The 71,323-nt window shown below is 38.1% G+C and overlaps 5 protein-coding genes across 13 annotated transcripts; 3 read left to right on the top strand and 2 right to left on the bottom strand.

Moving 5' to 3' along the window:
* Positions 1 to 15,876: 15,876 nt before the first annotated feature.
* LOC144714293 (transferring glycosyl group transferase) lies at positions 15,877 to 19,793 on the top strand. 2 transcript variants are annotated; one of them, XM_078589016.1, is made up of 4 exons: positions 15,877 to 16,583; positions 17,540 to 17,703; positions 18,596 to 19,647; positions 19,742 to 19,793. In XM_078589016.1, exons 1-3 carry the CDS (start codon positions 15,926 to 15,928, stop codon positions 19,634 to 19,636), a joined length of 1,863 nt encoding a protein of 620 aa, XP_078445142.1. In that variant the 5' UTR covers positions 15,877 to 15,925; the 3' UTR covers positions 19,637 to 19,647; positions 19,742 to 19,793. The 2 variants fall into 2 exon arrangements, with proteins under 2 accessions (XP_078445142.1, XP_078445141.1); XM_078589015.1 differs by having other exon boundaries at positions 18,596 to 19,793.
* A 288-nt stretch (positions 19,794 to 20,081) lies between these two features.
* Positions 20,082 to 22,832, bottom strand: LOC144714294 (Transcription elongation factor (TFIIS) family protein). The gene is made up of 8 exons (XM_078589017.1): positions 22,268 to 22,832; positions 21,375 to 21,443; positions 21,211 to 21,293; positions 21,085 to 21,137; positions 20,882 to 21,022; positions 20,646 to 20,824; positions 20,470 to 20,560; positions 20,082 to 20,391 (listed from the first exon to the last, which is right to left on the bottom strand). Exons 1-8 carry the CDS (start codon positions 22,586 to 22,588, stop codon positions 20,273 to 20,275), a joined length of 1,056 nt encoding a protein of 351 aa, XP_078445143.1. The 5' UTR covers positions 22,589 to 22,832; the 3' UTR covers positions 20,082 to 20,272.
* A 6,246-nt stretch (positions 22,833 to 29,078) lies between these two features.
* Positions 29,079 to 32,949, top strand: LOC144714552 (octanoyltransferase). 3 transcript variants are annotated; one of them, XM_078589308.1, is made up of 6 exons: positions 29,079 to 29,286; positions 30,188 to 30,227; positions 30,303 to 30,343; positions 31,162 to 31,218; positions 32,607 to 32,673; positions 32,802 to 32,949. In XM_078589308.1, the coding sequence occupies exons 1-6, from the start codon at positions 29,155 to 29,157 to the stop codon at positions 32,840 to 32,842; spliced, it is 378 nt and encodes a 125-aa protein (XP_078445434.1). In that variant the 5' UTR covers positions 29,079 to 29,154; the 3' UTR covers positions 32,843 to 32,949. The 3 variants fall into 3 exon arrangements, with proteins under 3 accessions (XP_078445434.1, XP_078445432.1, XP_078445433.1); XM_078589306.1 differs by having other exon boundaries at positions 29,097 to 29,286; positions 30,300 to 30,343; XM_078589307.1 differs by having other exon boundaries at positions 29,097 to 29,286; positions 30,300 to 30,343; positions 32,805 to 32,949.
* A 24,474-nt stretch (positions 32,950 to 57,423) lies between these two features.
* Positions 57,424 to 63,008, bottom strand: LOC144714191 (uncharacterized). Of its 6 annotated transcripts, none has more exons than XR_013584277.1 (10): positions 62,873 to 63,008; positions 62,588 to 62,788; positions 62,399 to 62,470; positions 62,100 to 62,314; positions 61,756 to 61,985; positions 61,528 to 61,676; positions 61,130 to 61,447; positions 59,514 to 59,823; positions 57,932 to 58,121; positions 57,424 to 57,854 (listed from the first exon to the last, which is right to left on the bottom strand). XR_013584277.1 is itself a non-coding variant. In XM_078588894.1 (9 exons), exons 3-6 carry the CDS (start codon positions 62,103 to 62,105, stop codon positions 61,536 to 61,538), a joined length of 318 nt encoding a protein of 105 aa, XP_078445020.1. In that variant the 5' UTR covers positions 62,106 to 62,314; positions 62,399 to 62,470; positions 62,588 to 62,727; the 3' UTR covers positions 57,424 to 57,854; positions 59,514 to 59,823; positions 61,130 to 61,447; positions 61,528 to 61,535. The 6 variants fall into 6 exon arrangements, 4 of the variants coding, with proteins under 4 accessions (XP_078445020.1, XP_078445021.1, XP_078445018.1 ...); XR_013584276.1 differs by having other exon boundaries at positions 57,424 to 57,861; XM_078588894.1 differs by lacking the exons at positions 57,932 to 58,121; positions 62,873 to 63,008 and having other exon boundaries at positions 61,756 to 61,871; positions 61,931 to 61,985; positions 62,588 to 62,727.
* On the top strand, positions 57,513 to 63,173 carry LOC144714190 (G2/mitotic-specific cyclin S13-7-like). Its single transcript, XM_078588891.1, has 8 exons — positions 57,513 to 57,648; positions 57,745 to 57,844; positions 59,459 to 59,729; positions 59,796 to 59,897; positions 61,156 to 61,404; positions 62,301 to 62,459; positions 62,631 to 62,809; positions 62,887 to 63,173. The coding sequence occupies exons 1-8, from the start codon at positions 57,603 to 57,605 to the stop codon at positions 63,041 to 63,043; spliced, it is 1,263 nt and encodes a 420-aa protein (XP_078445017.1). The 5' UTR covers positions 57,513 to 57,602; the 3' UTR covers positions 63,044 to 63,173.
* Positions 63,174 to 71,323: the final 8,150 nt, after the last annotated feature.

A 71,323-nucleotide genomic window follows, 5' to 3' on the forward strand; every position in this document is an offset into this window, starting at 1 on the left:
GTGTTTTAAGGATAACAGATATTGGATGCTGATATTGTTAGTATGACCCTAGACCCAAGTAGGTATCACAGTTTTCACAGCACAGCACAACCTTACACTACATAACGACATACTATTGTCCAAAAATATTTTAAATAACAGTAAACTAAACATAAATTGACACATACATTATACTCATTAAGAGAACAAACCGCTAGGATTCAGTCTGGATCAAATATAGAATAGGATAAAAGATAGATTGATATAATTCAATTACATGACCAACAGATGGATGGACATGATCACATACAAACATTAACATTATAACCAGTTATAAAGCCTAAAATTAAAACAAGGAAATGATCTGTTAGAGTCCTTTCTTTTATAAATTATTATATATATTACAAATACTAACCTACATTTAACATAATCATTTGGTGGAAATACAATTACTCCAACCAACTTTGACTTTCCTCTCTCCTTCTCTCTTTCTCCTTATCTTTGCTACTACTTCTTTTTGAATTTTGATGTCTATCTTTTCATGATATTAGATACATGTATGATCCGATACAAGAATCATCTTGTGAGTCTTAAAAGCTTGCCATCACTGCTGCTGACCCATTGATAAGCCTAATCTTGGATAAGAAAATTCAGTTAATAATGTCATTTAGAATTAGGCTTATGATATAAAATTTGTACTATTTACTGAATTACAATTATAAAATATAGGATGAGAAATGGGTCGAACCACAGGGAGGCACCTCTCAAGAATTTTTTATTTCTATTTTTATGAACTAATTTCAAGAGTGAATTAATTTTGTACTTAGTGAGCCCATGTTATGTTTAATTTTGTTTTTGTAATTACTAAAAGGTATTTAGAATCTTTATATTGATATTTATATTTTCGGTCAGAGCATTGTAGAGATGATGGTTTTTATACCTATGTCACAAAAATGGAAACATCAAAATGCAAAACAATGTGATTTATCAAGAAATTTTTTATGTATTTAAATTGGGAATTAATAAGCAAAGCAATTGATTTGGAAATTGGACTTGAATATTAGGGATCGCCCGTCCCAGTACTGGTATCGGATAACGGTATCTGGACGGATGCTATACTGCATACCAAAAATCAAAATTTTGGTATCCATTTTTGCGATATCCGGAAATCGTATATCGGTTGCTACAGTATTGATATCCGATATCGATATCCGTCTGATGTCGTCATGCGCCTCCGTCTCTTGGGGATGATGACAATATCAGATATCGGGGATGGATATCAGATTTTGATATCCAAGTTTGAGAGGATATTTAAAAATATAATTAAACCATAATTATTCAGCGGTTAGAATGGATCAATGTGGGCAAAAGCATAGTTGGGGAGCTTTTTGATTGGTTAAGTGGCTCGTTTAATATATACAGCTTAATCTTTTCAATTTATTCCATATGAGATAACAGGATTCAGAGTTTAACATCAAACTCCATATCCTTTTTTCCCATATGGAAGAAAATAGAAATTTTCAGCTCTATTTCTTGGATGATGTGTTAATTTGTTAAATAATCAACATATATAAGGTGATGCCGGACGTCGTCAAAACGTCGTCCGGTCGTCACCGAGGGTACGGGCTTCGTGTCGTGTCAGGGACTAATCGGACTACGTCAACCGACGTCGTCCGACGGATGCTAATGACAGGTAGGGGTGATGATGTGCAATGCGAAAGTCCTATGTGTAGTACGTGCGTGCGCCGACGAGTGGTGGGTGCCGTTCCAGAGATTTGACGGGATTGCTCTAAGTAAGGTCAGACAGACCTCCTGAACCTCGCCCGAGAAGGTCGAGGGCGAGTACGTCGCCGAACGGGGAAGCCCCGCTATAGTGCTCACACGCGTCGGGAGAACCCGACTCGTACCGGGCAGGTAAGACTCTAGTTGAATTTTCATCGTTTTCTCAACCTGTCTCTCGCTCACCTATCTAACCCGAGCGCGGAAGAGGCAAACCAAAAGTGCACTGAAGAAACTAAAGGACATAAAGGAGAGTGAGTGAGGAGTACTGTTGTCGCGCTTGCGATAGATATGCGTAACCGGAGATCAGTAGAGATGCGGGAGTCCTGAGTGACAGAAAGATGCCGGCGAGAATGTGGGTGCGGGAGTAGACGTCGACGGCGGCAGATCGGTTGTTGACAAGGGGCGTGATGTCGATGCGGTGCGGACTGCTAGAGCCAAGGACTTGTTCCCGGGGACTGTACGCGCGGGACGACTACCAGCGGGGTAGAATCGCCGGCGGGTGGTGAGTGAATGGTAGTGGGATAAGGTGTCCCGGGCGGGTAGGTTGGGTCGAATGGCGAGGTGAGAGGGGGTGAAAAGTGGACGTAATCGGGCAGCGGGAGCGGAGAAGGAGGGCGTGGGCGCAGGTTGCCAGGCGGTAGAGGGCTACGCGCGACCGGAAAAGAAACCCGCTGCGCGATGTGAGCGGAGGCGAGGTGACAGAGGGTGCGATGGGGAATAGGGGTAGGGAGATAGCACGGGCGGAGGCGGGAGAGGTGGAGGCGGGACGTGCGGGGGGAGCGTGGGCGGCGACGAGCGGGTTAGGGAGGTGGTGTGGGCGTCGACCGGGGTGGAGAGGACGGCGCAAACGGCGGAGGGAGGTGAAAAGGCGGGGCCGAGAACGTGCAGCGGAAGAGCGGGAAAAGAACGGGGAGAGGTTGGCGGCAGGGGTGACGGGGAGCGCGTGGGCGGCGACAGAGGAGGAGAGGGAGGGCGCGGCGACGGCGGGAGGTGCAGGGACGGCGTGGTCGGCGGCGGAAACGGGGGAGGCGGCGCCGCCGGCGGTATAACCGCGGGTGGCAGCTGGGCGGCGGGCGGCGACGGCCGGGGGGCGGTCGACGGTCGGGCGGCGGGCGGCGGCTCTTCTTCTCCTTCTCTCTTCTTTCCCTTCTTCTCCTTCTTCCTCTCCTTTTCTTCTTCTTTTTTTCTTCTTCTTCTTCCTTCTCCCTCCTTCCTTTCTTCTTCTGCTTGCATGGTCGTGACTCTTCAAATTCTCATAACTTTATAACTTAAAATTCAAGAGTACTGTTCTTGGGGCGCCCCTCCTCCTTATATAGGATGATGATATGGGCCCCCAATAACCAACAAAACAGAAAAGGAAAAAAGAAAGGGAAAGAAAATAGAAGGCCTGTTAAGGCCAGCTAAAGTGCTAGGGGGGGGGAAAGGAATCCTCATATGGGTTCTTTCCCCCTTACAAAGATAAGATGAAAAAAAAGAAAGATGCGGTGATAAGATGAAAAACGTGGGCGAGACGGTGAGCGATCCAGAGGTGGTGGCGGCGCGTCATCATGCCGAATATCGGAATTCGGGGTCGCGCGTCGCTGCGGCAGCTCGTCGTGGCGGCTGGGTACGTGTCGGTGGCGGGCTCGATGACGATGGTGGCTCCTCGCGCTCTGGCTCGATGACGACCGGCGGTGCTGCGCCATCATAAGGGGCTTTAAATATAGCGACTATAGACTAAATTATTATTTTATCATTCAATATATAGTCCGAATCATTTAATGTATACAGAGAAAAATTTCTAATTTCTTCCATGTGGGATAATAGGATTCGGAGTTTACATTAAACTTCGAATCATGTTATCCCATATGGAGGAAAATAAAAATCTTGCACTCTATATATTAACTGAAGTTGAAAATACATCAAAACCATACAATGTTCATTTACATTAGTCATTGAATGTGATGATAAATTTTATTTTTTCTGTTGATACCGGATATTGATATTCGGATACCGGTTCCAATCTCCGGGTATCGAAATCCGATACCTAGAATTTGATACCCATTTCGTCCTTAACCCCCCCCCCCCCCAAATATCTGTCATCGATATCTGTCTAGACCTAATGGACGGATATTGACTGATATTCGATATCAGACAAATTCCTGGTTTTTTTACGGATATCGGTTGTCCGATATTGGATATCAGACGTATGTCGGTTGTCCGATAATGAATATTGGACGGATATCAGTTGGACAATCACTATTGAATATGGACAAATTTTTTAGTGAAATTTTGGATTAAGGTATTGTAGATGTGGAATTTAATTTTCCAATAATCAATTTCAAAATCTAGAGAGAGAAATTACGTGAGATAACCTAGAGAGAGAAAGTGGGGAAAATTAGTTGTAGGTGAAATTTGACTTTGATCTATTGATCTAAGATGCAAGATGAGATCAGAAACAGTTTAGAATTGGAAATTTAAATTCAGATCTTGAATTAGAACCAAAATGCAATGCTAATCACCATTCAATTCACCTCCAAGGGCATGTACATCTCCCCCATGCCTTGGCGTTTTGAAATCATTCAAGAAGGTGTTCAAATAGTGAAGAAGAAACTTACAATTTTGATCTTTGAATCAAGAACTGTCGACTTCAGAAGTAGATCATGTGCCCTTCCCTGCCAAACTAGTTGGGGGAGAGCTTCCTTGGGGTTTTCCCTTTATCCCAACCTCTATTTAGTAACCTAATCGTATAGATCATTAAGGGGGAAAAGACAACCTACCCTCAAAACCTGGGCACAATCGGACGGTTAGATCTCAAGATATCGCCATTTTACTGACGATTAATCTCAGCCCTTGGATCATTTTATCTCTCCTCCACGCGGGCGCCAGCCAGGTGAGAATGGCGCTTCCCGATTTGCCAAGCATCTTCCTAGTTTTCTCCACCAGAGGATCAAGCGCTGGCACGTCATTGCGCGCTAAACATGAATTAATTCTCTTTAAAAGAGGAAGAGAAAATATAATTTTGCGTGGCTGGTAGCGTGCCACGTCGCCCGATCCGCGTCAGTGTGCTTTGTTTTGGATAAAAAGGTATTATTTTGAATCTCATAAATGCTCGCGCTTACGATTTGACGCATGCATTTATTGCGCGAATGGGCACATAGGAATCTCCTCGAGTCACCCACGCCATGCAATAACGAGAAGCATTATTAGATAATTATGGCATTGCGAATCGCGATGCCATATTTATCCAATGGCATCTGATTGGCTGTGCCAATCATTTGCTCGAATTTTGGCCGGAATGACATGAAAAACCACTTAACTTTGTCTAAAGCATTGTTAAATGCCAAATAAATCATGACATGTATTCTACTAATTCTAAAAAAATATTTCTTGGCGATATAATGGTCAGAAAATTATAAAAAAATGTGGAAAAATTCCATGAAAATGAGTATATGTCATGAAAAAATTTAATCTTTCAATGCAATAAGTTGAAGATGTCATATAAAAAATACTCAGAAAATACAAACACATTATGAAACCATAGTGCAAGCTATTTATGTCCATTTAATCATGATAACATGCCAATATGGCCATTAGAACACATAAATGTATGTAATATTCATCAATTAAATATTATAAATTGCAAATTATACCTGAAATGTTATAAATATTATAAATTGCACATTATACCTGCCACTGGCATTGGCATGCCACCGACTAGTTTGCAAGTTCTCTTCTTGGAATTACCAGTGCTCCACCACATCAAACAATTTAATTGAAGATTAGGATTCAACCATATTTTCCGCATTATAACATTAACAAGCCATTAGGTATTATGGAACTTCTCTATTTGATCCACATTAACCTTCTAGAATCAAATTCAAGCCAGACATGGCGAAATAATCCTCCATAAAAAATCATGATGTTTTGCTATTTTAGAGAATGCATGTTAAACTTTTCATCAGGAACAACGATGTATATCATGCCCAACAACGACGACCATCAATCATGGAAGAGCTTGATTTTACCACCCATCTTTCAAGCAGACTGACAAAACAGTCCCTTAGTTCCTGATTTTCAAGTGTCTCCTAATCCATTATCCAATACATAAACAAGGCCAAGTCCTCAAAGGAAGCGTGTGAGAAACTAGATGATACATGTTCCAGCAGGGAAGAGTACTGGACATCAATCAGAAATTTCATAACATGAAAAAGTCTATGTTGTATACTAATGAGAATGTGAAGTATTTAAAATCAGTGGTTTATCTCTTGAGGAAACTGGTCAGCAAGTATGTGAAGCTTCAATTACCTTTACCTTTTTGAGCTTTGGAATTGAGTATGCTCTATTTATGGTCAGCATATCTGCAGTTGGGTTTGTTGCCTTGGTTCGTCCATGGAAAACACGTTTCCATGGATGCGAAAGCGTGTCGATCGATCCATAATCAATCTTTAGAACAAAACATCAAATATACCTTTTGGGGAACTAATTCCACCCTTGACTTTGCCGCTCCAAAACCGTTCTAAAGTCGTTCATGCGTCCAGCCTCTAGAAGTGTCCACGCGATCACTCGGCGCTTGGATCTCCACGTCTTCTTCTTTGACTCTTCTTCAAAATCATGAGGATTTTCTCACCATGAAGACACTCTCCTTGGATGAGTGGAGGAGAGAGTGGAGAAAAGGAGGAGCTCTCAAATCAGGCTTGCATGGGCGATTAAAATGAGATCCCTTTCCCTCTTTATATTTCACTTAAGGTTTTTCTCAAAAATCCTACCAAGTGAAATATATCCACCAATGCCCTTATGACCTTGTGTGTGTGACCCTCTAGGCCTATGTATCACTCTAGTTAATAACTTTAGTGGCCCAATAACATTTATTGATCAACCTTATTAATTAACTATAACAACATATAGATTACTTAAATAAAGATTGATATAACCCAATCAATAGGTTAAGTTTCTAGCTCGTGGGGTGGCAAGCTACACCTCGTGCTGTAGAAAATATTGAGTAGTCTAGAACTCTCTCATGGAACATTTACCATCATCAGTTATCCTATATGTATAAACTATTATCCATGCAAGACTATCGAACAATTTAGTGTATGGTTTATTGTCAAATACTAATCCATCATTTGATTAGTACTAATGCGTAACGGGGATACTTGGAGAACACCTTTTCCAATATCCTCACTACCCTGGCCAGGGATTTTTCTATGTCATCTTCCTTGAGTCAATCTCCTCTTATATCTAGGGCAGATGATCTTGTCTTGACCACTCAATCATCTCTTTAAGCTTCTTACTACTTACGAGCTATGACTTATTTGAATCCCATGATTAGAGGCTTGTAAGTTGTAGTCAAAATGTAGTCATCCACTCACGAGATGTCATCGGTGTCTCAGTTCATTGGATCACTTATACAACCATGACTTGAATCAACTTGATTGACTTTTAGGTATAATACCATTCATGGATTCGTACGGATCAATTCAGTGAACTCTTTCTCCAAAGAGCACACACTATCTGTCCTTAGCGTCGCCACTCTAATAGCTGGAAATTTCCATGAAGTCCAACGAAAGGATTGTATCTCCAATGGTCAACAAGGCGTTAAGTCTGGAAATTTATCTCCAATGGTCAATACAGTCTAATGCAAGGATTGTAACCCCAAAATTTCCATGAAGCTATTCACCAAGGAATTCCTTCCCTAATTGTGACCAAGGAAGAGGAAAAACCGACATGTATTCAACCTAGATGCCAAATCCATTCACAACTTGGTCATAAAGTTGGCAAATGCTGATGAACCTAAATTGAGGCATAAAATGATACATATTTTAAGGCCATTTTGGCATCATTCTATTAATGTTACCTTCATCTTTATAAGAATTTTCATCTCATGCATTAAATGGACCATTTGGTTTAAGAAATATATTTTAATCTAACTTTTGCATAATTTAGAAGTCTATATATTTTCATCCAAAATGAGTTTTAACATTACTAATTTTAGTGGGTTAATTTCTCTATCTAGTGGTTGTCTCACCTGTTGCAGGGTTGAAGAGAAATAAATGAATAAAAAATATGAAAATAAGAAGAAACATATATTTATATAAAGATGAAAAATGTTCTTAGCGGCCAAGGGCAGCTAGCTGGGCGCAACAATGCTCAAGCAAGTAGCATGCAGATGAGCTTAGAGTGCCCAAGCCTGCCCATAGCTGGCGAGAACCAATGCCCCAATAGAAGTGGCCAAAAACCACATACACACAAACCAAGCCCAAGAAGGCCCATCAAAGGGAGCACGCAGAGGTAGCCTGAGATGGCATTATTATTCATTTATTTATTCTAATCAGATTTATATAGCTCTTGGTTTCCTGACATTTTCCAACATGAGATTATATAATTGTTTCTTTAAGCTCCACACCATGCTGGGCTGACAAGTGATGCGATGGATTGTGGCCCAATGAGTCACGATCTTTAGACAAATGGAAGAAATATTGACCAGGCTTTGAGTCAAACGGACCCAAAGGCTACTCCATAACGGGCATCCTTAAGTACCCTGATATAATATCGGTCGTCCAATCTTCTTAAGTAAGATCGTTAGATGAAATCATATTATTATTTTTAATTTTTTTTTGTTCTTTTGTAGGACTCTGATTGGATGTGATGGCTAAGGAGGGCAGAGGGACCCTTCAACAACAAATCAAGCAGGTCACTACTGATGAAGCATGTTGACGAGGAAAATGGATGTTGAAAGAGAGGTTCACCAAACTTAAAAGGGTCCACAATTGTGATTAAATCATGATTGTTGGTTTCCCTATGAAAGAGATCGGACTCCCACGGGCAGATCTGTTTGTCTCTGGCCCTAGATGTCGACATTGTTAGTCAGACAGTGGTTTTCGATTCACGGGGACCGTAAGCAGCCATCAAACAAACCCTAGAGAACCACATGGCTGGACCACTCCATCTATGGCCACCGGAGATCCTCCCCCACCTTAAAACGGCTTAATGGCCCCCAAATTTAAACCTTCTGATCCATTGATCCATTGGCGGTGGGAGACCCATCCAGCAGCATGATGAGCAATGGAGAGGAATGATACATCTCTTACTTCTTCAAACACGCAGGATGTGCTAGAACTCCTTGGATTTTCACCAGCATGGAGGAAGATGGAAGGAGACGCACACCATCGTTAGGAGGTGGTGATTGGCGCTCCTGTTCCCCAAAGCTAGGAGATAAAAAACATTATAAAATATAAAACAACTCTTAAAAATATAATAAATATATATTTTTTGACTTAGAAAATTCATATATCTCTGAATATAAGTTCAAAAAAATAGTAAAAATATATTATGAATTATAAAATTAAGTTCTTTAAGGATACACGATGCTGGAAAGATCCTTAAAAATCTGATTAAATTCACAAAAAGCAGAATGTCAATTTAAAAATAGATTTAATCATCTTAAGCTTGATAACACGTATATATGATTATTTTAATGCATTAAAATATGTAAATTTTATAGAAATAAACCAATAATTTGTGTGTTGTCAGACACTGAGTAAGTTAGTTGTTAAGGAGTTTTGAGTGCTTATGTGTGCAGTTTCATGTGCATGAGCCAAATTTGAATCCTTCGTATAAATAAATGGCATGAAGATTGTTAAATTTAAATCGAGCTCCTGATTTGGAATTTTATTAAATATATTGGAGATAACTTCATTCGAATATGTGGGAATAATAGATGAGTCAAATGTTTGATATGTATGTGCATCATTAGTGGAGGTTTATTGACCAATATATTTTTGTCTAGTATCAAGATATATTCAGACATTAGAAAATACTTATGAATTAATACATTTTTTTTTTCTGAAATAAATTTCCTATCTGGATGTGTGTATAAGGAATTAGCCAATGTTTTTTGGCATAGGAATCATAGTGTGAACATTTCTAGATAAGGATGTCGGATCTTTTTCCAAGTACTACTGAGGTACCATCAATTTTTGAAGTGGAAGAAAAAGGAACAAACCTTTATTTAAAAATAACAGCACAATAAGTATACAATTAACATGTCCAAAGTGAGAGACATATATCATCAATATGCATTTATTTATATCCCAGGAATGCACATCCTCCAAACTTGGGATCTAATGTGTGCTTTGCATATGGTAATAAATATGGAAAAGGAAACTTCAAAATGTTTTTAGTACAGAATAGTCCAGTGCACTTTTAAACAGAGTTTCATGTGGAGTTTTGTTCTAAGAATGAGTGTAGGCATTCTTTTGATGAGATATGTAGTTGTTGCCCCATCCATAATTTCATGTACATTCTTGTTTTATGAAGCAATGAAAGTGCTTTTCCTAGGATATGCCTATTATTTTAGTTGTTCAATTTCGTTATATGATGTGAGGTCAGGACACCTTCTGAATAATGACCTATATTTAAACATTGAATTGCAAGACTCATACTCTACACCCCAATCAAACTGGAAATATGTTATATTTGTAAAATTTTAGTTTTCTATTAATTTTTGGAGTTCAAGAAATGTGGTAATAATTTATGCTTTATCTTTTAAGAGGATAAACCATTTATACTTGCTAAAATCTCCAATAAAAACTACATAACAAGAAAAAACTGTTGGGTCTGACGGTTTTGATTGATTGATAAAATCTCAATTTTGTGTAGTGGAAGAGGGAAAAATTAATTCATCATTGATTTATAAAATGGTAGTTGATCACATCACCTAGTTTTGATTTACGTCCACTAATGAATTTATTCTCATAAGAATTTCTTCAAGTCGTTCACCTATCCAGCTTGTAGATATGTCCACATGATCAACCTGATGATGGATATCCTCTTCTCCAACTCTTTTTAATGATGTAATATACCTCATCACCGTGACTTCTCACTACTTGGGTGATTGGAATCAAAAGAAAAGTTCTGCATGTCATGGGCACCTAAAATGGATGCCCCTTCTACTTACACTTATTTGTGAACCTTTTTTTAAAAAGTCATTATAACTTTGAGTATATCCACCACCAAATTCGATAGATCTTGTGCTTGTGACCTAAGCCATGTATTTGGAAAAACTTATTAATTAATCATATATCGACAAATAGAGTAACTAATTAAAGGTTGATTTATCACAATTGATAGGCTAAGTTTCTAAACCGTGGGGTGCTCTAGAAGATTCATAGTATTAAATAAACTCTCTCATGGAACCTTTACCATCATCTTTTATAGTACTTGTATAATCCTTCATCCGCACAAGATTCCCAAATGAAATCTACGTTTGAAATGTTGATTGGACCGATTAAGGAGAAGATGGTGTTGGACCAGATTGTTCCAGAATTTTTGGGAGAAGACTGTGAAAAGCTACACATAAAAAAAGTGAGGAGTCGGAAGTGTGGGCGTATTTTCTCAAGCATTATGACATTTTCAGGATGCTTCAGAATTACTCTGTGCATTTTAGCTGGTCTCCATTTCATGAGACTCGCCAACTTTTCTCAATCATGCATTCCTCAATAAAACATACCCATTTTCATTTACTGGTGTGACTTTGTCTCATTTTTTTTTCTATTTCAGGTACTTTATCGATTGTTGACAGCCTCATATCCATGGTGAAGGCGAACATCACTTATTTGAGGATGGATGGAAATAAGGAAAGACTCCCCTTTATTCACATCCAATTGGATTATTTGAGGCATGCACATGCTGGGATGATTCAAATTTTAAATAAGTACAATGACATTATGAGAGAAAATTGTATTGATGGGATGGCTTCAGCCCTTTCCATCAATGCAGCATTTGTTGAAATAGGAAAAGACATCACCAATAATAAGGAAGATGGACCTTCAAGTACATGAAAAATTCATTGATTTTAACCTAGGGAATAGCATGATGTTCATACCCTAAATATTATACGATAACAAGGACATCATAAAATAAATCAAAACCTACATCTTTGGATCCTGTAGCATAATATTTCATTGATTATTGCACAATAAATTCACTACAGTGGTGGAAGAAGTACCTAAACTTTTCCTTGTAGAGAAAGAGTGTCTTTGTATTTCCAGCTCTAGAACTCCTTGAAATTGGGTCATCTAATGTGGAAGGCTTATCATTATATTCAACAAGGCTTCCTTAAAAGGACAAAATAATATCTATGTTGATGGCTGTAAATTCCTAGCTTTGTGAGGAGGGGTGGGATATGTGATGTGGAATATGCGGAAGATATTGATGAGTATAGACTAACCACTGGGGTTATGTCTTCTCATATTTCTTTTTTTGTCTTTTTCCAGACTGGTTTCTTAGGTGATTTAAGGTTTTTTGACAATAATCTGTCAAATTATAATTGAGGTGAATCAAAATATTTCCATCCAAATTTTTAAATTTTTATTTACTAAAATTAAAAAATTTCTAGTTTGAATCAATTCTTTTTTATTACATTTAGGACAAAACGTTTGAAGAAACTATTTCCTTTTAAAGAAAGGAATCACACTTGGTCAATATGTAGTCTTGATCATTGTCTCATTTATCATGTATGTATTGTTCGCAACACTGTGTTTAATGTTGCGATATACCTTGTGTTCATGCTAGGCTACTCATGAGCACAAGTAAACGAGCTGAGATACCTATTCAAGGACTTTAAACCTATACATAGGCAAGAGGACATCTTGAACATATTTAGTTCAAATCCACTTGTGCCCATCATTTAAATGGAATGGACTTAATCTTGAGACTTATAATAAGCCCCTTGTTCAAATGCCATAAACCCAGAATTAATAGAGATTAATCATTTGAATTGGGCTTAAACTGCATAGCTCTATTTTAAAACCAACATTTAAGAATTTTAATGATCATATTATTTCATTTTCCTTTTTTTAAGAAATCAATTTTAAAAAACTGGAAAATTCCAAAAAAATAAATATTTCATCTTTTTTTTAGTTTTACACTGTTATCAGGCCAACCTTTCCCAAAAGAGAGTGTTTTGTCTGTTTTATTAATATCATATGATATATTTTCTGTTCTTGAATCCTAATGATTTCATAAAATTTAACAATAGTTTTCTAGGTAATGCCTACATCCAGGCATAGAAGAATTTTCCAACCTAGATGCAAAGAACCACCTATTATGTTGTTTCTTTTGTCTTTACACTGTGAGTACCCAGATATGAGATGGTTAAGACTCATTTGAATTGATCCTTCTTTTAGAAAGAGAAGTCATGAAATAATAGGTAATTTGGTACATACTTTAAAGGCTTTATAACAATTTTCACATTATGGTAAAATTTAAAGAGCCTCAAAATACATTTCTAGTAATTGGTTCACTGATCCATGGGTAAACATACCAATAGTAAAAAAAATTAAGTTCCAGATGGAAATATTTTCAATAGTCTATCTTCGCTCTTGTCATGAGAAATAAAAGCATTTATGTTCAACCCTTGTCAAAAGTCCTTCAGGTCCTTACAAAGCAGATACATCCATCTCATCTTGAAAATTAGTGCACTTAGGTTCAACTCGTACATGACATAGGGCTTTGCCCAATTATTATATTCATAAAAAATATGGACTCAGAATAAGCCTCTACTAAATTTTATACTAGGATTATTTGACTCATAGAATGCTAAACCAACCTAAAATAATGGAGATGGGATGATTTATGGATAATCTCAATATTTGCATCATTTTTCTATTAATTTATAAATTAACCTCTACGTGGATAACCAGATTCACAAACTTAATTATGAAAAAAACTAGTGAATTCAAGGTAATGAATTCCACTTTTATAAATAAAAGTTATATGTTTTGGTAGCTAGTACATATCAAAAGATATAGGTGAAAAATATAGAAGTTTACTAACCTATAAAGTTCTTCCATGAGTATATATTTTCTAAATATAAGAGGATGAGAAGCACACAATGAAAATTCAATAATTTTTATGATATTCTGAATTTTTTTTCAAGGGAAATTACTGATTCCCAAAGTGTTCCTACAAAATATAACCAATTAACACCTTCTGGAGACCATGACATAAATTTTAACCCCTAGGCCACCCAATACCCTTCTCTTCCAAGTGAAAAAACAAGCAGCATCCATATTTACAAAGCACTACAGAGCTTGGATCCTGTTTGAATTTCTTAGTTTCATACATAATTGTAAGCATTGAGCCTCTCAAGCCCCTTCTCTTCCAACTGAAAATAAAAACAACATCCAGTTATACAAAAGCACTACAGAACTTGGATTATTTTTGCATTTCTTATTTTCATACATAAATAAAGTCATAATTAATTTTCTAATGAAACTAAGCATAATAAAAGTGTATTGACTTTACAGTCAACGTAATAAGTCAACTGCAATGATTATTCTTAGTAAACTTGATTCTTACATTTTTTTAGTTGATGCTACTTGGTGGATTTAATCCTGATATAGAGTTACACATTTTGAATTTAATCCATGACATGATGACTTGTTGGGTTTCTAGGCCTGCATCGACTCAATCCCAAATTTATTATGAAGAGTAATACTGAACAAAAAGGGATCTTAAGACTGAATAACATTGATGATCATGACACATGGGATAAAAAATTCCTGCAATCATTAGGTTACTTCAATGATCCTCTCCAAACCGTTCAGATGTGTGTCCTCTAGATGTATTCACCTGATCTTCATAGCATTGAATCTCATCATTCTCTTGAACTGTGACACTAAAAATCAGAGTGGATTTTGTCACTTTCTTGTCTCAATGGAATTAACACTTGGGAAGATAAATAAGAAAGAGGAAAGGGAACTCGAGAATGACTCTCATGGGTATGATAATCTAAAGCATATCAATAGCAAATAGAGAAATCTCATAAAAGCCAAAAATCTATAACATATTCAACAATGTTTGAAAATATTTTGCATGTGACCCTCGACCCATGCATCACTTTAGTCAATTACTCTAATATCCCAAGAACCTTTATTGTCCAAACTTATAAAAAAATACTTCAACATTTGGATTAATTAATTGACGATAAATTTTGACCTAATCAATATGCTGCCTTGCCAACATGAGGGGTCCAAAGCTACACTTTTTTATTTAGAAGATACAAATGAGTGTGTCAGCTCTCTCATGGAATATTTACCGTCATTAGTCACCTTTTATGTATAACCCTTAATCTGTGTGAGCCTCCCAAATGACTTAGCATATGATTAACCACAAAACCGTAATCACCCATTCTAGTTAGTATTGATGCATCCTAGAATTCATCCCCAAATTTTACTCGGGGACGTAAGCTTCATCCCTAAAATAGTAACTTAAGCAGCCAGGGTGTTGTTTGATACTAAAACTTTTTTGTAATAGTATTAGAAGGCAATGACAATACCTCCTCCCTAACACGCACTGACGCCTCCAGGGGATGGAAAACCACTACTTAAATCGAGGCCTACTCAGTGACCTGGTGACGTATAGACATGGTTGTTCTGTCCATTTGAAATGAACAAAAAATTTGCAGAAAAGAACCACACATGGCCTTGTTCTTTGTTCTCTTTTTTTTTTTTCAAAACGAACAAAATTCGTACATTCGCACAAATTCACACATTCGCACAAAACTAGAACAAAATTTGCACAAAGTGAACAAAAAAACCGCACACAGTTCTGTGCAATGTTCTGTTCAAATTCATTTTTGTTCTGTTCGTAAAACCTAACAGAACAAACAATTCACACAAATCCGCACAAAAAGAACAGAACGACCACGTCTAGTGAGGTATCACTGTTTCATGCCTTTTATTCCTATCGTGGGATAGATGAGTGGGGTATGTGTACATATTGGTATATTTATACTCGCTCCACGCCATCACACAAAACCTTAACACAAAACCTTAACACTAAACACTAAGTTTTGGCATATGTCAAAACCCTCCTGGGTGGCGTCTAGGCCACGGCTGGATCTGTCTATGAGCACAACCCTGTTGTTGGCTAATAAAAAAAAAAGTAAGAACACAACCAAATATCACTGATTATCAATAAAAATAACAAAATAATAATGGTTTATAGAGTAAATATTCCAGAGTAAATTTATAGAGTAAATATTTCAGATAAACCCTCAAAACAAAATATTGGGGTTAATATGCACATTTCTGGTTTTTCTCAAGAACAAATACAAGTCACACTCCTTACCAATGCTCATTTCCGAGGAGAAAGAGCGAGGAATGCGGTCGAGAAATCCATGGCGAAGAACAGCCCTCACTCGCAGCAGATTCTCCGAAGGCGTACAACAATCCCCCTCATCTTCCTTTTCTTAATTCTCTTCTTCCTGTTCTACTCTTACTGCAGCTCTCTTCTTCCCTTATCGCACAAATCTGATCAGAACCCACATCTGATCTCAGTTCCTTTGAACAACAGAGCACTACCCGCAACCAGAAATTTCACTTTCACGATCAAAGTTCTCGCATTTGATCGTATAGAGTCCCTTAGAAGATGCCTTTGGTCGATTTTAAGGGCCGACTATGGCGGGGACAGGGTAAATCTTCACGTTTTCGTAGATCATTTCAAATTATCGACTCCGGGTAGCGACCCGGAATGGCTGGATCGCAAGCTTCAAGAGGCCCGGCGGATTTTGAAGTTCGTCGATGAGTTTAATTGGCCTCACGGAGAGAAGATCTTGCATTATCGAACGGCGAATGCTGGGCTGCAGGCGCAGTGGTTGGAGGCGTGGTGGCCTTGTTCTGATGACGACTTTGCTTTCGTTGTTGAAGATGATTTGGAGCTCTCGCCGCTCTATTACAAGTTCTTGAAGTTAATTATTAGAGATTATTATTACGATTCTTCGAACTTCAGTTCCTCAATTTTTGGGGCGTCTCTGCAGCGGCCAAGGTTCGTTCCCGGTGAGGGTTCTTAGTATTATTTTACTATTTTTGCCTACAAGAATTTTCAAGCTGAAGATGTATGTTCGATTCAACAATTTTTTTTCTTCTAGTAGAGATTAACTGTAAGAAGGGAATTTTAATGCATTTAATCTGCATTTTCAAGTTGTTCTTCTATATGTGTGATCTGGCTGTTAATTTTCCCCTATTTTTATTCTTTTCTGCTTTAATTTTAATGGAATTGGATTTGGGAGTAGTGAAATTTTATGCAGTGAATTTTTTAAAGTTCACAGCCATTGTTAACTTTGAATTTCTCGTGTTGACGAGGTATTTTCACACCTCGCCTCTTTTTCTCTCCAGGACAACTCAGAACGTAAAATTGAATGCATTTAATATGCTTTTTTAGGTGTTCTCATGTTGTTATTTCATGGATTATTTTATTTGGGTAAAATAAAAAATTTATTGCATTGATGTCCGTAGTCTGAAAATGCCAATCTATATCAAAACTACATGGAGTCATCGAGGTGTGAAACGCATCATGAAATACAAATACATCCATATGGGTATATAACTACTCGTATTAGTATAGAAGTATCTTTACTTTCATCATAAGATTTAGTTTTTTAGTTTGCATGCTCTTTAGTTTCTATATCTGTGTGACATGGCTGTTAACTTTAACTTTCCCCTAATTTTATTCTTCGCTGCTTTAAGATTGATAAAATCGGATCTCAAAGCAGTAGAATTCAATGCGTTTAACCTGCATTCCAAGGTATTGTTCTATATTTGTGTGAGATAGCTATTATTTTCCCCTGATTTTTTTTATTCTGCTTTAATATGATTTTGGAGCAGTTTCAATGTTTTCTGCGCCTTTCTAACTCAGCCGAACCGCTGAAAATTTTCAATTACACTACAGACTTCAAAAAAAAAAATTACACTCTAGACTTCAGACAAGATTTTTATGCCAAACATTGTACCAGGTAAACATGGAAACAAGCTTCAATTGGAGAATGGAACTCAGCTTTTCGTATATCAATTGGTTGGCACGTGGGGTCAGCTCCTCTTCCCAAGGCCATGGAAAGAATTTCGGCTGTGGTATGACGAACGCAAAAGCAAAGGCATTCCCCCTGTTCTTGAAGGCATGGTAACACCGATCGCAAACTCATATCCATTCTCCATTTCTTTATGATCTTACTAACTTTGCATTTAATCTGCATCATGTGCCTCTATGTCAGTGCATGTGTGTACTCTCCTAATGAGCATAGTCTGTTTTTCCACATTAAAGTACCTACTTTAGCTCATAGTTTGCATTAGGGTTCCAGACAATGATAAATTCATCCTGAATCTCGTCACCACAAATGTCATGTATGTCTGGACTTGGAGGAATGACAATTGCGATGATGATTTATCATCAACTATACTGATGGATGACTATACGATGAGTAAGGCTCGTGGAAACCATATGATGATGATGATAATTCATCATTGTCATCATCATCGTCCACTTGTCGTCATCATTGCTGTTGCTGAGCTATGGGTGACAATGACAAAAAGAAGCTTATCATCGTCATAGTCATCCCTGAATCTCATTGCGATTGACATCATCCATGTTTGGCCTTGGACAAAGTACGATGACTTTGACTCTACGTCATCAACCGATGGATGATGATGACGCTGCTGGTTTGTTGTCATCATTATCATCGTTGACATGGGGATAGAACAAGCTGCGAGGACTTTGACTCCACGTCAGCAACCAATGGTTGACGATGACGCTGTTGGCTGATCGTTGTAATTGTCGCCGTTGACTCGGGGCTTGGCCTCGGGATGACGATGAATTTGTCTTCATCATCCCTAATACTCGTCATTGTCATTGTCATCTATGTTTGGTCTTGGACAAATGGAGATGGACATGTTCTCTCCTAATGCTAATATTTTCTGTCCTGGCTTTTCACAGTAACTTCAGCATTTGAACTATATAATAGGCCATAGATGCCGACTAACAATCATCTCTCTCTCCTCTGGTTATTCATCTGCAGGTGACAAATGGGTGGTATAAAAAAATGGGGGAGAAGATATGGACCCCTTGGTTCATCAAATTCATACATTCTCGCGGATATTTCAACATTTACACCCATTTTGGCGATGAAAGAGCTCTCAGCGTCTCTCACCGGGACACCGGAGTGAACTACGCTAAAACCGCGGGCCCTGACTCCATTCTTCTTGACCAAAATTATTTTGACCTCAATCACTGGAAAAATCCGCCGGTCAAATCCCTAAAATGGTACGATTTCTGCTTCGGAGAGGTTCGGCGTGGCCGGATTGTTAAAACCCTGGATCAGCTTGGGTTTATCTTAAATTCTGTGCATAAACAAGGAACAGTGATCTTGGTCAGCCTGTTCAACACTCCTCAGGATATTGCCAGAAACCTGATCTGCCACTTTCAAAGGCTAAACATCTCCAATTACCTTCTCCTCGGAGCCAACTCAGCGCTCCTTGTTGACCTCGCAAGAACCGGGCACGCGGTCGTTGACTCGGGCCGGCTGCTCGCCGATCTCAAAGCCCGGAATCAGGATTGGAAGACGGCCGAGTTCTCTTTAAAATCCCAAGTACTTCAAAAAAGCTTGGAATCAGGGTTCGACACGTGGCTGCTCGATGGCGGCATCGCTCTTCCCCTCGTTGACTTTTCCGTGGGCTCCACCGTTGACTTTCTGGCTCTCCCTGGGGCAGAGCTTTTCTATGGAAGGGGCTCTGCCGGCTCAGCAAAGGCGTGGAGTGATGTCATCAAGGCAGTCGTGGATTCTTCGGAGTCCGGTTCCTTTGTTTCTGCGGCCGCTGCCGCATTGGAGGCGAGGGGTTTTGGAAAGATGTTGACCGTTGAAAGCCCGGAATTTGCGTTGACCAAGCTGGATGAGGTCAGCGGAAAGAACTCGTCTTCTCTCGTAAAGGAGGGCAAAAAACTTATTTATTGGGTGGCGGGGACGTCGTTGGATGACGTGCTGCGGTCTCTGGTAAACCTCGGCGCGTGGCTGCTCGACGGGGATTCCTCTTGCGCCGCGGTTTACTGTCACCGATCTTAGATTGTTGACCCGTAAGTTTTCAAATTAAAATTATTTGATAATTTTTATTCAAATTAAAAATTTTATTACATTATCTGAACCACAAAAGTTGACGTCTTTGACCAGGAAAAACGCGTTATTTTCTCTTAATGATATGAAGCTTGACAGTCTTCTTTTGCATGTTGCAGTTTTCCCAATATTTAAATATTTCAAATCCCAATCATTGTCTTTCTTTTCAATCATTTTTTTCAAGAGGGAGGTGATGAATTGACTACTCTTGATAGTTGAATAAAAAAATTCTTGAACTTCTGAAAAAGTTACTTCGTTTTTGGCCGCAATCTTCGATATTTTTTGGGATTTCTACAAACTAGAGCGCGCGCATTAATCTTCCGGTGAATCGATCTCAATCAGAAATTAAAAGATACTCAAATTTCAAGATCTCTATCATTCAATTTCCATATCAATGTAGTAGGAATTTCTTTAGCCATTCTCTTGGTATTTCAAAATCGAGGATTAGGGTTTACAACTTGCCTGATCCAAGAGATTTGGGCAGATCTCAGGCGGCTATTTCTCCCAAAATCCGAGCGTTATCGTCGGCGATGAGTAGAAAATATTTGTCAAATCTGTTCTCTGAATATCTACATTCCAATCCGGATCTTAATTCCGGCCGGAAGATGTCCGCGACCAGTTGTTGTTCATATGCTTTTGAGGACGTTGTCTGCTTTGATCGGGGATTTCTCCGATCTCCATCACCTGAATCGTCCGCTGCTTCTTCGCTGAAAGATTCGATCAAATCAGCGAACAAATTTCCACCAAAATCAAACTTTTTTTTCCTGATCGAACAATCTGTTTACCGTTCTCTGCCTGTTGATACCGCTCGTGGAGCTTTCTCTTGGCGGCCTCGAGCTTCGCCCGAACCGACGATTCTTCCGGGATCGCCGATTTCTGAATCAAAATAACATCGATGATTACGATTTTGACGATTTTCTCGTCGTTATCCGCGCAAGAACGGATCAAACAAGCAACTCACTCCGATGGCCGGCTTCTCCTGCCGCTGCCGAGATCTGGAATCGGCCGCGTTAGCGATCTTGTTCGATTTTCCGACCGGCTGCACGAAGAAATCCTGGAGATTCGATCTCCGATCTAGGGCTTCCGGTTTCTTCTCCTCCGAGATCGTCGATCCGTTCGATGCTCGCGGATTCTTGATTCCTGATGGAGAAATTTCAGCCACGAACCCTAAGAAAAGATCTGATCAAAGCGACTCACCTCGATCGTCGTCGAAGAACTGCATCACGGAGATCGAGCTACGATCGGAGCCCGACGATTGATGATGATGATGATCGCCAACTTGAAATCGCTCCGTCGACGCTTGCCCTTCACCGTTGTTCATCGACTCCGGCGTGCACTCTGCAACAGGAAGAGATTCAATCAAAGATGAAATTTTTTTTCAAAGATTTGGTGATTATAACCTGTGATGATGGCGTTGGCGTGCACCCACTCGTCCACCACCACCTTCCACCCGCTGAAAACCACGAAGAACACGAAGAACATTCATGAATCGGACTGGCTTTCTAGAGAGAGAAGTAAGAACTTACTCGATGAGAGCTCGAACGAGTAATCGCATTTCCCTTGATCGGTGCTTCCGTAGACCATTCACCGCCTTCCCAATCTCCGTTTCCTGATCAGATCGATCATCCGAGAAGAAACTTCCGCCTTTAGAGAGAGAAATTAGAGAGAGAAGCTAGAGAGAGAAACAAACCTTCAGCACGTCCACGGACAGCGCCATGGATTGTAACCTCTGCAGAGACTCGAACAGCACGGAATCGGTCTGCAGTAGAACAAGATGGAGAATCATAAACCGGAGATTATTCAGAAAAGGAGCAGTTCTTGATCGAAATGAGCTATTTGGAGCAAGCCCAGATGAAAAATCTCGGAGAAGAACAATTTTTCTATTCAAAAAAATCGATTTTGATCGTGCCCAGATGAAAATTCTCGTAGAAGAAAAAAATTTCTGCTTAAATCAGCATTTTTGATCGTACCCACATGAAAAATCTGGGAGAAGAAATAATTTTCTGCTCAAAGCAGCAATTTTGATCGTGCCCAGATGAAAATCTCGGAGAAGAATAAATTTTCTGCTCAAAGCAGCGATTTAGATCGTACCCAGATGAAAAATCTCAGAGAAGAAAAAAATTTCTGCCCAAAGCAGCGATTTTGATCGTACCCGGATGAAAAATCTCGGAGAAGAACAAACTTTCTACTCAGAGCAGCGGTTTTGATCTTGCCCAGATGAAAAATCTCAGTGAAGAATAAATTTTCTGCTCAAAGCAGCGATTTTTATCTACCCAGATGAAAATTCTCGGAGAAGAACAAATTTTCTATTCAAACTATCTATTTTGATCGAGCCCAGATGAAAAACGTGGGAGAATACTCAAAGAAGCAATTTTGATCATGCCCAGATGAAAAATATTGGAGAAGATCAAATTCTATTCAAACTAGCTATTTTGACCATGCCGAGATGAAAAATGTCGGAGAATGCGCAAAGAAGCGATTTTGATCATATGCCCAGATGAAAAATCTTGGAGAAGAACAAAGTTTTAATTTTTAAGAAGTTATTTTGATGGCGTCCACATGATCAAAAATCAAAATTCTGACCTCAAAATCTTTATTGGAGAGAATCTGCTTGATCCTGAACACTTCCCTGACTAAGTGCCCCTCCTCCGCCGTCTCCTCCGTCAATGCCTCCGTCAACGCCTCCGTCTCCTCCGCCGTCGCCGCCTTGCTCTCGTCCTCGCCGTTTACTCGGTCACAGCCACCGCATCGTGCCAGCTGGCACGAGAACAGCACCTCCGCGAGCCCATCTCTCCTCGCTCTAAACTCCTGCGGCCAATCCGCCACCGCCACATGTATCGCCTTCTCGATCACCTCGAAGATGTTCGAGTCCGCGCTCCGGAAATACTTTCTCCAGTACTCCATTTTCCTGAAGAACGAGAAGAACACCGAAGACACCAAGAACAAACTTGATGGATCTACTCCATTTACTCAAACGGTCTCGCGGCTAAACAAGAGAATGAAATCGGTGAAAGGAGGCTAAAATGCAAGATTAGACTGGCTTCTTGAGAACAGAGGACTCTCTCTCTCTCTATATATGGTTCTCTCTCTAGAATTGTCTCTGTAGGTAGGTTTCTCTCTCTAAATCTAGAGAGAGATAGGCAGTGGGATTGCGGCGTTTCTTCTCCACGGCCGTCTCATCCGTCTTGTTCGTGCTAGAGAGAGATAGAGATGGGCATTGACGCGTCCCTGGGGTACGTGTCGAGCTGAGGGGCTCTCTTATCCGGAGAGTGCTCGATCCAATGGCTGTCGTTTGCTCTCTCACCGTCGAGAAATCTCAGCCGTTGGATTATTTTTATTATTTTGTCTCTGTTGCCTTTTCTGTGTGCGGTATCGGGTCACCGCAAACGCGCGGGCCGGTGACCCGATGCCTACCTGTCCCCCCGAGCTTTGGAGAAATTCCTTTTATTTTTAATTTACTGCTATTTATGCTTGTGGGCCCCGCAATGGTTGCGTGAAGATTTAATTTAGCTTTAAATTGAGAGAAAAATACCATAAACGAGGGGACCGGTAGGCGGCGGGTGACGTGGAATTAAAGGTAATTTCCGGAATTAGTTTATTAGGAGATTCTGTGTTTGAATTTCCATGGCCCATTTAGGAGACTGGGAAATTATTTAGTATAGTCGAGACTATAGTTTATACGATCTTGTGACCTATTAGGTCTATCCTGGTAGGGGTGGTGTCTATCTTGTCAAGTTGGTCACGTCAATCCTTGTCGATATAGGATAGATTCCGTATAAATTAAAAGGATCTAAGAAAAACTTCCCTTTATTCCGTATAATTATATATCCTCTTTCTGTCTTTCTTACACATCTCTCTCTCCTCTCTCTTCTCTTTCTCTCTCCTTTTTCTTTCTCTCACTCACACATACACATCTCTCTCTCTCCTCTTCCTATCTCTGACCCACACACATGCACAGACCTCTCTATCTCTCTTTTTTATGTCTCTCACTCTCAAGTACTAATCTCTATATCTCTCCTATCTCTTCTCTCTCCTCTTTCTGTCTCTCACTCCCAAGTACTAATCTATATATCTCTCCTATCTCTCCTCTCTCCTCTTTCTGTCTCTCACTCTCAAGTACTAATCTCTCTCTCTCTCTCCTCTCTCTTCTCTCTCCTCTTTCTGTCTCTCACTCCCAAGTACTAATCTCTATATCTCTCCTATATCTTCTCTCTCCTCTTTCTGTCTCTCACTCTCAAGTACTAATCTCTTTCTCTCTCTCTCTTCTCTCTCTCTCCTCTTTCTGTCTCTCTCTCTCACACATACACTTCTCTCTCTCTCTCTCTCTCTCTCTCTCTCTCTCTCTCTCTCTCTCTCTCTCCTCTTCCTATCTCTGACCCACACACCCACAGACACACTTCCCTCTCTCTCTTCTCTTCCTATCTCTGACCCACACACACACACACTTCTCTCTATCTCTCGCTCTCAAGTACTAATCTCTCTCTCTCTCTCTCCTCTCTCTGTCTCTCTCATCTTTCTGACTCTTACTCTAACATATACCTCTCTCTCTCTCTCTTCTTTTTTCCTATTTCTGACCCACACATGCACACACACTTCTCTCTCTATCTCTCTCTTCTTTCTGTCTCTCACTCTCAAGTACTTATCTATATCTCTATCTCTTCTCTTTCTGTCTCTCGCTCACACACACACACACTCAGGGTTTTGATGGTCTTGGTCCACTTCGGGATTTTATGCAAAACCTAAGCCCTACCTAAAAATTTGGTCTGGTTCTGATCCAGTCTTGTCTGGTCCCAGACTGGTAGTGGACTGTTATTAGCACAATCATGTTGACTCATTGTGGTATAAAAAATGTATTGCAAAGTAATCTAAATAGCCCATCTTGGAAGATGACAAGAAGAATAAAACAAGAAAGAAATAATTATGTATTTCTCTCCACTGTCTTTTTCTCCCACACACACTCCCACACTTCCTCTTCCCTCTCTCTCTCTATATATATATATATATCTTTCTCTCACCCTCACTCTCTCTCCCTCTTTCGTTTGTCACTCCCACAAGCTTCCTCTCTCTCTCTTCCTCGCATACACACACAAGCAGACACATACACACACTCAATCTATCTATCTATCTATCTCTCTCTCTTGCACCTGCACACAAACAGTCTCTCTCTCTCACACAAGCACAAGCACACAATCCCTCCCTCTCTCTCGCTATCTCTCTCTCTTGCATACGTACACACAATGTCTCTCTCTCACACACACAAGCGCACACTCCCTCTCTCGCACGCAGACACACACTCCCTCTCCCTCTTCCCTCTCTCTTTCTCCCAAAGACACTCCCTCCCCTTCCCCTTTCTCTCTCTTTCACAGACACCCTCTCTCCCTCTGCACTCTCATTTTCTCTCTCACACAAACCCCCTTCTCCCTCTTCACTGCTCTCACACACACCCTCCCTCTCCCATTTCTATTTCTCTCACATACACATACTCTCTTTCTTCTTCTCACAGACACACCCTCTCTCCCTCTGCCTTCTCTCTCTCTCTCTCTTACACATTCCCTTCTCCCTCTCCACTTCTCTCACACACCCTCCCTCTCCCCTTTCTCTTTCTCCCACACACTCCCTCTCTCTCCCTCCCTTTCGCCCTCTCTCCTCTTCCCTCTCTCCGTCTCCCCCTCTCTCTGTCTATCTCTCTCCCTTTCGGCCTCTCTCCTCTTCTCTCTCTCTCTCTCTCCTCTTCCCTCTCTCTTTCTCCCCCCCCTCTCTCCCCCACCCTCTCTCCCCACCTTCTCTCTCTCACACGCACACACCCTCTCTCCCTCACTCCTCTTCCCTCTCTCCCTCAATCCTCTTTCCTCTCTCTTTCTTCCCCACTCTCTCTCTCACGCGCATACACTCCCCTCTCCCTCTACCCTATCTCTTACTCGCACATACACTCCCTCCCCTCTCTCTCCCTCTCTCCCTCCCCCCATCTCTTTCTCCCACATACAGTCCCTCCCCCCTCTCTCCCCCTCGCTCTCTCTATCTATCTATCTATCTATCTATCTATCTATCTATCTATCTATCTATCCATCTATCTATCGATCTATCATCTTTTTTTTTAAGAAAATTTAATTGATTTGAACGTGAGAATACATTGTTTGATATACCCTTTGGGCAAAACAACATTGATATGAGAGTGTAGCATTTTTGTTTTTTTGACTTTGGTCTTGAGACTTTTGTGCTCTTGACCAAGGTTGATTTGAGACTTTTGTGCTGATCAAGGTTGATTTGAGTCCAGATTGGTTGGTCAACCCTCCATTTTTGCCGATCTCTGGTGTGTAGCTTTTTCTTTCCATGGATCTCGATGTTTTAGATATTTTCCATGCCCGTCATTATCATTGCCCAGCATATCTTTGCGACCCTGGAAATTGGTCTCATATACCTGAGTGGAGTAGCTTGTCCATCCTTCTCTTGTCTTATTGTGTAGTTCGCTTGGACCCATACGGCTGATTGCTGCTCCTTCCTGACTGCATCTTCACTCTTTCTAGTTAGATTTCTCTCATGTCTGAAATCTCTAGCTCCACCTGTTATAGTTTTTTACCTGTATCAAATCAAAGGAAACACCTTACCTGTTCTTACAACCATGTCATTTGCGATCGATCAAAACAAAAAACATGCATTATGCGAGAATTTTTGCAGAAAGTTTTGATCTATGTGCCCTGTGCTAATTTTACTGTATGTATCCTATTATCTAAGGAATAAGGAGAGAAATTTATCTACATTTACCTGTAACTTGACCATTAAAAACCCGTTTGAGTTTCAAAGCGTGACTTGAAAGCATTTTCAGCATCTGTCAAAGAGCAATAGAAAATCAGAATCAGCGCAGCAACACAATCTCTATTCCAGATCTCAGAAAAAATATATTTCTCGGCCCGAAAAGCTGGATAACCACAACCTTGATGTTAAAGAGGGTTAGCATTGATTTCTAGGGGGAAAGAGGAGTCTCTCTCTCTCTCTCTCTCTCTCTCTCTCTCCCTTTCTTTTGTTCTTCCTTGAAAAGTTTGGGGAGACTGATTTCAACTGTTTCTTCACGTTTACTTTGGGATGGACTGTATGAGATTTTTCCAAATCTCCTTTCCATGTATATTTTTTGAAAACTTTGATTTGGAGGATTTGGTGGCAATCAATATATGTGACATTTGTGTTGCCTTTCTCCTGTGCCTATGTATTGAAACTTTCTCAACCATTTTTCCATTCTTTTCTTTGCTTCTCTTCCCATGATGCTTCTCTCCCTTTTTTCTTTCTTTTTTTCTTCTCCTCTTTCCCCTTTTCCATCGCGGTTCCCCCGTTCATTGCTAATGATAATGGTTACCAGTTCCCTTGCTAAGACGTATACAATGATAATGGTTAGCAGTTCCTCTATCTATCTATCTATCTATCTATCTACCTATCTGTCTATCGATCTATCTATCTATCGATCTATCAATCTATCGGTCTATCGATCTATCTAATCTATCGATCTATCTAATATATCGATCTAATCTATCTATCTATCTATCGATCTATCTATCTATCTATCTATCTATCTCTCTCTCTCTTTCACGCAATCACACTTCTTCTCTCCCTCTACCCTACTCTTTCTCCCACGTACAACCCCTCTCCCCATATCCCTCTTTCTCGCACATGCTCCCTCTCTCCCCCTCTCACACACACACCTGTTCTCTCTCACACACACACACAAACAATCTCTCTCTCTCTCCGGTCTCTTTATCTCACACACACTTGATCTCTCTCTCTCTCCCACACATACACAAAAAATCTCTCTCTCCTGTCTCTTTATCTCACACACACTTGCTCTCTCTCTCTCACACACACAGACACTACCTCTCTCCCTCTCCCTCTATCTCTTCAGGTTTGACATATAACAACGCCCCGTTCAATCATTATCTCCATTCCACTTCATGGGCAACCCAATTTTTGGATTGGTTGATCAATCATTAAAAGCCCCGTCAATATGATCGGCCGATGATCCACTCCCGATCAGACCATGTGGATCTATCAGATCCTTGAGTGGATAATGCCGACCTAGTATAGATTTGGCTGATCACATTGCTAAACCCTGGATCAGTGTAGTTTGATGGATAGTGTTTTCTATTAATAATTTAGTCAATTCATATAATCGGCATAGCTTTGGAAAATAAAGTAAAATCAGTGCTTAAATTCAACCATTTGATCATGCTCTCTCTCTAGTGTTGCCCATCTGGGGCGGTACATTTGATATTGCTGTCAGGACAGATGGTGTGCTGGATGTTAGAAATGGGAAATTAGATACTCGACTCTATCTATACTGAGGTGTCATTTGATGATATCAGATATTGGTTGCTATCGTACCAATATCCAATATGGTCATCCGCTCAGATATCAACATCTTCCTTTGTCTCAGGGGTTGGATGACCGTATCGGATATCAATGTTTGATATCGATTTTTATTATATCTGATTTATATTGAAAATTTTTAAATAATGTATCGTATTAGTAAAAACATGTGAATATATAATTAAGCTCTTTGACTTTCATCTTATTATATGCATGGATCATATTATTATAGTTAAGTTAGTTAATTAACATTTAATTAAGTTAGTTTGGTTGAAATCATGCAATACACTAATGATCAAAGTCAACAATGAAATTTATTAGTCTTGTCCGGACCCAAACATAGTGTTACCACAAGGGTGCTCTTTTATGAAATAAATAAAATATTCATATGAAAACTTACTTTCATTTCCTTACATATTGGAGAATGTCTCCTTATAAAAGTAAATAGATATCTAGATCTCGAAGATCGATATCCTCTACCATCAACTGCCGCTGTACTTATGCCTTTGGCGTCTGCCCTGGTATCCGGTATCAGCCAAAAAAAAAAATACATACATCAAATATTAGATACTGACATCTGAAATTGTCTCGACTTCATCTGGATATTAAAATGTATGATATCGGATATCAGATGGATATTGGACGGGGAGCCCTATCTTTCTTTTTCTATTTGCTGATGGATTACTTAACTGGATTGTTAAGGTTACTCAGAAAACAAGGTAATTAGAACACATTTTGTAGATTTTGTGGATTTCTTAGACTTTGCTTATAAAATGTACCTTGTAGCTTCTAATTTATCCCTTTAATTATTGTTTTATTAGCTTTCGGAGAAATGAGAACCATTGTTATAGATAAATATCAAATTTTAATTAAGTATTTAATTACTTATTATTAAATTCACACGCAATATCTTAATAGTAACCTAGACCACTGCTTTAAGTTTTATTTTATTTGTTCAGAAATTGTAAATATTATATTCTTAATTTTTTCATTAAACTGATTCATATCGCAGTGTATATATATGATTTTTAAACAGTGTACACAACATATTAAACAATTTGATTCGTCGCGCTGATTGGTTCAATGATTTTCTCGGACAAGTTTAAAGTAATTCGTTGATGAATTCTTCGTTTTTAGAGATTTGCGAAGATCTTCGGAAGGTCGATTGTTGTCGCAGAGCGGCGATGGAGGAGCGCGAGTTCAGGAAACTTCTGGACCTCTTCCCGATCGTGCGATCTCCAGATTATTGTGTAATCTCTCTTCTTCGTTGTTAATTTGTTCGCTATAATCCATTCCTCGTTGTTAGGGCTCGGTTTCGCCTGATTCGTCCTCTTCTTGTGTGCGATTTTTTTTCCTGGAAAAAAATCGTTGTTTCTCGGTCTCGTTCTTGATTTTGAAACACTAATGTGGTTTTTTCGTTATAGATTATAGTTGTTTGAAGAATTCTATGGTGTTGTCTTCGGTCTGTGGAGTAAGCTAGTCTCCCTAAAAATGAATTTTTTGGAGAGAAACGATCAAGCGCAACGCGCAATGCCTTTTCATATAGTATGCCTAGCGTGTAATTCTCCTTAATCTATCGCAGTTTAATTAGGATGATAGATTTTTCGGAGGATATCGTCTCCGTTTAACTGAATCACGGACTGCTACGAGCATCAATAGATAGCATCCTTGTAGAATTAGGGCACCATCTCCTTAATCTATCACAATTTAATGAGGATGCTTGATTTTTCGGAGGATATCGTCTCTGTTTAACAAACTCACGGACTGGTATGAGCATCAATAGATTGCACTCTTGTAGAATTAGGGCATCATCACCTTAATCTATCACAGTTTAATGAGGATGCTTGATTTTTCAGAGGATATCGTCTATGTTTAACAAACTCACGGCCTGGTATGAGCATCAATCGATTGCATTCTACCAGAATTAGGGCACCATCTCCATGATCTCTTGTTCGAGTACGCCATAGATTTCATTTTTTTTGTAGATTCAAGGCACTATCTCCGTGATTAGGTTGATCTTGATCTTTGTTGATCTCATTTTCGAGTATGCAGAAGTCCTCTTATCGTTAGTTTGCTCGCGGCAGATTTTTACCCTAATTTATTGTAAATCTTGCCTGGGTAGTGATTGAATCCACTTTCCTTGTAAAACAGTTGAACGCTGAGATCCCAAGAGAAGAGAGGGAATTACCTGGTACATTTATCTCTCTCACACACTCATGTTGGTTCTTGAGTTGCTGAACTCATGCTTCTTTTTTCATTTCAGAAGATCCATTTTGGAACAAGTTGAAGTCAGCTGCTGAGAGAAAGGTATGAACTTAGGGGACTGTCTAATATCTAATTTTCTCATAAATTTGGCGTCTTTAATTTTCTCAGGCTTTGTGATATTTTTTTTTGTATGATCCTGGACTGAATCAGGATCAAACATGAGATCGAAGATGAAAATCAGCCAGTTATTGTTATTATTGACAATTCGTCGAGAAACGGAAACCCAAATGACCACTGACGTAGAGAACACAAGGAACCAAAGATAAGAATCAGAGGCGGAGTCCGATCAACTCGCCCTGCCGTGTAAAGACGGAGTGTTTCCCTCTTTCGCGCAAGAAGCCGCAGCTCTCTCTCTTCCGAGAATCAAGAAAATGATCGATGTCCTCTTTATTTATGATCTATGTCCACATTTAGGCTCTGAGACACGTGCGATTTGGCACCTTCTCCTCTTGCTGGTATGATAGGTTCAAGTAAGAACTGTATCATATTTTGAGTGATAGATCAGCAAAGTTAGGATAGACCGCCAAATTCATCAAGCAGTTCTGCTACAACATGTTTTGCTTTACTTAATTAAGGTGCAATTGATCCGTAGATATACAAAAAAATACAATTTGATAGAAAAGTGGGATTTTACAAGCAGGAGCAGGAGCGGAGCAAAGTGACGAGCAAAAGAAGTTATTTCATTTATGTTGAACCTTACCTATGTCTGAGTTGAAATTTATTTTCTGGTTATTGGTCTCTGTTTTTATCCACTTTCTGGCAGCGTGTTTCTCTTGCCTCCGGCATAATTATATATTATCAAGATTAAAAGTTTCTAATCCTGTGTTAGGATAGCATTCTTAAAGTGATATTTTTCTCAGGTGGGTCCGGCAGAGGCTGACAAGTTTTGCAAGGCGTTCCAGACAGTCTTCAAGAAGGTTGTTGCTTCTATCAAAACTCTTTCATCGTATCTCTCTCTTTCTCTATCTAGCTCTCTTAACATTGCTCTTTTCTTCTCTCTCCCTATTTCTCCCTCTCCTGTCCCACCAATTCTCCTCTCTCCTCTCTCTCTCTCTCTTCTGTGCCTATCCTCTCTGTGCTCTCTCAGTATCCCCTCTCTCCTCTGTTTCTGTTTCTCTCTCTGTCTGTTTCTCTCTCTCTCTCTCTCTTCTGTGCCTATCCTCTCTGTGTTCTCTCCCTATCTTTCCCTCTCAGTATCCCCTCTCTCCTTTGTTTCTGTTTCTCTCTCTCTCTCTCTTCTGTGCCTCTCCTCTCCGTGCTCTCTCTCTATCTTTCCCTCTGTCTCCCCTCTCTCCTCTGTTTCTGTTTCTCTCTCTTCTATTTCTCTCTCCCTCTCTCTCTCCGTCTCTCCTCTCTTTTGCTCCCTCTCTCTTATCTCTCCGTTCTCTACTCTCTCTTCTCTGTCGGTTTCTCTCTCTCTATCTCTCCCTCCTCTCTTATAGCTCCTTTCTTTCTGTCTGTTTCTCTCTCCCCCATCGTCTTTTCTCTCCTTTCTCTCTTGTCTCTCCTTTCTTTCTATCTGTTCATCTCGCCCCTCTTCCCTCATCTCTCCTTCCTCTCTCTGTCTCTCTCGTTTCTTTCTCTCTCCTCCCTCTCTCTGTCTCTCTCCCCTTCTCTCTTATGTATATTTCCTCTCTCTGTTTCTCCCGTTCCTTGCTCTCTCCCCTTCTCTATTATGTATCCTTCCTCTCTGTCTCCCTCGTTCTTTGCTCTCTTTATCTCACTCGTCTCTGCTTCCAATCTTTGTCTTTGTCTCTCTCTCTTTCCCTATTTCCCTCCCCTCTCTCTTATCTCTCCTTTTACTATCTGTTTCTTTCACTATTTTCTTCCTTCTCTTATCTCTCTATCTCTCTTTTTTCTCTCTCTCTTCTTCTCTCCTATCTCTCTTATCTCTCTTATCTCTCCTCTGCCTCTCTCACCTTCATTTTTCCTGTACTTCTACACTCTCTCCTCTCTCCTGCCTCTCTGCGCGTCTCTCTCTTTCCTTGTTCTCACCTTTCTCTCTTCTATCGTTTTTTCTCTTCATCTCTCTCCTGTTCCCCCATCCCACTTTTCTCTTGTTTCCAATTCTTCTCTCTCTCTCTCTCTCTCCTGTTCCTGCCTTTCTCTTCCATTATCATTCCATCTTTTTACTCATCAATCTACAAATATATCTAATCCGTTTTCTCAACCTCTGTCTCTTTGTCTATTTTTGAATCCATCTTTCCCCATCTATCTCTATTCTTTACCATACATTTAATATGAATTCTCCTGCTATGCCCAAGCTGTTTGTCAATATTTTTTTCACTTTCATTGTCTTCTTCAGGTTTCCTGTGATCAGAATTATGAGGTTATCCGGAGGTATCTACATGCCACATCTCGGGGGTTTAATGGTTAGTCTCAGAATCCCCATTTTTTTATGTTTTTCTATAATCAGATAGCCGAACATTTCTAAGTGTGTTACTGGAAATTTATTACGAATATTAAAAGAAAGTATTTTTTCTTGGTACTGAAATCAAAGAAGATGGTGCGAAAGCTTGTCCTCAATCCACAGGTCAGTGATTCTATTTTGAATATTTTTTGGGAAGAAATATCAATTCATATCACATGAAAAAATATTCCTAAATGAAGTTCGTTAGATTTTCCATGTTATGAAAAATTATTTTCCATGTTATGTTTACTATGGAAAGTAATGAAATGAGTCTCTCTTCATGAAACTGATACATTCCAAGACGAGAACATTATCGATCAACCCGTGCCATCATATTAGAAACATCGAACTCAAGAGATATACAGTCCATTTTCATTCCATCGTTTGAAAATTTTCCTGTGCTTCTTGAGGATGGACTAAAAAGAAATCTTTGATTGGGTTTCTGAGAGAAATCAGTGCATGAACCAACTTAGTGAAGTATTTGTGTGCTTACTGTCGGAAAGAAGGGAGAACAAGAGATAGACTATGGAATGGCTGCAACTGAGAGGGATTAGTGGTGGGGTAGATATCGCGGAACATAATATGATTGGTGGTGCGTATAGTTCCGGATCGTCCCGGACGTGGACGATGGACAGGACAGGACAAATTTCGTCCCGTCCAACGTCCAGAGTAAGTTCAGGGACGAAGGACGGGGCGGTTTTTCATCCCGTCCAGTCCTCCCGGATCAAATTTTTGTCCCGAAATTCGTCCCTGACGAAAAAAACCCATTTTATTTTTTTAATATATTAATACAGATTTTTCTAAGTTTTTAAAGGGAAATATGGAGGAGAAATGCAAATGGACGTATGTACAATTAATTCTGAGTGACGTCAGTTTGCACGCGCGAAAAAATAAAGGGACCTTGATGCAAATTGTCATAGCGAGGCCACGTGGCTAGATCTCAACCGTTGGATGCGAGTCCGGCAGTTTTTCATCTGCATCCGTCCGTCCATCGTCCAAGACCTCCAAGCGGACAGTTTTTTCGTCCCACGGGATGAAAGCCATCCCGTCCGGTGGTCCCCGTGGTGAATTTTCGTCTTGAAATTCGTGCGTATCCTCGGACGGGATGATTTTTTTGTTCCGGGACGAAAAAAATCGTCCCATCCGCATCCCTGACCTAGTGATGCGGAGATTGGCAAGGGAGGGAAACAGAAAAATGAACTATATTGGGATGGGTAATGAGGGCATGGTTCCACTGGTGTAGATATTTTATTGGAGTTAAATCAGATAATGATGAATGGGTTGGAGAAAGCAGTCCATGTGATTTTTAGAACAATTTCTTTGGAATTTTAGGACAAACTGGAGTGATTCCCTTTGTAGGCTTCAAAGGTTCAGTTAGAGGGAAGTGGTCCATGTCCTTGATCCCTAAGCAGTTCTCTCTAACCTCCATTTTAAAGAGGGCCTAAAAATTCAAATGAAGGACATTGAAAAATTCAAATTCAACCGATGAGAAAAGAGGAAAGAATGACAATGAGAGAAAATATGAAAAAATAGAAGAACATTTTATATCATATCCTATGTATGAATATTATAATCTGCTATATCTTTATCTCATTATGGATGTTCTGTGTCAGTGGCTAGACAGCAGGACAAGGCTCTCTAGGATCCTGTTTGTTTAACCTAATTAAAGTGTTTTGGTGTGTGTTCATCACTTGCTCATCCTTTTCTTATAGAGAAAAATGCCTGATTCTGGTGAAATATAATTATTCATGTTCAGGAAGATGCATTGGGGGTTCAAGACACCAGCATCAATACTTTAGGAAAATAGATATAAATTTTCACAATCAAGAAATTTTCATCATTTTACATCACTTTTTCTCTCCATAAACATATCCTCCCATCTTCTACCACTTTTCTCTCTATAAACATATCAACCCATCTTCTAATACTTTGTCTCTCTCTCGAATCTAAAATTTTCTCTCTCTAAACCTTAGATACTATCAATAGTTTATACAAATCAAATTTAATTAAACAATACGCACATTTATTCTTCCAATTTATTGTCCCATTTTTCTTTATGTTGCATCCAATTCCATTCCATTCTCCAAACTCTGTCAAATTTTAAGCAATTCTGGATTCCCTTGGCCTGACACCCGTATCTATGTACCCACATTTGCTAACCAGCATCTCCGATCCCTAGAAAGGCAGTTCTTATATTTTAGAGTATTTAAAAAGTAAATAAAAATATGATTATTATTTTTACTAATTTTAACCAAAAATATACTTATTTCAAGGAAAATATCCAAAATATTATTTATCATTTCATGTCGTTTATTCGTAAAATTTTATCGAAAGCCAAAAGTATATATTTCTCCTTTCTAGTAGTACATAAAATTAGGAAAAAACAATTAACTTCTCAAGTAAAATTTCTTGAATTTTATATAAAATAAAAATATGCTTTTCACTTAAATTATTACTTTCATTTATAAGATTAGAAAATTTCCAATAAAAATTTTCTGCCTCCCTATAGATCAATCCCTTATGTGCTCTATATAATTTATAGAGTATTTAGGTGTATTTTTTAATGAATATTATTTATATAAGTCAAAATATCATTTATAGACTATTAAAGGTTTATATCGACAATGTTTTTGGTCTACCTGGGGGATGAGCAGCAAAATGAAACCACTAACTGTTAGTGTCACATTTCTGTAGGATGATTTTCTCAAAAATATCACAAATTTTAATAGAAGTGAAAATTCATATGCAGAGTGATATGGGATGATTCAATAAATTTAAATCACAATCAAACAAAGAATAAGAAGATAAATAGGTAAGCATTATACACTCTTCATAGAGTTTATGATTTATATAATAACTTACACTATCATTGAGGACACATGGTATATAATATATCTTATATAGAAAAAGAACTTTATTTGATTCCAACAAATCAGACATGGTGAATTAAAAAATATTAATTAGATATTGAACTAGAATCTAGATGGACCAAAGAGTGAAACAAGTAATTTATGTCTTTCAATGATGGTGGATTGTTGTGGTGAAAGCATATATACTGATGTATGATATTCAGAAAGAATAAAGTCGACGTAAAATTCATGAGGATCAATGGGTTTTACCTGAACACATCAATGTTAGAGGACCAAATGACACCTACTCTTGCACCACCAGGGAATTGGCTACGGCCCTCAAAGTCAGGCATGCCAATTTAAAAATTTCCACTCATTTCAATGTGCAGGGGAATACTTTGGATTTTTATAAACTCAAATAAAAAATTCTGTGTACATTCAAACATGATTAAAAACTATGAAGGTCCTATCATAAAATATTAAAAGTAATATGATTCATACATGTCCATCTCTAAAAATTCATTGATCCTGGTTTCTGAGGTAGTGATTGACATAACATACTGATTGAAACAGGGAAGGTAAAATAGAATTTTAAGAGACCTCTAAAACAATAAAAAAACCAGATGAATGAACCACCTTTGTATGGATCAGATATGAAATTTCTCAGTTCCTCATGCAAGTTGTATTGAGCTGTTAAAATTTTTACCCTCCAGTCATATCCACACAATCCTTAAAACATTAAATATCTTCCATCTCGATGATTCACCATCTTACTTTTGACATTCAGATAGCATCAGGTGGAGAGGGCATCCAGAAAGAGAAAGGAAAAGAAGAATGGGCACTTGATCTCTTGCCTAGGTGAGTTTCTTTTAGGGAATTCTCCCATTCAGTTTATATATATACATAATTATTATAATGCAACCATTCATGCAACTAATCATGTGTACATAATTATTCCAATAAAATTAATCATGCAAATGTAATTATATTGAAACATAATTTTTCATAAAAATCTCTTAGTTTTTTGTATAGATTCCCATAAAAATCTCTACGTTTTTCGTATAGATTCCCATATCCAAAGCACCATTTATCTGTGACGCTCTAGGCCTCTATATAATTATAAATAATATGTTTAATGGAATAATAAAATTTATTGCAAGTATTATTGATTGACTACATCAATATACTTTAATCCATATGGTAGGTTGAGTTGCCAACCTATGGGCGTCAGCCAATAATATGTTAATTATTAGGTTATTACAGTGAAATTTACATGATTTATTTCATTAAAGTAATTATGTACACATGGTATTATGACTTTTGTGGATTTTCTGGTATTTATTATTTTTCTGGCATTATATACATATAAATTAACTTCTTACTCTAAATATATTTTTTGTGAATTATCTGAACTATATTCATAGATAAAGCTTGCTAGAAACCCCGTTAGGTGGGGGAACAGGAAATAGACAGCTTTCCATCCCAACAAGGCACATCACAGTTATAATGAATCAGGTGCTAGTTTATGAGCATTTAGGAGATAAATAAAGATTATCAAATTTTTTGAGAATGTGAGGGGTGAGTTTATGAGCGGGTTACATAGTCAATTCAGATTCAGATTCATGTTACAAAGTAAATTCAGATTCAGATTAATGTTACGAAGTCAATTTATATTCAGGCACAACATTAGGCATGGAGTCACAGATAAAAATGATTAGGATTGATCAGAAGAAAGTTATGTTATAATAAAGTTACATCAAGTTTACTTCCCACAACACTTTAATTTTAAGTAAAGTGTTATTTGTAGGTTAGATTGATAATGTGAAAGGATTCAAGCATTATAAAGGAAACAAAACAAAATATAACCAAATCAACAGATGATCATTTCCCCTTCCACGTAAAATATTCTGCTATCACAGGGTTCCTTTGAAGAGTCTTTTTGAGCCATTCAGAATGTAGGATCTCCATGTCATTTTTTCAAATAGCACAGCTTGAAATGTGAGAAGATCTTTTCACCATCTAGTCTCACGAACACGTAGGCTTTCAAGAGAGTAAGACAAGAAAGGAGGGTGCCTAGGTCGCATGCATATACACCTAAAATAGGGTACACTCTCTTTAAAATTTTGATACAAGTTCCTAAATATGAGTATTGGGTCTGATAGTACTCTAGTTAATGGATATATACATCATAAATTTTCCATTTTTCGCATTAAAATGATCATATGTATGTGCTATCATGCTTCAAATGACTAAATATATTTTTATTTCATTGAATTCTCTGATATCATGTTAGTAAATAAAATTGTTTTCTCTGTCAGAATATTATGTTTTGACTTTTCTGACTTTCGAGTCAAAGATATTTTATTTTATTAATTTGGAATATGAGAAAAGCTAAAATTTTAGGGTTTTAATTTGGTCATTGGTTTTTCAAATATAAATATTTACTCACTTACGTAAATTTAGCAACTGATGAGTATTGATCATCTCCATGGGAAACAATGATTAGGATTTAGTATTCTTTAAATAATGATTAATGTGATGAGATGAGATACTTTAATAAGAAGTTGAGGTACGAGAAATGCAGTGGCAAGACAGTGATAGTTAGTACTATAATTAAGAGTATTATAATAGATAGTGATTTTTTGGATTTTAGGAGATTGAGAAAGAGCGAGGATGAAGTGACAATAATGAGAAGAATGCACGAGAGCAATGTAAATAGCGAGTTGTTTAAGGTGAATGACGAGTAAGATAGTGACATGATAATGTTAAGACATGATTAGAGAGTATATGAACATGATACGATGGTGGGATGTGATAGTGAAATGGATCTAAGCTAATGAATTAGAAGGCATGGAAGAAAAGAGGGGTTGAAGAAAAAGCATCCCTTAAAATGTCAACTCAATCAACCTTCTGTCCATCCTTTTGTCCTCTCTCCTCATCATCAGAACTAGAGCTTCCTTGTTTTTGATTGGTGGTTGAAAGTCCCAACAGATTCCTCATTTTCCGTTGATGGAATTTCCTCATCTTCCATGAAGAAAAATGATGTAAGGTGATGTGTTCACACTTTCTGACTATGCATTTGTAGTGATCTTCATGGCTGTTTTTTTCATGATGACTTGTCTCCTGCTTTAAAATCAGAAAGATTGTGATTATAATTTCCAATGTTGTCCAGCTGAAACATTGATGACCTAGAAATTAGGGTTAAAAATGTCATTAAAGGTTTTTGGTATATGGCAATCAAAGCTCAAATCCTCTAGCACAAAGTATTGGATAATTAAAATTTAATTTATATTCTTTTGGATTTTTTAAGTTAGTTGATGAATTAAATCTAATTTAATAAAATCAAGCTATTAGAAATTTATTTTTTAAAAATTAGTATATATTAAAGGTCATTGACCTCAAGTCAATGTATGTATTTTGATGAATTTACCTTACAAAGTCCACTGGGAATTTGGTCAACCCATGAACCTCTATCAACCAATGACAATTATATTTTCAAAACCATTTTAAATCATGTGCACACTCACTTATGCTCATGGAATGCCCTGATGTAGTTGTTGGAATCTGGTTCCTTGGTTGAATGATAGAAAACTGGTTTATATGAAACAAAAGCATTTAATCAATTCCAAATTGTTTTATTTAAAATGAATACATCATATGTAAATTATGGGGAACTTGTTCCACCCTTGACTTGCTTAATTTGAGATTATTCTGAAGCCGTTCATGTGTCTGGTCTCTAGAAATATCCACGCGATCAAGTTGCTCTTGGATCTCCACTTCTTCTTCTCCTACTCTTCTTAAAAATATTGACTTTCTTCTCACCATTAAGACTATCTCCTTGGTTGAGTGAAGTGCTTAGAATGAAGGAGGGGGGGTGACGGAGGTAAATTGTGAATTAATTAATTTATCGTTGTAAATTAAAATTACTCAAATGTATAGAGTGAGTAAGGTCATCTCCATGGGGACTGGCCTTTAGTTTTTGATAAAATATAGAAACTTACTCAAATTTATAAAGTGAGTAAGGTCATCTCCACAGGGACTGACCTTTAGTTTTTGATAAAATATAGAAACTTATTCAAATGTATAGGGAGTAAGGTCGTCTCCATAGGGAATGGCCTTTAGGGATGTATTCAATAATCAGAGTTGTTATGTGTTAAGATATAGTAATAATACTGAAGATAATAAGGATAAGAAGAGATAAGTAATATGTAGAGAGAATATTAGTTTAATAAGATAACTAAATAAGAGAGAATATCAGATATCATATGCATATATATTTTATAGGTACTAAGAATAATAAAGGATGAAGAGATTATATACTATATTTAAGATGATAGTAATATAATTAGTGAAAAGATAGGTAAGAATTTAATAAGAGTAAGTAGTTTAATAAGAGTAAAGAATAAGAAGTAGAAGAAGCTAGATAGGTAGGGAAAGACTTAATAATTATCTAATTATAATATGATTAAGTAGGTAGATAGATATATTCAGAGAGAATGAAAGGGTTAGAGCAGTATTTTTATATACTAAGAAGATAGGTAAATTGAGAGTATTAAGTAACAATCTAACTATAATATACTAAGTATAAGTATAGAGAGATATTAGTGAGTGAAGAGGTAGTAAGAGAAATTAAGAAGTATTTATATAGCTATAAGATAGATTTTAATTATTGAATACTACTTATATAGGTCAGATATTTGTTTTAGGATTAGTATAATTATTTTATAGATTTTTATATGATTTATATATTTGATATATGTTTTCATATAATCGATTTTGATAATTAATGGGTCGATTTAGTTTAACACCAGAGAGGTGTTCGACCAAATACCCAATAGAAGATCAAAATGTAAGACAGATGTGTATTATTTAATTAAAAATAAGTTTTTTTAATATATTTTTTATAGATTTTATAGATAAAATCTATGATAAGAAGGTGTTTCTGTCGAACACCCATGAGGTGTTCGACAGAATGCCCAATAAAAGTAGGAATAGAGGGGAGGAATATGTTTTTAAAATTTTATAAGATTGATAAAATAGAACTTAGGCAAATCACAGAACGTTCATCGAACACATAAGGTGTTCGATGAAATGTCACAAAGAAGTCAATGTGAGAATTTCAGCCAAAAGTCGATCACAATATCGATTGAATGAGACATTAAACATCCAGAGTAAAGGAAAACATGAAAATCAACTGAGGAAACACATAAAATAACCTGAATCACCCTGAATCGAAGATTTAGAGTGGTGGTGCAAATCGTCAAAGCCGAGCTTTGGTTTAGGGGTTCCCTAGCTCTTCTCCTCGGTCTAGGTGCAAATCCAAGCTCCTTTAGAACTGCTTCGGCTCCTTCCTCTCTGTCCACAGCCATCGGCGCTGTCACAGTGTCACAGCCTGCTTCCAAACGCGGAAGGATCTCCGCCGCTGCTCTTGGGCTTAAGGTCAAAAGTGTTGGGTTCTAGAGGCCTAGATCTGGATGAACAAATCAAAACGATACGCAGCGGAAGACATTTGCGAATCGAGCGACATCATTAAAACCATGAAACGATGGAGAAAGAACGGGGCTCGTCAAAGAGAAGGAGGAGATTCGATGTGTCAAGGATCACGTGGATACGTCTAGAGGCTGCACACTTGAGCAACTCGACCAAAACTTAAGTATATCTTTCGTCGTCCAAAAGACCCTTTGTGTGTGATCCTCTAGGCCCATGTATCAGTCTATTTAACGACTCCAGTGGCCCAATAACCTTTATAGGCCTTCCAAATTAACTAACTATATCATCATATAGATTAATTAATGTCGGATCGATTTAACCCATTCGATAGGTCGAGTATCCAACACGTGGAGTGCCAAGCTACACCTCGTGCTCTAGAAGATACAAAAGAGTGTATATCGACTCACTCATGGAACATGTTCGTCATCGGTTACCATGTACGTATAATCCCTCATCCACTTGATGCTCCTTGGATGACTTAGGGTATGGTCAACTGTCAAACCATAATCAATCATACGAGTTAGTACTAATGCATTCAAAAATCATTGGAGAACTCTTCTCTGATATTTCACTGCCTTGACCAAGGACTTCATCGCATCATCTTCCTTGAGCTGTCACCTCTGATACCGAGACTGGATGATCCCATCTTGACCACTCAATCATCTTCGTGAACTTCTTGATGTACCCGAACTAAGACCGTTTAGAATCCCATGATTAGAAACTCGTTGGCTATAGTCAAGGTACAATCGTTCGTCCACGAGACATCTTTGGTGTCTCAGGTCTAAGGACCACTTACATAATCGTGATGTGAATCGACCTAATTGACAGTTTGCTATAATACTATTTAGGGATTTGTATGGGTCAATTCAGTGAACTCTTTCCACTAAAGAGCACCTACTATCTATCCTTAGTGTTGCCACACTAATGGCTACGGGACAGACCATACTCATCATATGACTAAGGCTAGATAGTGTTATTATATCCGGATACTTTGATCTCCTTCTCATGTATCCTTCGAATAGGAATATTTAGAACACATTTTTAAAGACTAGTGGTCTCCGTATTACGATCTCATCATAATTCACTAAGCCCGATCATGTATTCATGGACCTTTTATTATTATTATTGGCAAAAACATGTTGTCGAGTACGTCCAACCCGCCGTCATCCCTCCATGCAATCCGCCACTCTCGCGACCTCTCCTTTGACAGTGTGTGGCGTATGCACAAAGTCGGCAAGCCAAGGCATTCCACGTGGTAGCATCCATGAGCTGCCAGAGGAAGTTCCTGCCAAGAAAAGAAAAAGGATGTAGGGGTACCTGTGTATACTGCGTGGTTGGCAAGAGCATCTGTTGTCTGATTTCCCTCGCGTAGCTCGTGACGAAAACTAGGTGTGCGAGGGCCACCACATGATGTCCTGCCAGACCCGCTGAAGCCGCCGCTGGGAGTATTTACCTGCACGAAGCATGTCAACTAATACATGTGAGTCCGATTCTATGACGATATTGTGAAGGTTTTGTTCCTCGTAGAGGAGTAAACCATCACGTATCGCCATAGCCTCGGCTACCATATTATTCTGAATGCCATAGAATGACGAAAAAGCAAAGATAATACTCCCTATATGGTCACAGAGGATACCGCCCCCTCTAGCTGGACTAAGATTCCCTTTGGCCGCACCATCCACATTCAGCTTGAGGGTGCCGATTGGCGGTGGATGCCTACTTTCAATCTATAGCCGAATGCGGGTGGGGGCGAGGGTCACCCAGATGCCCCAAGAGCAAAGGAGGTCACACACGAGGGCTGAGCTGTGGGCGCGAGGAGATATAAGGGTATCCATAGCTTGACTCATCACATGATATCCAAGGCGCGCATGGGAGTACCTACAAAACGAGAGGAATTTTGCCATTTCCTTATCTCCCATAATAAGTAGGCTATGGTGATGTGGAGGACGAGGCTCCATTTAGAGCGTGTTGGCGAGAGATACATCTTGCCAATACACTCTAACGGTGTGAGAATAGGCGACGTACCAAGGAGTGGACGCCAATGTTGTGTAATTTGGCGCCAATAGTCTACGGCTATCTCACTATGGAAGAAGAGGTGCTCCATTGTCCCAATCTACGGAGATGTGGGCAACAATGGCAATGCGAACTGAGGGAGTGACCGATACAGATCACTCGATCGTCAGTAGGGAGACCATGATGCAGGAGTCTCTAGAGGAAGAAGGAAATCCAAGTAGTGATCGCCGGATGCCATATGCGACGACCCCAATGCTGGATGGGGGTTTTCTCATGAAAATGCTCCCAAGAAGATCTACAGGAGTAGGATTCGTCAAGGGTAAGCGTCCAAATAGCACAGTCGTGAGTGGTCCCGATGGCAATACTCCGGGCCTAGGATAAAGTGTCTAAGGGGAGGCCATGCTGCTCCCAAAGGTGTCGCGTGTTACCCGTGAGCAGTTGCGCCACTGTCAATCGAAGGTGATGTGGTTCGAAGTGGAGATGGTGGGCTAATGGTACGTCAGCGAACCATGTATCATACTAGGCACTAATCGTGCCTCTACTTACTGACAAGCCAGCGTGTGACCTTGGCGATCTCTAGCCAATGTCCTTGCCAAGTCTGCCATCTGTGATGGCCCCGAATATCCAACTCTCTACAAGCCCACTCGCCATATTTTACTGAGATGAAACTCCCAAGTGGGGACTGCGTGGTACACATACGCCACACGAGCTTCTTCTGAAGCATGTCTTGGACGTCATGAAGGTGCCTAATTCCTAGACCGTCCTCGTCTGTCGGCTGACAAGCTTTCTCCCAAGAAACTAATGGTGGTGACTTTCTCCCTCGAGGTGACCGGACCATAAGAATTGGGCGCACAGTCGCTCCACAGAGCGGAGGAATGTAAGGGATATTGAATGGACCGCGAGGGTATGTAGCGGAATACTCACGAGGGTGTGTCGGATAAGTTGGATGCGTCCTCTAGGGGATAGAAAATGAAGTTTTCATCTCTCAAGTTTCTTTCTCAATTTGGCCAATAAGGCATCAAAATAATGATGACGAGCCCGTTCGAGAAAAATAGGACATCCGAGATAATAGAAAGGGAGGCATCCTCGAGAGTATCGAGTATATTGTTGGATAATCTGAGAGCACTTTACAGTGGTGGAAGGACCGACCATAAAGCTACTCTTTGAGGCATTGACGAGCTGGCCAGAAGCCCGCTCGTACGTAGTGAGGACACTCATAAGTTCCTTAATGCATTTTTTAGATCCATTGAGGAAAAGGACGACATCATTTGCAAATAGTGAGTGCGAGAGGATAGAGCATCCCCTTTTCGTAAAATATTATTGGATGAAGCCTCGGGCAATCATTCGTGTGAGCGATTGGCTAAAGACCTCCTCCATCAATATGAAAAGGGTGGGTGAGATAGGATCACCTTGTTGTAGACCTCTTGTGGCTGTGAATAAGTCAGTGGAGTTTCCGTCCACGAGGAGAGAGAAGTAGTTCTCTCTAATGCAGGCATCAACGAGATCAATGACTGCATCAGTGAACCCAAAATGACGTAACACCTGGGTAAGGAAATTCCACTCAACTCGATCAAAAGCCTTTTCCATATCCAATTTGATGATGGAATTCAAACCTCTAATATGAGTGTTTAAGGACTGGGCTAACTCATGAACTACCATGATACTGTCATGTATTCATGGACTTCATCATAAGCATCACACATGCACTATAATGAATATGTTCTATTAATGAACATGAAATGACATGCGGAATGTGTGATTGGCTTGCCGGCCACATATATTTCCATTAGAAATATGCTGAATTGGGGGCCTTCGAGCCCCCTTTAACAGCTTGGGAAGGACCTCCCAGGCTGTTCGATTGAGGGGGACGGCCCTAGGGGTCCTCCCGGGCCGTTGGATTGCCCAGCGGTCCCCCCTCGCCGGCCGAAAATGACCTCCGGCAATGGTGTCGATGGCTAGGGTCAAGGCTGGACGTAATTGCCCCTGACCGTTGGATCGTCTCCATCTAGGTCCAATGTCTATGATTAAATTGCAGCCGTGGACTCGGTGTACCTACCTCAGCCACATCAGCACGCCCCCTCAGCTGCCCCGTCAATGCGTTGTCAATGCTCTGTCATCTAATTCGTCCGTTGGAGGGTCTCACGATCTGCATCAGTGCCTAGAGACCAATCACACCATTGGAAAATAAAAAGAAAATATATTACATGTGATGGATATATCTCACCGTCTAATCTTCGTTAAGAATATCATACGGCTGAGATCATGTCTGTCTTTTTAAAATAGCCCAAAAAGACACGGGTTTTGGATCGGGTTGGCTTGAAGCCGTCTTAATTTTCTTTAGATCGCGGCCCATCGGGCCGCAATCGCTTGGTCACTTTGTGGCCCGGCCTGCTTTGAATAGACAATTGATATGGGATTCAAATCCCATATTGAGAATATTTAAATTATGAAGCGCTATATAAATGTCCAAATATATTCTCTATTGAATCAAAACCAATACCTGTTGAGTGTGTTCTCCTCTTGCTTGTGGGCCTGTCTGTGAGCATGTACTCTTTGTGGCCGGCTGGGCGTGCCTGCCAGGCACTGCCCCTTGCCGGCTGTGGGCTTGCATGAGCCCTACGCTCATTGGCCTATGGCTGGCTTGGACTCTACGCGCCTGGTTGGATCCTTAGTCGGCCCAATAAACAATTTATATATATATATATATATCATTTTTATGTCATAGATACATACTAAATAGAGCATTAGAAAAATTAAAAATATCTTAAATATATTTTTACTAAGAAATATTTAAAGTTGTAGAACATGCATAAAATGATATAAAAATGCATTATTTCATTACTTGCTCTATTAGTGCATGAGACACAGTGAGTACACTCATAAGTTACACTTCTTTATAGCCCTTTTTTTTAAGTTTCAAGGTATCTTCTCAAGGACTCTCTCCGAAAGAAAAATCTACCAAGAAGGATAGATAAGACCTTCAAGCTTTTGCTCCCATTATGATCTTCTCACAAGGAAACCAAGGGAAGAGGAAGAATCAATGATTCATTCTTCAATCCTTCTATGTCTGGTTTATTGTCTTTTAGAGGAAGTTGGAAGTTGAAAGAAGAAGAGAAATAATAAAAACTTAAGGGAAAAGAGAAGAGACAAAGATCTAAGGTTTGAATCATCAAAAGGTGCACATTTACATTCATATATGGCGTAGGTCTTAGAGGAGAGGTAAATTTCTTAGATATAGATTGAGAAAATATAGAAGAGATTGGATATAGTTGAGGATTGAAGAGAGAATGGAAAGAAAGGGTATTGAATAGAAAGATATATAAACCAGAGATCAAGTGAGCTATATTTCAAACCATCTTGAATACATATCTTGTCGAGTACACAGTTTCCTAGATATATATCATCTTGCATGCATTGACATATGTTTGTGAGTTTTCTTGATTATTACTTGAACTCTAGGGATAATTTAGAAGATTTTGGACATCATCTAGACTAGGCCAAGACGCCCAAGGAAAGATTAATATGTGTCCTTTGTGAGAAGGTGGAGGACATGCACATGTGAAAAAGTAAGGGGGTTAAGGGTGTCGATCTCTTCACCAAATTTTTTATTTTTTGATATCCTGTATATTATCTTTTACTAAGTGTTTTTTATAGGGGGACATTAAACTTGGGTTAGGGATTTCAAAAAATCTAGTTCAGATATCACCAGGACAGCAGTAAGTGCCTAACCTTAATCTGTTTAAAAATATGTGTGTTGACCTCCATCAACCATCCTCCACTAGATAGGCATAAAATCATATAGTTAGGAGTAACTTAAACTTGAATTTTTTTAAAAAGGCCTGATTCACCCTCCCTCTTAGACATAACCTAGCCTTTATAAACTAAAAGTTATAAAAAGTGAGCAAATATTTATCCTAATTCACCTAATTATTTAAATTTCAAAGAATACATCAAAACTTTTTATAGAAATTTATAATTGAAAATAATATTTAATTCTAATTAAAATAACTTTGTCAGTGCTTTGGCAACACAGAGTGATGGTTGATGAAGATGGGAGTGAGAGAACAATTAAGAGAGATACTATGTTTCTTGCGACATAGATGATTGCATATGTGCGCCAACGAGAGACAAATCAGGAGCAAGTGATGAGAATTTTACCATCACCTGTGTGACAAAGATGGAGGTGGATACACATTAATGAGGATTGGAGTTGGAGGTGGCATGCATAATAATGGAAAGTCAGGCTCCTAATGATAATAACATATGAAAAAGGATGAAGACATGAGTTTGAAAAAGACAGAGATCACATAAGCCTCGTCATCACATTCCCAACGGGCTGAGCGGTACTTTTTATCCACAAGTCATGATCTAAACATCGCTTATTTAATCATTCACTCTTGGAATGCAAGAATGGACCCAAACCAGATTTTGAATGAGAAAGTCACTATGCTAATTGAAATTAGGAACAAAATCCAAAGGTCCTTTTTCAAAAAGATGAGCTATGTCTATAGAATAGTGTAAGGATGCGAACGGGATGGTTTTTTCATTCCAGGACGAAAAATAATCCCGTCCGCGAGACTGGACGAACACCGGAACAGAAATTCATCCCGGGACAAACAGACTGGATGGTTTTCCTATCGTCGGACGAAAGAACCGTCCCATTCTGAGATCTCGGACGATGGACGGTAAGGGAAGGACGTGAGAGGGAGAGAGAGAGAGAGGGAGAGATTGAAGGAGGGAGAGGGGGAAGTGAGAGGGAGAGAGTAAAAAAGGAAAGGGACTGCAAGAGGGAAAGATGGAGCAGGAGAGAAGAGAGAGAGAGACTGAGAGGGAGCAGCTGAGAGGAGAGAGTTTGAGAGGGAGAGATGGAGGGAGTGAGAACAGGAGAGAAGGCGAGAGAGAGAGAGAGAGAGAGAGAGAGAGAGAGATAGAAAGAGAGAATGAGAGAGTGAGAACGAGAGAGAGGAAGAGCGTGATAGAGAGAGAATGAAGGTGGGAGAATGGGAGAGGAGAATGAGAGTGGAGGAGGAAGAGAGGGAGAGAGTAAGAGAGGGTGAGAGAGAGAGGGAGATAATGAGAGGGAGAGAGGAGAGTGAGAGAACGAGATGGAGAGAGGAGAGTGAGGGCAGGGAGAGAGGGTGAGAGTGAAAGAATGAGAGGGAGAGAGGATAATGAGAACAGGGAGAGAGGGGGAGAGAGAGAGGGAGAGAGGAGAGTAAGAGCAGGAGAGAGGGTGAGAGAGAGAAGGAGAGAATGAGAGGGAGAGAGGAGAGTGAGAGCAGGGAGAGAGGGTGAGAGAGAGGGGGAGAAAGCATGAGGGAGAGATTGAAGGAGGGAGAGGGAGTCAGCGACAGTGCACAGGAGGGGGTGGAGGAGGTGGAGGGGCAGAGAGCCAGAGTTTAGGACATTAAAAAACGTTCATTTTTTTTCACCCGGGATGAGGGATAGGACGAACTATTTCGTCCATGGATGAATTCCTGGAAGGGACGGTTCAGATGAATCTGAAATATGCATACGCCAGACGGGATGATATTTGTCCCATCCATCGTCCATTTCCCGGATGATCCGGAACTATAATCTGTAGAGTCAAGATGTTGGATGGATAAAGGATGGAAAGATAGAACCACCCTTAAAATTTTGGCCCAAATATCTTTCTCGAGCGTTATCTCTCTCCTCCGATTGGTGTGCCGGATTGTTAGTATGGCACACAACTCTAAGACTTGAAAAAATCAACATTCTACGATTGTAGGAGTCATCAAAAATATTTAAATAAATTCAATTTTATATTTTCTGACTTATCAATTTATTTTCTTTGTGAATTTCGTAAAATAACATAAAATCTAGAAATTTCAGAATATTATTATAAAAAAGTAAATTCTTCAAAAATTTTAAATAAAGATAATTTATATTTTTCTGATTTATGAAAATATTTTCTATCTGTAATTTATGTCGGAAACACATTTTAAAATACCATAAAATATTGACAATTTGAACTTTAATTTAAAGTGTATTTAATCATTTAAAATTGTGAACTTCATTTTAACATGATTTTATGATAATTTCAATGACAATAAAAACATACAATACATGAAACTAGTATGATAGTTTGCAGTGTTGTTTATGTATCTGATGGTCACCTTACATCTTGGCTCTATGTGTCCCTACGCATTATAGAAGTACAATTTTTTATTCCATAGTGGTATTTTTTGCAATGATTAGTGCAGATAATGATTGAAACAAAATCAATGATTCATTGCAAAAAGAATTAAACGGATGTCTACTCGTGGGGAGGCTTAATAAATGGCAGAAAATAATTTTAAAATAAAATACGAACTTTAATTTGTTTTAAAAGGTTTACTATGAATTAAAATATTAGTATCTTTCTGAATTCAATATTTAAAATTCCAAAAAATATCATGTCAAAACTATTTCCGTTACTAATATTATGTCAAAAAGTTTCTTATAAACACCAAAAATCCATATAATTATAATATCACTCTAAAAATAATTTTAAAATAGTTTTTTGATAACATACATGTGTGGCCATTTTACTTCAAATAAACATATAAATTATTAATATTGGTTGAATAATTGGCATGTTATCAACTATTGAACTTCATGGCAGACAAAATGTGCCACCTTTCAATAGAAGAAATTCATGCTGAAATTAAAAATAAACTTGTGTGGGCACCTACCTTATCAGACTCAACAGTTTTTAAGACATCATTGGCACCATAGCTAAAAACACTTCAACACACAACCAATGAGGATCTTCCACACTAACCAAAGACTCAAATGAGGGATTTAATTTATTTTAGTAATTGAGTTAAAAATAAATGTTACCTAAGACCTGTAATATGAAAATATTGTTTTCTAGGGATGATCAAGGGCCGCCTCGATAGGGAAAAATGATTTCAAGATTGATACATTTTAAGCGGTTATTTGCATATTAGAGTGTATATTTTATAAGATAGCAAATAGGGAGAAATATGATGAGATCATAATGTGATAAATAGAAATAAAATATAATTGAATGATGGGGAATATAGAGATGGTAGATAAAGGAAGGATAAATTACATAATTAAAAATATATGTAAATATTTATATGTTGAATAAAGTGGCACACTAGATGACAACAGATGATGTGGATATGTATGGATATGTGTATAGAATAAAATGACAATGCATGTGCAAGTAACTAAACATAGATCCTTATATTCTACCACAATCAAGGATATTTGAGATTCATCAAGTTCTTGATGAAAAACAGAAGTCAATAGGCTCTCCCAAAGCCACAACTCCTTCTGTCAGCCACACTAATGTCCGAGAAAATTTGAAATGATTTTTACATGGATATAATAGTTTATACATAGATCTAAGGGTATGGATGTTTTTGAAAAAATAGAAGCAAAGTTACCCTCAAAATTTCAGCATGAAACTCATTATGGATTGTCAAATATTGCATCCTGAAGTTATACTATTCTGAGCCTTTTTTCTATCCTTATCAGTCCACGTTAGATTCCAACATGTCATAAAATTCTCGAAATTTCCAAATATTATACTATGTTTCTTGCATTAATCATCATGATATGGGGTGTGTCAAACTGGATTGATAGATTCTCTGAAAAGGAATCTTTTGTGGACCACTCCTACTTTTCCCCGTGTCCATGCATTTTTGGACATCCAATGTCATTTAAGTCATTTAAATTGCCCAAATTTATCATTCCAACACATGTATTTCTTTCTCCAGGCATATATGTAAATTTTAAGCTGCACATTTTTAGTGCATTTATCGCATTAATTAAAATAAATGGGGCCTATTTTCCAATAGCCACATGTCCCTCAGAAAAACAATTAGATTGTGATTGGCCCATTAGGATATCATATATTTTGATGTCTTATTGTCACTTTTTTTAAAGGATAAATGATTGGCAACACATGAAATATCACACTTTAATTAATTTTCATTTAAAACCAAATTAAAATTTAAATTAATTTAAACTAATTATTTTATATTTCTTTAAATTTCATGTCAAACAATTCCAGAAATATATTTCAACTTAAAAAGTGTTTTCTTAATGAACATGATGGTGTAAGTTCTATAAAATACCTAATGATCCATAAAAGTCATAAAATAGATTTAATGGTTTGAATTTTGATAATACACATATATCATTGTGTCAATACAATAAATATAACAAATCATGAGATTTGTCCAATATTAATGATTAGTGTGTTATCAATATACAGTGATGAGATTTTTGTGATGCATGATCCTCTGATCCAATATTAGTGGAAGATCAGGGCCTACTGGTAGAGAAAGAATCAGCAGTTAATTTGTTTGCACTATTAAAATTTTCCATTAAAAAACTATGGACTTCATCCTCCAAATCTATCATTTGGCCACCTAACAAAGGAGTTTTTGGAGATTCAAAATTCAATCACTATTTTTGCATACCTTTCAGATTTTTGTTTCTATTAGTGGAGATTGAGTGAATGATCAAATTTTAACTAATATCATCAAGATACTAGATCAAGGATAAGTTGTGTCAATGGATATGGCACAAAACATCTAAAAAAAGATTACAAACATGCAGACCTTCTTCAAGGTGTTGAGTTGGGACACCTCGATCATCATGGAGACAATCAAAGCTCATGAATTATGCCAAATTGAGAGGAGAAAAGTGTTCTAACAGCCTTAGGAATAGAGTATCACGACCATTCTTACAAGGGACCTGCAATGATGACCTCCTTTATTCAAAGATCTTCAAGAGTCACCACATAGTTATATAGGATAGATGACCAAAAGTCATTTTTCTCTTGTGGAGAGAAGTTCATATTGAGACACCATTGCAAGTGTGATTTGAAATTTGTCATGCTACAAGAAATTAATAGAGACTAAGTAATAACATGCTACCTTTTGCATTATTAAAATATTTTTTTCATATTTATTTGTAATAATATGATTTTACAAGCAAGTTATGATACTTAAAATGATTGAAATTATTTTTTAAAGGATATTATATTTTTGGATTTTTGGATATTTTTAAGACTATAGAAATTTTCTCAGAATTATTTGAAGTCTTTATATGGTTTTTTATGATTTTCTCACTATATTAGCCATGATATGTGTCACTATCCAATTAATTAGAATTTTGTCGAAGCACTGACGACCCCAGACATTGAATTAGGTACCATTTTATCATCATGTTTCAGAATGTCATATGTTTTTTAGTTGATTTATATATATTTTATGTTTTTTTATATTTTTTTATAGCTGATTTATATGTTTTTTAGTGCAAATGGACACGTGGAAAGGTATGAAAATCCGACTATTAAAATGTACAGAAATCAAATGAGATACATAAACATGCGGTGTCAGCAGAAAATAACACAATTAAAATCACAAAAATACAAATGTGGGGCTGATACACAGTTACACACTTGCATGTGTGGAGAAGCAAAACTCAACCAGGACAGAAAAGGTATCAAATGTAATGTTCAATCACTATTTTAATTATCTTGTTAATGATACATTTACTGGTGTGATCATTCAGAAAAAAATATGCAAAAATAGGGGAGGCTGTAGGACACAAGCCAAAGCTCAAAAGCATATTGCTGGATATTTGAGATCATGTGTCAGTCATGAGCTCACATTTCAGAGAAGTTGAGGAAATACATGTCACTGACCAAAAATGTGGCATAAGTCAGTAAAAGACATAACTTGAAGCAAACTTTTTAATGAACCTAAATATGCCACTAACACGCTGGAATTCTGGCAAGTGGATCAATAGATAGAAAGAGTGTAAATGGCTCACAATAATCCAACTTTGAAATATAATATCTTGATCTATGAGAATTTTTTAGCTTGTTCTATGATGCTACTAGGCAGCATTAGGGAACAATCCATTATATAAAGGTTTTCAGAATTTAATGATATAGGGCCTAAAAGCCAATCCCACAGTCTATATCTCATTTGATATTTATTAATATAAATATATTCATTTTATTCACATTAGATTCTTATAATGTAATTAAAAAGTATGTGCAATGATAGGTGAATTGGGATAATATCATAATCTAGTGATCACTTACCTTTAATATATGCTCTAAACACATATATGCATGGAATAACATTACAAGCATAGATATACTAACACTATTTTCTAGCGCTAATATGATGAACATTGTTTCTCCCTAAACAATTAGCATGGGGAAAGGAAAGATAGTGGGTGCTCTTTGGAGAAACAATTTAGAAAATTGTTCCATATAAATCCCTCGACTCTATTATAACTCTATATTAACTAAGTTTATTAATGTCATGGTTTTCTAAGCACTCCTTAGTCTTTAAACACCAAAGCTATATTCTAGATGGAGAGTTGTGTTTGACTATGAAATAATGACATGATGCAAATAAGTTTAGGTTGGATGACACAACAATTTCACAAAAGTTATTGACTGTTCAAGATCAGGTAATCCCCCCTTGACATAAGGGGAGACAAAATTAAAGAATATGATGGAATGAAGTATTTACCAAAGTAGTGGAATCAACTATTTTTTGACGATTTCCTAATGCATCACTACTGACTAGGATGATACATTTGAGTTTCGTAATTGACCATTCTAGGCGTGTTAGATAGATGATATACTGTATTTAAATGGTAATAAATTATAGAAAGGCTCTAGGAAAGGGTTGGTTTACCCCTTGTACATTGTAGAATACTTGGCATATCTTGGTACCTTACGTGTTGGCCATTTAACTTATTGATTGGGCAAATCAATCCAAGATTAATATATACATATATAATATACTTCATTTATTAGAGTATCCAATATTAGGTTATTGGGCCTATGTAGTCATCAAGTAGACTGGGCCTTGCAGGTCACACAAATAATGTTTATTGGACGTCAAAGGATATCCTACAAAAATGAGGGTTTTATGAGAATAACCCTTTAAGTATACTAAAAGGAAGCCATAAAAATATGCCCATGATAGTATTCAATTAGTGACCCCTACTTTCCATTCTCTCTTTGGGCATCCCCCAAGTGAAACCACAATAGAAAGAAGATCACCCCAGAGTAATGGTGGTGCTTATTATGGTTTGGATGAGGAACCAAAAATAGAAGGGATTTGATTCCGAGCAAGATGTTTCTATCACAGTCTGTTGATTTACATTTATTTTTCATTTTATGATTCCAATTGAAATTGTAATTTAAATTTATAATGGCCATAAATCCCAACCGCTCATTGATTTGATTGCAACTCGGAATTCATCACATAAACATTCCTTGAGGCATTATAACTACATTTGTCACCCATGAGTCAACATGGGCATGTTAGGATATTTGAAACTCAGCTCGGTGTGTGACATCTTCATGATCGTGATTCTTGACCTTATTAAGACCCACATATTGGTGGGGAACGACAGAGGGCCCCCCCCCCCCCCCTAACTAGATAAACTTCTGTTTATCCCTTTTTAGTTTCTTTTCTTTCTTTTAATAGTTTTCAGTTTTTTCTTATTGTAATTCCAAACGTCTAGGGGGAGAAGGTTATAAAAGCCCCCTCCCTTGACATGAAAAATTGGTGAATTTTGGAATACAAAAAACAGTTTTCATTTTCATCCCTGTCGTTTTTGCCGCCGCCCCGTTACCGCTGCGCTGCCGCTCGGACGGCAAATCCTCCCCCTCTCCCTTGCGACGATCCGTTGCCGTCATTCGCATCGTCTCCGCCCACCGCCTCCTGCATCACATATATTCTGGTGACATTTTTATATACTCCCCCTATTTAATGAGCATTTGACTCAGTTTAATAATGGTCACCAATATTCACAAGATCCTTTACCCCAACCCACCCATGTTTCTACAGGTCTTAATGTTGGACTTATTGGATCATTAGTTGTTAATATATGGATTAGTAATTGGGATCCACTGAGGCTCAATTTTATGAAATCTTTGAGAGATCAAAAGAAAATTAAGCATTTCTGATCTTTTTCTTGGATTGGGCTGTAAAGGTATATATGAAGTTATTTTAGAACATATGGTCATCAATGTGATGGTTGATAAAAAGGAGAAAATTTATTTTTGTTTGTTATGTGATTTAACAGTTTAGATTTTTCTCACTTTGAAATATTTATCTTTAATGGATCTCTTCTGGTTCCTCAATCTTCCAAGAATGTGGCATAGTATTTTTCTGAGTTCTCTGTTCAGAAGATTTCTAGGTAGCACATATGTGATTATCAAAATAATCACTCCACACTTTAGAGCTCAAGGAAGTTGACTAGGCACAGCTCAGAGTGGCCTTGTGCATAGAAATGGATCAATCAGAACTAAATGGAGATTCTATTTTGTGTAATTGATGTCATTTTTTTCTTAATGGTAATGAAGGTAAATATCATACATGTACAGTAAAATAATTGCTGATTTTTTTTTTCCATAAAGAACCAGAGAGGCTTTTCGACCTGGAGCATGGATCATTAAGCTGGCCTGCTTTGATTAAGTGGCAACTTCAATTGGAAAAATTCCCACATTGGAGACAATGGTTGAAATATCAATCAGATTTTTATAAATTCTCTTGGGAGATCAGGTTTTTCTCATGGTTCGAGGTGATGATAAGAATCTCACACATAGGAGGCAAACTTGAGCAAACCACATGACCACTAAAGGACAAGACAAGTATATCCCGCAAAATTTTCAACAAAATTCTTTGTCTAGGGTTTGGAGCACAAAGCAAGCCATTAGTAAGAAAGATAGACTCGAAAAATCAAAGTTTGGGTTTTTTTCAAAGTCCCTTTTACTTATGTATATTTACTTTTTTATTAGTTGATGTACATTAATTATAATAATTTTCTCAACTTTATATCCCATATTTTGTAAATTTAAGTTATTTGAAATAATTTCCTAATTCAAAAATTGAAGGATGACATTGGGACTATTTTCATTATCACTAACATTCTGATGTGCTTAAGTAGATTCCTTGTGCCTACTGTGTTACCTTAACTTATGTTTGAATGACTTTTCAATTTCCAAATATGAAAGTGATATTGATTTTTATTGAGCCTTTTACTTTGAATCATATTTGGATTAAACACAATGGCTTATATCATTATCATTACCTAGTGTTGTTTTAATACATATATGTTAGAATATCAAATGATGATATTGGAATTAGAATCAGTTATTTGTTTATTTGATTTTCGTATCACAAAAGTTGTACCCTTATGTTACATTGTTGTGTCCAATTGGCAAAACATGTGCAGCTTATTATCTCATAAATTAGCAAGCACTAGGTGAAATTTTCTTCTGTTAGTATCATGTCCTCATAATATATATTTCTATGAAATGAGCCCTTATGGTTAGATTTTAACAACAATTAAGAATACATAATTGGTTTACTTTCTCATGTAGCTTATTCTCCAAGTCATCCATGTCAATCTTTGGATGGAATCACTCATCAAGTTTTGAATCCAACCACAATACAATGACTGATCATATTAACCAAATGCTTATTTGACAATAATTCTCTTTGGCATTGCCACCCACATCATTCCCTTTCATATTTCTAGTCTATCTTTGGACAATAATTCTCAGTTTACTTGTCTAAGTTTTGTACTGACATAATCCTCTGCTTCATTATTTTAAATGCAAACATATATTCTGACAAAAATATCTGTTAGCATCCCATGTAAACTGTAAATTTTCATCAAATGACTCATCATTCTAAAAACCAAACATTTATATTTGGCATTGCCACCCATATTTTCCACATTGCTCGAATCCTTCTTTAGTTGAAGCAAATCCATGAATTTCAAAAAATAACAGTGTTGAAATTCATCATCATCTTCACTATACCATTCACACCGGTGTACAGTGCAGCAAACAAATATTTCTGTTACTCGCCCATAATTTATCTGAATACACCAACTGCCGCAGTTGGAGTTCGGGAGTTTCGGAGTTCCAGAGTTTGGCAACATTCTCAAGGCCACGACACCGGGAGGGCATCAAGCAACTCGAGGCGCACAGAATTTTTTTTCGGAATTTTTTCAGAAATTCTTTGGAAATGAAACAAAGAAACTAATGACATACATACCTTCAATTAAAGAAACCTTCCAACCCCTGGTCAATCGTTAAATTTCCTCTTCGTCGCCCACGTGTCACGCCATCTATGGACCAGTGGGTTTAAACAAGTTCGGTCACAGCTCTAACGACGTGGCCCTCCCACAGCCGTCCGATCCCGAGATCGAGCCGTTGCATTTTAAAAAAAAACACGACCGTTGCCCTTCCCTCCTCTTCCCAGTTCCCCCTTATTTATCATCACTATTCACCCCTCCTTCCCAGCTAGAGATAGTGATAGAGAGAGAGAGAGAGAGAGAAATAGAGATAGAGAGAGAAAGAAGAAGAACAGTGGCGGGGGTAAAAGAGGAGGGAGAGGCTCCAACAGGCCGTCTCCATCTGTTCCTGTCTTCTTTCTTCTCGAACTTGTTCAGGCACCCAACCACCCGCCAAGAACACGAAGAACACGAAGAACAAGAGAGTAAAGACATGGCGACAAGGAATGGACTACAGAATCAGAAGATTTCTCGTCCCCGTGCGTACCTGATCGGTTTTCTTGAAATTTTTTGTGTTCTTCCTGTTCTTTCTTTTGTGTTTTTTTGTGTGATTTTTTTTTTGGGAATTTTTGTAGAGGCCGGCGGAGGGTTGAAGCAGGGGCCTGCTCGCCGCGCGCTTGGGGATATCGGTAACTTGGTTCGCCCCGGCGGAAATGCTCGCCCTGTTAATGATCCGTACGCGTTCCTGAAAACTTTTTAGAATAAATTCAGTTTGGATCGTTTTATCTATTTATTTTGTTTCCTCGATTGATGGATCGATACCATAAACTTCTTCTTCTTCGGTTGATCCGTGTTTTCCGGGATGGAAATTCCTGAAAAATTTCGGTCGATCCATCGAACATCGTCTTTTTTTCATCGCCATCCTCGTCGTCGTCGTGATGATGATGATCGATATCACAATCTTTCATCGTCCTCTTCTTCGTCATCATCACGATGATCATGATCATCAATTCTTCAAAAAAAATGATCATTATCATCATATTCTTAGGTATCAACATTACAGATCATTAGTCATCATCATGATGATCGTCTTCTTCTTCCTCTTCTTTGTCATTGTAATCATCATCTTATTCATCATCATCTAGCCTTCATCATCACGATGATCATGATCATCATGTTCTTCATCATCATCATCATCATCGTGGTCTTCTTCTTCCTTCTTTTTCATAATAAATATAACATCATCATCATCTTTTTTCAACGCCATTATCCTCGTCGTCTGTTGATGATGATCCACATCATTATCATCACAATCTTTCGCTTCATCATCACGATGATCACGATCATCATATTCTTAATCATTCATCATAATCATCATCCTCACGATGATCACGATCCTCTTGACGATGGTCTTCTTCTTCCTCTTCTTTTTCATGATAATCCTCATCATTATCATCATCAGATCATAAGTCATCATCATCAGGATCAGAATCATCATGATGATGGTCTTCTTCTTCCTCTTCTTTTTCATGATAATCCCCATCATCATCATCATCCTCAGATCATTAGTCTTCACCGTCATGTTGATCATGATGACGACTGTCTTCCTCTTCTTCCTCTCTTCTTTTTCATGAGAACCATCATCATCATCGTCATGTTGTTGATCATGATGACGACTGTCTTCCTCTTCTTCCTCTTCTTTTTCATGAGAACCATCATCATCATCGTCACGTTGTTGATCATGATGGCGACCTTCTTCCTCCTCTTCCTCATCTTTGTCATAATAAGAATCGTCATCATCATCATCATCGTCATCATGTTGATCATGACGACGACCTTCTTCCTCTTCTTCCTCATCTTTGTCATAATAAGAATCATCATCATCATCATCATCATGTTGATCATGACGACGACCTTCTTCCTCTTCTTCCTCTTCTTTTTCATGATAAGCATCATCATCATCATCATGTTGATCATGACGACGAACTTCTTCCTCTTCTTCTTCTTCTTTTTTCATAATAAGCATCATCATCATCATCATGGTCTTCTTCTTCTTCTTTTTTCATGATAAGCATCATCATCATCATCATGGTCTTCTTCTTCTTCTTTTTTCATGATAAGCATCATCATCATCATCATGGTCTTCTTCTTCTTCTTTTTCATCATCATCATCATCATGGTCTTCTTCTTCTTCTTTTTCATCATCGTCAGCATCATCATCACGGTCGTCTTCCTCTTCTTTTCCATGATAATCAGCATCCTCTTTTTTCATCCTCACCATCACAATGCCGATGATCCATCATCATCATCCTCATCCATCATAATCATCATCTTCTTCTTCTTCTTCAGAAAGCCAGCGCCAGCGCAAATCTCGAGGCCCGTGACCAGAAACTTCAGAGCGCACCTCCGCAACGGCCAACCCACCGCCGATCCTCCCCCCGCCATCGCCAAGAACACGAAGCAGCCACCAGCGCGCACCGCCAAACTCGCCAATCCCACCGCCAAGAACACAAAGTCACCTCATACAGTGATAGAGATCAGCCCCGATCCAGGAGAAAGCTTGAAGAAATCGAAGAAGAAAGTGAACACGCTCACCTCCGTTCTCTCTGCTCGAAGCAAGGTGATGAGATAATATATTTAATGTCCTTCCTTATTCTTATATTTAATGTCCGTCTTCTTCTCGTAGCTCGCTTGCGGGATCTCTGACATCGACGCTGAAGACCGCGGAAATGAGTTGGCCGTCACCGATTATGTCGAAGAAATCTACACTTTTTACAAGATGGCGGAGGTGAGGGGTTGATTTCTCTATCATATCATCATCAGCATAATCATCATCATCATCATCATCATCATAGTCTTCTTCTTTATCATAATAATCTTCTTATTGTTCTCTTCACCATCGGCATTTTACCGTCTTTCTATCACCATCTTTTTCTTCATCTTCTTCAATATTATCATCGTCGTCATCACCATCATCATCATCTTCTTCTTCTGCATCATTCATCATCGTCATCGTGATCAGCATTTTACCATCATTCGATCGCCATCTCCCTCGCCATCATATTAGTTTTCTTCAAATTATCGTCGTCTTTTACCATCTTCTTCTTCCTCTTCATCATCAACATTTTACCAGCAACTCCATCACCGTTGCAATCATCACCATTTCCTATACATCGTCAACATTTTACCAGCAATTCCATCATCATTTCATTATCATCATCGTCATCATCACCTTGTTGTTCATCTTCATCTTTGTCGCCGTCATCGTCATCGCCGCCATCACCATCAGCATCATCATCTTCTTCTTCTTCTTCATCTTCATCTTCTTCTTCATCTTCTTCTTCTTTGTCAACATCTCATTATCATTCCATCATCATCATCGTCTTCGTCATCATTTCATCATCATCATCATCGTCGTCGTCTTCTTCATCATTTCATCATCATCATCATCGTCGTCGTCTTCTTCATCTCATTGTCATTCCATCATCATCATCGTCTTCGTCATCATTTCATCATCATCATCATCGTCGTCGTCTTCTTCATCATTTCATCATCATCATCATCATCGTCGTCTTCTTCATCTCATTGTCATTCCATCATCATCATCGTCTTCTTCATCATTTCATCATCATCATCATCATCGTCTTCTTCATCATTTCATCATCATCATCATCATCGTTTTCTTCATCATTTCATCATCATCATCATCATCGTCTTCTCCATCATTTCATCATCATCATCATCGTCTTCTTCATCATTTCATCATCATCATCATCTTCTTCATCATTTCATCATCATCATCGTCGTCTTCTTCATCATTTCATCATCATCATCATCGTCTTCTTCATCATTTCATCATCATCGTCGTCGTCTTCTTCATCATTTCATCACCATCATCATCATCATCCTCATGATCATCCCATCTTCATTACCATCATCATCACCATCATCATCATTATCATCATCATCCTCATGATCATCACCATCCTCATTACCATCATCATTAGCATCCATACTAACCTTTGATACTTGCAATCGATCGGTAGAACTGGTACCGGCCTGGAGATTACATGGATTCCCAGACCGCGCTCAACGCGAAAATGAGGGCGATACTCGCCGATTGGCTGATCGACGTTCATTTCCGATTCGAGCTCATGCCTGAGACTCTGTTCCTAGCTTTCCACATCATTGATCGATACCTTACGTTGGAGACGGTTCCCAGGAGAGAATTGCAGCTCGTCGGCGTCGCGGCCTTGCTCATCGCTTGCAAATACGAAGAAATTTGGGCGCCCGAGGTGAATCGTGATTTGATTCTTGAATTCAGATCAACGATTTTAACTGCATAGCGGATAAAATTTGTTAGACCATGATAAAAAATGCAGTCATATCATTCGAATTTGTTTTTTTTTCGATGGCACCTGAAAGATTATTGTGTCCTGATCGACGGTTTTATCTGTGTCGAGGATAAAATTGGTCCGATCACGCAAAAAGAAGCGGTCATATCTTTCTTATTTGTTTTTTTCCGTTGGAATCTGAAAGATTCTTGAGTTCTGATCGACGATTTTATCTGCATTGCGGATAAAATTTGTTAGATCGTGATTACAAAAGCAGTTATATCTTTCGAATTTGTTTTTTTCCGATGGAACCTGAAAGATTCTTGTGTCCTGATCGACGGCTTTATCTGCGTTGAGGATATCCTTTCTTATTTGTTTTTTTCCGTTGGAATATGAAAGATTCTTGAGTTCTTGATCGACGATTTTATCTGCATTGCGGAGAAAATTGGTCAGATCACGCAAAAAAGAACAGCCGTATCATTCTAACTTGTTTTTTTCCGTTGAAATCTGAAAGATTCTGGAGATCTGATCGACGGTTTTATCTGCATTGCGAATAAAATTGGTCAGATCAAGGAAAAACTAGCAGTCCTATCTTTCTAATCGTTTTTTTTCCGATGGAACCTGAAAGATTCTTGAGTTCTGATCGACGGTTTTACCTGCATCGCGGATTAACTTGTCAGATTTTTGTTCTCCGATCTTCCGACGAAATCTGATTGAGTCTTTGCTGATAAATTGGTCAGATCTTCCGTGTTCTTCTGTTGAAATCCGAAAGATTCTCCAGTCCTGATCGACGATTTTATAACTGCATATTTGTTGTTCGATCTTCCGACGAAATCTGATCGATTCATGAAATCCAGATCGATGATTTCATCTGCATCGCGGATAAAGCGTACTCCAGAGATCAGATCTTGGCCAAGGAGAAGAGGATCTTGGACAAGCTGGAGTGGAATCTCACCGTTCCCACTCCCTACGTCTTCCTCGTGCGTTTCTTGAAGGCCGCCACAGCCGATCAAGAGGTAATAAATCTCTACCCACAAATTGGTATAATTTTTACGATTATCGAAACAAACAAATAAGTTTTTGGCAATCTAGGATGAAAAAAGAGGCGCAATTCTTACGATCAGAACGAGAAAATGTATATTACCTTGATCGATTGTATCGATCGTTTGATTTCCGCTTCTATACAGCTGGAGCGGATGGTGTTCTTCCTCGCGGAATTAGGTTTGATGCAATATTCGATGATCCGGTATACTCCTTCAATGCTGGCGGCTTCCGCGGTCTACGCCGCCCGCTGCACGCTTAACCGGCTTCCTCTTTGGAGCGAGACGCTCGAGCAGCACTCTGGCTACTCCGAACAAGATCTAACGTAAGCGCTACACGATTCTTCTTGAAAATTACGATCGAAAGTGATTGAAAGTTGATCTCTTACGATGTTTTGTGCAGGGATTCCGCGAGACTCTTGGCTGGATTCCACGCGTCGGCGACGGAGAGCAAGTTGAAGGTTGTTTTCAAGAAGTATTCGAATCCTGATCTCGGCGCTGTGGCGATGCATCGTCCGGCTTTGCGACTGCTGGAAGGATTCGAAGACGTTTTGTTTTAAACTGAGCGATCTGAGAGGTGATGATCGCGGGTTCAACAGAAATTTCATCAGTTTGATGATCATTCTGGATGAGATATTGGAGATGGATGGATTTATCTATGCTAGGGAGGATGATCTCCTTGTTAGTTTACTTGCAGTATATAAATAGCACTATGAACGAACTGAGAGAGATTGACAAAAATGTAGATCGGAAAATCAAATTTCCTCTGCTTAGAATTTCGAACTTTGTCTCTCTCCTAGACGAAGATGACCTGATATAGAGTGTACTTTTTTGTGGAGTGAGCACGATGAAGATCACAGGATGAAGATCAAGATGGATAATTGATAAGAGAGCTCGACAATGTCCGAAGGATTTCCAATGATCGGAAAATCAAATTTCCTCTGTTTGAGAAGGATTTGAGTTCCAAAATCAAATTTCTATCTATTCTACCGGCGACAGCTGACGATATATGAACTGAACGAGAACAACCAACGGACTGTGACAGATTGTGAAAGATGGAAATAGCAGGATCAAGTCTCGTCTCCTTGGATCTTCAATTCGACTCCCCTCTCTACCGTAGGCGAAGATGATTTAAATATGGATAAATTGATAAGAGCGCGCGTTCTAACGTAGGCGAATAGAACGGGAACGATAGAACGGATTTAGAGAGGTTGAGAAAGTATGAGATCGAAAAAACAAATATCGTCTGTATAAATCCTCGATTCTACTTACTTCTCAATCGCAGATGAAGAGCAAATTGATGAGATCGCAATCTATGAACTGAACGAGAACGATGAATCCGCCGAGCGAATTCATAAGTATCATGGGAATGTATATATAGTGATGAGAAAGAAGGAAATGACAAATTCAAAATCCGTGCGATTTATTTATAGTTAAATGGCCAAATTACTAAAAAGCCCATTAAGTTTTAGTTCAACAAAATCCCTTCTCTCCCACAATTTTTTGTTACATTACTATAATATCAATGACAAAAACTGTGCATAGTAGTCAACCTCGCCTCCAACCTTATAAACCAGAGTTGGGGTTAAATATGTCAGTTAAGGTTTCTGATTTAGACAACAATATTTATATTTTTCTTTGCGAGAACCAGTAGGAGTTGAATCCTATGGAGCAACTACTGAAAATGTGAACTTTTAGTAATTTTTTGTAATTATTTTGATTAATTTTTACTTTGGTAGTATCAGGTTACAGAGGATCGTGAAGAGCAGAGAGAGTGAAATGGAGTTTTACCTTTGTGGTTCGCGGCGGAGACGGTTGCAGACACCCGCCAGCATTATAGCTTGGACAAGTGTAAGGTCTTACTGACACTCGTAGCAATTTATGTGTAAATGGGTATGTGCCATCAAGCTACAAAGTCAATGGTGGCATACATGAAAGGAGAGAAACTTAGGATATATTTGAATGATAACCTACGGAAAATGAGTCTAAACTAGATTGAATATTACTCAAACCTCAGCCTCATGTGTCCGACTGGAGTGACATTTTCTCTTCACAGGTCTTGATCAGATCGCCTCTCCTTCAATAATTTACTCTAGAAACTCAAGAATGGACCCAAATGAGATCTTGAATGCGCAAATTATTCCCCGAAATGTAATTAGGGATAAAACCTAAGGGCACATTGTTACATTGATTGGAACGTTTAAGTATAAATCTAGGACGATAGATGGATAAATGAGGTAGCTATGGAATTACCCTTAAAGTTTCACTCAGAAATGCCCTATAGATCGTTAGGTATCACGGTTTGAAGTTGGAGCTATCTAGGTCATTGATTTATTATGTCTTCTCTTCAATGCCCGTTATGGATGGCCAGTGTGGCACGGAATCCTCAGATTTCCAAATTATTTTACGTCAAAATCCATTTTAAGAAATATTATCCATTTATGTGCTTCCATGTCCCTCTATTTTCAGTGTAAAGCTTTAATTATTGAATAAAAATATATGCATTCAATCAGACGTGAACACTAGCCCTCAAAATTGTGAACCATATACTAATAATTTGCATCAAAACCCGCATGTACAATCCCATTCAACCAGATCTACTGGAACGGGGTAAAAATAAAAAGGAATAATACATAGATTGAGTGTTTTCCTTCATCAAATAACATCTTGACATATGTAAGTACGCATATAAAGAGATAAGTTAATTTATTACAAAAAACAGGCCATTTGTGAATTAACCATGTGCTCTTTCATTTAAATATTTTAATGAATAACCATGTTAAATGACTTGCAATATACATAGGCTATAGCAAATGATTGGCCATTGCCAATCATTCTCAACAATACGAGCAAATCGTATTCCGATATCTGGCAGAGTGGAATAAATCAAAATTAAATACATATGAAACCCCAAAACATTTAAAGGTATCTATAAATATGTATTTTGAATTATTAAATTTTATATGAATTTGACATCATAAAGGCCTGTAAAATACCATAATATTAGGGGGAAATAAAATCTCATTCAAATGAAATGATAGAACAATTAACCTTAAATAGCATGCATTTATAATAATTTTAATATAAATAAACATGTAAATTATAAGATATGATTATCAAAATTACCATGTTATTCTTGAGTATATTAACCTCCTCGAAGTCCTTTGTTGACATAATAACAAATTGTGACACATGAATGTATGATAAATTTACTAGTCGCTTACTATGTCAAATATCATCTGATTTGTTGCATTCTCCACAGTGGAAGCATATTTTCATCCGTAAGTAGGAAGGTGATGAATGCTCTTTCCCTAATCTGATTGATGCCCCAATCCATTTGTATCTTGGTTTTTTCCTTTTTTCTGAGTCTATAATTTTGTTCAATGGATTTTTTTCATGGTGAAGGAGTCTTTGATTCAAAGCCACAAAAATAGAATTATCATTTTCATAGATATTCATCCAACTGAGTGTATATTCTTCGTTTGGCTTTACATAATTATGTAAAATAATTTGTTTTTAATTTTATCAGGTTAATTTTCACTCAACCCGTTTGCAATTGAAGATTGCATCAAAGAAAATAGACACAAAGGAAAAGTGATTTTTGATCTCGTACGTAATGGGAAAGAAAGGTGGTGTAACACGAGGGATGCCGGGATCGAACGGCTTGTGTTACACCACAGGGAGGATGAGGGGAGTCATGTCAAGCAGCGAAGACGAATAGTGCTGATGTAATGCTAACGATAAAGCGACAATAAAATCCATGAGAAGTTTAAATCCGGCGTCGACGTACACCGACCATTCAGTTACGGTAAGCGTAACCTGGGAATGACAGTAGGCTCCCGATGATCCGGACGTTGGGATGAAGGCCGACGGTGCGAGCTCGGTGACTGCCACTTTTGCGCACGCACTCGACGGTCTCAACCAAGGGCATACCGATTGAAATCTTAATCCTCAGAACATGAATCCTGACTATCACTAATCTAACCATGGCGGTGGAGAAACGTTTGGAGGCACTGAAAGAAATAATATAACGCCGAGAGGAAGTTACGAGTGTACCAGTAGCAGCAGGCAGGATGATGTCTGTTTCGATAGCAGTGGGCGGCGAACCGCACGTAGGCGCGATGACAGCGCAGGTAGACACAACAGTGTGAGTAGGCGCACCAGTGCGAGAAGACACGACGGTGGGCGTAACAATGGATGCAGCGGTAGCAGGGTGCGGCGGCTCGGCGCGGGGCAAGACATGATGGCAGCGAACACGGTGGCCTAGGGAAACAGGTACAATGACAACAGGAGCAACAACGGCGGTGGCAGAGGCGACATGAAAGAAGCATAAGAATGAATGAAAGAAGCAAGCTCAAAGGGGAAGAGATGGATTGCGAATGGAGGGTGTATCAAGGATAGATCATTTCAGGTTGCCTTCTCCCAAGACTTAGACAAAATGAGAAAGAAATAGAAAGAAAGAAATTATGAGTAATGCCCTTACTAGAATCAATAATTTGAAGAAAAAATCAATGTACTAACAATTCCTATCACAAAAACCCCATTTATTATTTTCCTTCTCTTTTTTTTTTTTTGAATTTCGTCATATTTTTCTTGAACTTGAGGACTTCCCTTTTTATTTTTTCTTTTTTAAGGGGGTAAAGAAAATACTAAACATTTTGAAAAAGCAAATACAAACAGAGTTATCATTGACTCTAATAAGGGCATTATTTAAAATCATTTAAGAGAAGAAGAGGTAATAAGAATTTGAAAAGCGAAATCGGACAGAATTGGTGATAGAGGTGGGATAAAAGTGATCCCATGGAAAGGGAGATAGAATGGTTTGGGAGATGGCTACCATCCATGAAAGGCTGTTTGGTTAGAGAAAAGTTCAAGAAGTGGATAGGTAAATGGCTCATGGTTAAACAAATAGATGAACAAATAGATGACAAAGTGGATAGCATGGCAAGTGGAGTGATAAGGTAGATCAAGAAAAGGAATTCTGTGCTTGAAGACTTGGAGAAATGTCTATCTTCCACCCTCAAGTAAAATTGACTCAATGGAAGCATAAAAACAATCAAGTAGGATCGGCTCAGTGAATGGTGGTGCTGTGGGGGTCCTCAATTCACTCAACTCTCTAGCGTATTGAATCATAGTGCTTCAATCCTTTGATTTTCCTATCCCCTACACACCCACTAGATAACCTAGCCATTTGGAAATCGACTCCCATATCATCCAAAATCAAGGTTTGTCTCATTTTTGCATGATCATGATCCGCTATAAAAAGCCAAACTTCCCTACACATGTAATTCGAATTCATGGATGAAGAATATCTCCTAAAGATGGGTTTTTCAATTATACATGGATTTATATAGCACAAAGAAAAATAAAGGTTTGCACTCCTAAATACATGAAATGTTCTCCCCCCCACTAAATTATGCAATGTCCTCAATGCATGGGAATGGATCAAAATTATAATTCATAAGTTCAGAATTGCAAACCTGCTTAGGCGTGATCTTTGAAGAACTTACTAATGATGAGCCAACATCTCGTGTTGTTTCTGAATTGTACTTCTTCTTCTTTATTCTGGAAAAGCTATAAACTGAAAACAAAATAAAAGGAAAATTGAGAGCTAGGGAATTAGGTTAATTCCCCTTATTTGCAAAATCAAAATGCAATAAAAAGAGAAAAGTTGTAAAGTCCAAATCCTAGGTTGATGCTTCCTGTATGGTGGGTTCGATCTGATTTAGCAATATTGTTGCTGTAGGTTGCGATAAATCTTCAGCTTCCACATATGGTTTTAATCGCATACCATTAACTGTGAACTCCTTCCCTGTCTTAGGATCAAAAATCAAAACAGCTCCATTATCATATATGTCAGAAATTATAAATGGCCCATCCCATCTTGATTTTAATTTTCCTGGAAAGATTTTCAACCTTGAATTATAAAGCCAAACCTTTTGTTGTTTCTGAAAATGCTTACGGTTAATGTTCTTGTCGTGGAAATGCTTCATCCTGGCTTTATAGATTCTTGAATTTTCGTAAGCTTCGTTCCTCAACTCCTGGAGCTCGTGCATCTGCAATAAACGTTGTTTTCCTGCTGCATCTAGAGAGAGATTAAGTTTCTTAATAGCCCAATAAGCTCTATGTTCTATTTCAACCGGAAGATGACATGCTTTACCAAAAACAACCCTATAAGGAGACATCCCTAAGGGTGTTTTGTAAGCAGTTCTATATGCCCATAGAGCATCATATAATCTACTTGACCAATCTTTTCCATCAGGCCTAATAATCTTCTTAATAATCTTTTTAATCTCTCTATTTGAATTCTCAATTTGACCATTGGCTTGTGGATGATATGGGGTAGTGATTCTATGTTGAACCCCATATTTTTCAATCATGGTCCTGAATTGATAATTATTGAAATGACTTCCTCCATCGCTAATGATTGCTCTAGGACAACCAAACCTGCAAAATATATGTTGTTGAATGAATTTAAGCACTACTTTATGATCATTTGACTTAGTGGGGATTACTTCAACCCATCTGGAAAGATAATCAACTCCCATTAAGATGTACTCATGTCCATCTGAATTTGGGAATGGTCCCATAAAATCAATCCCCCATAGGTCAAAAATTTCTACTTCAATGATGGGCTGTAGTGGCATTCTACCATTATTTTTGATATTCACACAGCTTGACATTTTAGACAACTAGAGCAGAACTTAAAAGCATCTGAAAATAAAGTTGGCCAAAAGAATCCACAATTTAAAACTTTAAATGCAGTCAATTTAGGAGCATAATGTCCAGCACATAAAGAATAATGGCAAGCATCTAAAATGCTCCATTGTTCTTCCTCGGGTACACACCTTCTAAACACATGATCAACACCTAATTTAAAAAGTTCAGGTTCATCATAATAATAATAATTAATATCTTTGTAAAATTTCTTTCTATCATTAATATCCCAGTCGTTAGGTATTAATCCTGTGACAAGAAAATTTACAATATGAGCATACCATGGAAGCTTTTTACTTTGAATTTCTAAAATATATTCATCAGGAAAATCATCATGGATAGGAATAGATAATTCTGTAGATAATCTAGAAAGACGATCTGCAACAGTATTATCTATCCCACGTTTATTTTTTATTTCTAAATCAAATTCTTGCAAAAGTAAAGTCCACCGTATTAATATAGGTTTGGTTTATTTTTTATTCAATAAAAACTTTAAAGCTGCATGATCTGAAAAGACAATTATTTTACTACCTAACAGATAAGAACGAAATTTTTCTAGGGCAAAAATAATAGCAAGCAATTCTTTTTCAATAGTTGAGTAATTTACCTGTGCTCCTCCTAAAGTTTTGCTTGCATAGTAGATGGCAACTGGCTTCTTGTCAACTCTTTGTCCTAAAATGGCTCCCACTGCACTGTCAGAGGCGTCACACATAATCTCAAAAGGCTTACCCCAATCTAGAGCTTGTAAAATTGGTGCTTGAATTAAAGCCTCTTTAATCTGCAAAAAGGATGCTTTAGCATTTTCATCAAAAACAAACAGTGTATCTTTAGAAAGTAAATTAGTTAAGGGTTTAGAAATTTTAGCAAAATCTTTAATAAATCTTCTGTAGAAGCCAACATGCCCTAGAAATCCCCTAAGTTGCTTTAGGGTTGTGGGCAAGGGGAGGTTCTTGATAACCTCGACTTTGGCCCTGTCCACCCTTAGTCCATCATTGCTGATATGGTGGCCTAGGACAATTCCCTCCTCCACCATGAAGTGGGATTTCTCCCAACTTAGAACCAGATTGTTCTGTACACATATCTGCAAAACCTTAGTTAAATTAGATAGACAAATATCAAATGATGAACCAAACACTGAAAAATCATCCATAAAAATTTCTAGGCAATCCCCTACTAAATCAGAAAACATAGCAGTCATACACCTTTGAAACGTAGCTGGAGCATTACATAATCCAAAAGGCATCCTTTTAAATGCAAAAGTACCTACTGGACATGTAAATGTTGTTTTCTCTTGATCACTTTTGTTAATTTCAATTTGATTATATCCTGAATATCCATCTACAAAAAAAAAAAAAATTGACTTGAAAGTCTTTCAAGAATCTGATCAATGAATGGTAATGGATAGTGATCTTTCTTAGTCATAGAGTTAAGCTTCCTATAATCTATGCATATTCTCCAACTAGAAGCTATCGAGTTTGAACTTCATTACCATTTTCATCCTTCGTCACAGTTATTCCTGTTTTCTTAGGTACTACATGAATAGGACTTACCCATGGGCTATCTGAAATGGCATAAATAAAATCAGCTTTGAGCCATTTCATGATTTCTTTCTTGACAACCTCCAACATGTGCGGGTTAAGTCACCTTTGAGGTTGTCTTGTTGCTCTAGAATTTTCTTCTAAGAAAATCCTATGCTCACAAATATTTAGACTGATGCCCTTAATGTCATCAATTGTCCATCCTATAGCAGATTTATAAGTAGATAAAACATCTAAAAGCTCTAATTCTTGTTCAGATGATAACAATGATGATATGATTACGGGGAAAGAATTGCATGGTCCTAAATAAGCATATTTCAGTGATGACGGTAAAGGCTTAAGCTCAATTTCAGAATGCAAAGAAATATTTGTTGTCATGGAAGATTTTTCATGCAAACACTCATTAGATTCACAAGAAAATAAATCATAAGAGCACGGATCAAAATCAAAATCTTCTTCTACCAACCCTAGAAAGCAAACATCCTCACTTATATCTTTAGGGTATTTCATTAATTTAGAGATAGATAATTCAATTTTTTCATCTCCTACTTTAAGTTCCACTGTACCCTTATCCCAATCCGTTGT

This window comes from Wolffia australiana, chromosome 17, assembly GCF_029677425.1.
Source record: "Wolffia australiana isolate 7733 chromosome 17, ASM2967742v1".
Taxonomy (NCBI): Eukaryota; Viridiplantae; Streptophyta; class Magnoliopsida; order Alismatales; family Araceae; genus Wolffia; species Wolffia australiana.

What these genes read in the sequence shown, in the direction of transcription:
- LOC144714293 (XM_078589015.1), top strand. Translation starts at nt 15,926, where the DNA reads ATGGCGAAGAACAGCCCTCACTCGCAGCAGATTCTCCGAAGGCGTACA. An exon ending in GCGGCCAAGGTTCGTTCCCG is followed by an intron (nt 16,584 to 17,539) that starts GTGAGGGTTCTT and finishes ACATTGTACCAG; the next exon opens with GTAAACATGGAAACAAGCTT. An exon ending in CCCCTGTTCTTGAAGGCATG is followed by an intron (nt 17,704 to 18,595) that starts GTAACACCGATC and finishes ATTCATCTGCAG; the next exon opens with GTGACAAATGGGTGGTATAA.
- LOC144714294 (XM_078589017.1), bottom strand. Translation starts at nt 22,588, where the DNA reads ATGGAGTACTGGAGAAAGTATTTCCGGAGCGCGGACTCGAACATCTTC. An exon ending in CGCCAACGCCATCATCACAG is followed by an intron (nt 21,023 to 21,084) that starts GTTATAATCACC and finishes TTCCTGTTGCAG; the next exon opens with AGTGCACGCCGGAGTCGATG. An exon ending in GTTCTTCGACGACGATCGAG is followed by an intron (nt 20,825 to 20,881) that starts GTGAGTCGCTTT and finishes TTTCTCCATCAG; the next exon opens with GAATCAAGAATCCGCGAGCA.
- LOC144714552 (XM_078589306.1), top strand. Translation starts at nt 29,155, where the DNA reads ATGAATTCTTCGTTTTTAGAGATTTGCGAAGATCTTCGGAAGGTCGAT. An exon ending in AGAAGAGAGGGAATTACCTG is followed by an intron (nt 30,228 to 30,299) that starts GTACATTTATCT and finishes TTTTCATTTCAG; the next exon opens with AAGATCCATTTTGGAACAAG. An exon ending in TCCAGACAGTCTTCAAGAAG is followed by an intron (nt 31,219 to 32,606) that starts GTTGTTGCTTCT and finishes TGTCTTCTTCAG; the next exon opens with GTTTCCTGTGATCAGAATTA.
- LOC144714190 (XM_078588891.1), top strand. Translation starts at nt 57,603, where the DNA reads ATGGCGACAAGGAATGGACTACAGAATCAGAAGATTTCTCGTCCCC. An exon ending in TCAGAAGATTTCTCGTCCCC is followed by an intron (nt 57,649 to 57,744) that starts GTGCGTACCTGA and finishes GAATTTTTGTAG; the next exon opens with AGGCCGGCGGAGGGTTGAAG. An exon ending in GCTCGCCCTGTTAATGATCC is followed by an intron (nt 57,845 to 59,458) that starts GTACGCGTTCCT and finishes CTTCTTCTTCAG; the next exon opens with AAAGCCAGCGCCAGCGCAAA.
- LOC144714191 (XM_078588894.1), bottom strand. An exon ending in ATTTCAACGGAAAAAAACAA is followed by an intron (nt 61,872 to 61,930) that starts GTTAGAATGATA and finishes TCCGCAATGCAG; the next exon opens with ATAAAATCGTCGATCAAGAA. An exon ending in AGGACACAAGAATCTTTCAG is followed by an intron (nt 61,677 to 61,755) that starts GTTCCATCGGAA and finishes TCCGCAATGCAG; the next exon opens with ATAAAATCGTCGATCAGAAC.